At 41.0% G+C, this 70,705-nt stretch overlaps 2 protein-coding genes across 5 annotated transcripts; both read right to left on the bottom strand.

Annotated features, from left to right (window-relative positions):
- Window positions 1–30,582: 30,582 nt before the first annotated feature.
- Window positions 30,583–34,496, bottom strand: LOC122641545 (receptor-like cytoplasmic kinase 176). Of its 4 annotated transcripts, none has more exons than XM_043834825.1 (8): window positions 34,136–34,458; window positions 33,275–33,600; window positions 32,811–32,946; window positions 32,506–32,648; window positions 32,246–32,369; window positions 32,046–32,115; window positions 31,425–31,427; window positions 30,930–31,275 (listed from the first exon to the last, which is right to left on the bottom strand). In XM_043834825.1, exons 1-8 carry the CDS (start codon window positions 34,185–34,187, stop codon window positions 31,005–31,007), a joined length of 1,125 nt encoding a protein of 374 aa, XP_043690760.1. In that variant the 5' UTR covers window positions 34,188–34,458; the 3' UTR covers window positions 30,930–31,004. The 4 variants fall into 4 exon arrangements, with proteins under 4 accessions (XP_043690752.1, XP_043690760.1, XP_043690767.1 ...); XM_043834832.1 differs by having other exon boundaries at window positions 32,046–32,112; XM_043834817.1 differs by lacking the exons at window positions 31,425–31,427; window positions 32,046–32,115 and adding an exon at window positions 34,465–34,496 and having other exon boundaries at window positions 30,583–31,275; window positions 34,136–34,238.
- Window positions 34,497–59,223: 24,727 nt separating this feature from the next.
- Window positions 59,224–69,229, bottom strand: LOC122640023 (triosephosphate isomerase, cytosolic). The gene is made up of 9 exons (XM_043833119.1): window positions 69,094–69,229; window positions 68,550–68,625; window positions 67,412–67,535; window positions 65,675–65,759; window positions 65,029–65,161; window positions 64,264–64,358; window positions 62,733–62,811; window positions 59,703–59,785; window positions 59,224–59,480 (listed from the first exon to the last, which is right to left on the bottom strand). Exons 1-9 carry the CDS (start codon window positions 69,130–69,132, stop codon window positions 59,430–59,432), a joined length of 765 nt encoding a protein of 254 aa, XP_043689054.1. The 5' UTR covers window positions 69,133–69,229; the 3' UTR covers window positions 59,224–59,429.
- Between the last annotated feature and the right edge of the window lie 1,476 nt (window positions 69,230–70,705).

The following is a 70,705-nucleotide window of genomic DNA, read 5'->3' as shown; positions in this document are numbered from 1 at the left end:
TTCCACAAAGAGAATGGGCACGACACAGAGGAGTGCTATCAATTGAAGAGAGAGATAGAACAACTGGTAAAAGCAGGAAGCTTGAACAAGTATGTGAAGGGGAGACGTGACAACCGCTCAGGCCAAGGAGATAGAGGTCGCGACGGAGACAGAGTGGAGCCGAGACGAGAAGAAAGAAGAACAGATCGAGAGAGAGACCGCCCAAAAGAGCGGAGAGATGCCACAGAACCTAGTGGCACCAAGGGACCTCCTATCCTCACCATACTTGGAGGACCAGGGCAAGAGTCCACCAGAAAAGCTAAAGCTCATGCCAGGTTCGTGGGAGTGGCAGAGAAGCCCAGCAAGATAGCCAAGACTGAGGCGGTGATCTCCTTCTCGGATGAAGACCTGGAAGGACTAAACTTCCCGCATGAAGATGCCCTGGTAGTACAGGTGGAGGTAGCCAATCGACTGCACACGAGGTATCGATAGACACAGGGCGTCCGTTGGCGTACTCTCCTTGGGCGCCTATCGACAATTCGGGTTCGGGACGACCAGCTCAAACCGAGCCCACTTATCTCCATGGATTCTCGGTGCCACCGCCTCCATCAGAGGTACCATAGAGCTACCCGTCACCTTCGGGGTACACCCTCAACAAGTAACCATCATGGTAAATTTCATGGTAGTCAAGTCCGTGGTGTCCTTCAACGGCCTCTTAGGGCGACCATCACTGACAGCCCTTAGAGGAGTCATATCACCACTTCACCTGAAGATGAAGTTCCCCACCGAGAACGGGGTAGGCGAAGTCCGAGGAGATCAGAAGAAAGCAAGGGAGTGCTACGCCACCTTCATGAAAAAGAATAATGGCAACACCCGTGGAATGGCACTCTGCCTAGAGAGCATGATCAGTGACCAGAGAGAAGGGGAAGGCCAGTGGAAGACCTCATCCCATGGCCACTCAGCCAGGATGACCCCTCCAAGGTCGTTCGGTCGGCTCGTTGCTAAGCAAGGAACGAGAAAGAAGAGCTTGGACACCTCCTCCAAGCGAACATAGATGTCTTCGCATGGTCGACCTCCGACATGCCAGAATACCACGTTCCATAGCGGAACACCGACTACATGTCGACCCAACCAGGAAGCCCGTTCAACAAGCGGCGTAACCGCCCTAGACCGGCAGCGGCAATCAAGGAGGAGGTCGAGAAGTTAAGCCGATCAGGGTTCATCAGAAAGGAGAAGTTCCCAACCTGGCTCGCCAACGTGGTCATGGTACCAAAGCCAAGTGGGAAGTGGAGGATGTGTGTCGACTACACCGACCTAAACAAGGCATGCCCAAAAGATGAATACCCACTGCCCCGGATCGACCTACTGATCGACGCCACCACCGGACATGAGATGCTGAGTTTCATGGACGCCTACTCCGGATACAACCAGATCCTCATGTGTGAGGATGATGAGTCTTACACCGCATTCCGGACGGACAAAGAGAGCTACTGCTACAACGTCATGCCGTTCGGGTTAAAGAATGCGGGGGCCACCTATCGGAGAATGGTCAACAAGATGATCGAGGAGCGGATCGGGCGCAACATGGAAGTATATGTGGATGACATGCTCGTGAAAAGCGTCCACACCAACCAACACCGACCGACCTAGAGGAAGCATTCACGATGACGAGGAGGAACGGATGAAGCTAAACCCGCAAAGTGCGCCTTCGGTGTAACGTCAGGAAAATTCCTGGGTTCATGGTCTCGGTCAAGTGGAATAGAAGCCAACCCATCCAAGATCAAGGCCATCCAAGAGATGGCACCTCCTCGAACGGTCGAGGAAGTGCGGAGGTTGAATGGAAGGGTTGCCACCCTTTCCAGGTTCGTGTCACGATCAGGTGATAAGTGCTTACCATTCTTCAAAACATTGAAGAACCTCCGAAGCCCTAAGGACTTCACATGGACGGAAGAGTGCCAAAAGGCATTCGGAGAATTGAAGGAGTACCTAGAGAGCCCACCCCTGCTTGGGCGGCCGGAACCTAACGAAGAGTTGCGGCTCTACCTGGCCGCCACCCCTGTCGCGGTCGGCGCGATCTGCTAAAGGAAGAAGACAAAGTCCGGAGGCCGATCTACTACGTCGGCCATGTCCGATCGATGCGGAGACCAGGTACACTAGGATCGAGAAGGTAGCCTATGCATTGGTAATGGCAGCCAGGAAGCTACGACCATACTTCCAAGCCCATACCATCACAGTCCTCACACCTACCCTTGAAGAAGATATTGCACAAGCCGGACGTCTCCGGACGATTGATAGCATGGGCGGTGGAGTTAAGTGAGCATGACATCGGAGTTCCAACCAAGGACAGCCATCAAAGGCCAGGCTCTTGCAGATTTCATTGCGAGTGTACCCGATCGAGATCGAGTCACAAACAGGGGAGCCGAAGAGAAGGATCACGGATCGTGGGATATGTTCGTGGACGGGTCGAGCAATGCGGCAGAAGCGGCGCGGGCTCATATTAACCAGCCCAGGGATTTCGTATCCAATATGCTCTCCGGTTCACCTTCCAAGCATCCAATAATGAAGCGAGTACGAGGCATTACTAGTTTGGACTCCGGGTGGCCAAAGCCATCCAAGTCACACACCTATCCACCTGGAGCGACTCCACTCGTGGTGAATCGGGTGAATGGGGAGTATGAGGCAAAAGATGAGAGGATGGCATCATACCTAGCACGCGCTCAAGCATTGATTGAGGGTTTCGAGAAGTTTGAGATGGTTCGAGTTCCCAGGGAGGAGAACGCCGCCGCTGATGCCCTATCCAGGCTAGCCAATGAGGAACTCCGAAATTTGGCTAGCGCAGTCTATGTTGAGATCCTGCATGAGCCAACGTATAAGGAAAGCAGTTAACGAGATCACGGAGGGACCTAGGCCGGATGGACCCTCTACTCAACTACCTCCGAACGATGTCTTACCGAAGACAAGGCCGAAGCAAGGAAGATCGGGATGAGAGCTGCAAAGTACACCGTCCTAGATGGGGTGCTTGTACAAGCGAGGGCAACAGACACCACTACTCCAGGTGCCTAGGACCCAAGGGGGAGTACGCCCTAGCCGAAGTCCATGAGGGGATATGTGGAAGCCACATGGGGGACGAGCCCTAGCCTACAAAATCCTCCGCTAGGGACTATACGGCCACGAATGCAAGAGGAGGCCATCCAATATGCCAAGAAGTGCGAGCAATGTCGGTTGTTCGCCCAGATACCATCTACCCGCCACCAAGTGACATCAATCCTCAACCCCATACCTTTTGCCATGTGGGGACTAGACATCTTAGGCAACTTCACCGCGACACCAGGAAACGCAGAAAGTACCTGGTCGTCGCGATCGACTACTTCACCAAGTGGGTTGAAGCTAAACCCTTGGCCAAGATAACGAGACAGAGATGGAGAAGTTCGTCCGCGACGACGTCATCTACAGGTTTGGGGTACCACGGATCCTCATCTCAGACAATGGAAAACAATTCAACAACCCTAAATTCCAAGCATTCTGTCACAGCTACAACATCGACTATCGGCCTGTGTCGATAGCATACCCACAGGCCAATGGTCAGGTGGAGGCCACTGTTTGAGTTAAAATAATACCGCAAGCGTACGGGTCAATCGTAGCTACGGGTCGAACATGAGGAGATATACGCCACTCTATTTAACTAACTTAAAAGTAATGCAAAATGAACCAAATTAAAGTGTTAAATTAAACTAATTAAACTAACGAAAATCAATGCATCCTAACTCATAAGCATCTAACAAAATTAAGGGATTAAATCGGCGTCCTAACACATGAGCATCTAACCTATCAATCTAAAGTGAATTGAAAGGAATAAAAATGCAGCCACACATACTAACCACATAAAAAGAAATAAGGGCATAAAAATGCATCCATAAACCACAACCATATAAAATTAAAATAAAAGAAATAGAGGGGGAAGAAGAAGAAGATAGAGAGAGATAGAGGAGATGGAGAATGAGATTGAGAGTTTAGATAGTAAAACCTGGATGTGCTTGCATGAATGTAAATGAAAAGCTTGAATACTTGCATAAACTTACCATGGCCTCCTCTTCTAAATCTTCAAGTCTTGTCATCAACTTAAGAACTTAGACTAGAAGGCTTAAAACCTAAACTAGAATTAAGAAATTACAACCCAATTGAAGACTTAAATTGAAATTAAAGCATAAACTAAAACTATTATAAGCATTAACTAAAAATTATAAAAGCAAACTAGAACTTAGAAAAGCCAAAAATCACAAATTAGAAGGAGAAGAAAAGAAGAAATTTCACTAAGTGAATGAGCAAATTTTTACAAGAGAGGTAGGGGGTATTTATAGGTGGAAGAGAGGAGAAGAGAGAAGATGGAAGTGTAGGAGAAATATTCCCTAAGAAAAAAGAATATTCTCTTCTCTTTCCTCTTTTACAATGCCTTGAATCCTAAGAAAAAAGAAAAAAAAATAGAAAGAAGAAGAAGAAGATTGTTTACATAGACCTTCATTTACTAGAAAAATAAACTTAATTTTAACAAGTGCTTCCTTTTCTTTGTAGATATCTTCTCAAGCAATAAAATCAAAGCATCTTTGATTTTCAACCTTCCATAGATGAGAAAATATAAATCTATCCCAGTAGAATTTGAAGTGCCCTTGAGAAGTTGGAGGAGAGAGAGAGTAAGGGTGATGACTAGGATTCCTTGAGAATAAATAAAATACCCATTCTGTCCTTCAGAAAACGTGGAGCATGGGGTGCTTATATAGGTCTCACCATTGTGTTCCTTGCGAAAAATCACACAAAATAGACCCAAATTTCATCCAATTCGGAGTTGGGGAGCCCAAGATATCTCAAGTTGAAGTTGGACTGTCCAGAGCCTTCCAAATGGAATCTTTCGGGTACAGTAAAGTAACTTCTGATAATTTCATTAAGGCCCCTCAAATCCGAACTTCCGTTTCACTTTGTTCCCATCCGACTGTCAATAATTATAAATAAACCCCTGCAGACCATTTTCACGCATCGTTACGGAAACGGCCATAACTTCTTCGTTTCAACTCGGAATTAAGTGCCGTTTGAACCATTGCGAAGCTGACTCGATGGGCTATGCATCCATTTACACTTCTAAAAAGCTTAAAAACATCTCCTTAGCATCATCTCCTTCATTTTCACAAGAATTCACCTAAACCCCGAAAAGCACAAGAAAGCACCGAGTAACTCTGTCCAATGTGGTAAAATGTATAATTTATGCCCTAAAATTTCACACATAAATGTGCTCATCAGATTCCCCCCACACTTGAACGCTACTTGTCCTCAAGTAAAGCAAAAACAAAAACTAACCTAGAATGCAAAAAATCCTAACTCACTTTCGTAGGAATCACGGTTGCACTTAGCATGTGCAACAAGCCTTTAAACCCCTAGGTTACCCCTAGTGGACGAGTTGTGTCTCATGGGTGTTTGCGTGAATATACACCCAAAATTCAATTGTAAATGAATGCTGCAAATTTTAATCATGGCATAAGTAGGCGGTGCACATAATCCCAAAAAGTGTTCAACTAAAGATCAAGGAGCCAAAGGTTCCCCCACACTTGAATTTTATCACCCCACATCAATTCAAGTAACAAGCATGCATCAAGTTCAAGGGATCTCCTCATATTTTCTGAACACTACTCATCTTCAAGTAAACCCCCCATAGCATCGATGGAACCAAAGACTTAGGCATTGAGTATTGTTGACCATACTTTTTTTTTTTTTCGAGGCATTAAGGCAAAAGTTTTTTTTTTTCTCAACCACAAACTCTATTTCTACTCCTCTTGTTCTCTGAATGACATGGTGGAGCATACACCAGAACCCAAATACTTGGTAGCTTCGCTTTTTGCATATATCCATAAGACATTGAGACATTGATGCAAGAGTTTTTTTTTTTTTTGAGTTTCCTTCCAAGGAATTTCGATCAAGTCACCTGCTTCATGAGGCACGATGCCTGTCTAGTCCTAAGGAATTCCACTTTCTTTTTTTTGTTCCTTGTTTTTTTTTTTTTTTTTCTTTTTTTTTTTTCATTCACTTCCACTTTCATGCCTTGCCTTGCCACAAACAAATTGATCTCAACTACTAGCCAAAAGATCAAAGGGGTCCATAAACACATAGAGGAATCTAACCATCACATGAAGTAGCACGCATATTTTCAAACTCAATCCCCATCACCGAATACAAACCAACTACCATCCTTGAAAAGGGATTTTTTTATTATTTCGCATGCTAGGAGGGCACCTAATTCCCTCTCATTCTCGCTTTGCAAATCGAAGAGACTTATGCACATACCCAAAAACTATCGCCACAATCAAAATTCACAAAATTCAAAATTCACAATTAAAGTCCAACACACCCCCACACTTAATTCATGCGGTGTCCTCAATGCATGCGAGAAAAGAAAGAATAAGGACAAGGGAGGGATACATACCAGGATATCGGGGTCAAGGTAAAGAGGCTCATGGAGATTCATGACCTCTTCGTCAAGCTGGAGTAGGCATCTCTATGTACGGCTTCAATCTTTGGCCATTGACCTTGAAAGTAGCTCCTGTACTTGGATTGAGGACTTCAACAGCCCCATGAGGATAAACTTTTTGAACAATATAGGGCCCATCCCATCTAGAACGCAGCTTACGGAAAGATATGCAAGCGAGAATTGTACAACAAAACATTACGGCCTACCTCAAAAGATTTTCTCAAAATGTGCCTATCATGGAAAGCCTTGGTTTTTCCTTGTAAATTCGGGCATTCTCATATGCCTCATTCCTAAGCTCTTCCAACTCGGATAGTTGGAGTTTCCTATGGGCACTGCGGTGTGTAGGTCAAAGTTAAGCTTCTTGATAGCCCAAAAGGCCTTGTGCTCAATCTCTACGAGGTAAGTGACATGCCTTTCCATACACCGGAGGCAGTACGGAGATTGACCAAGATCGGTCTTGAAGGCTGTCCTATGGGCCACAACGCATCTACCAATCGGTTAGACCAATCCTTGCGGTTCGGGTTGATGGTTTTCTCAAGAATTTGCTTGATCTGCCTATTTGAAACCTCAACAGGCCATGTGCAGGGATGGTAGGGTGTGGCCAACTTATGGGCGACACCATATTTTTCATGAGAGCCTCAAAGGCCGATTACAAAAATGCTTGCCCGATCACTAATGAGAGCGGGAGTACCAAAACGGGAGAAGATGTTCTCCTTGAAATTTCACAACCACCTTGTGGTCATTGGTCTTACAAGCAAGCGCCTCAATCCATTTGGACACATAGTCCACAGCAAGTAATATGTACGAGGTTACCAAAAGAGTTAGGGAAAGGCCCCATGAAATCAATACCCCATACATCAAACACCTCAACCACGAGTGGGTTGAGGGCATCATATTTCTCTTAGTAAGACGCCCTAAGGATTGGCATGAAGAACATGCCTGCAATAAGTAAAAGCGTCTTTAAGCAGACTAGGCCAATAAAATCCACCTTTGTAAAACTTTGGCCTGATCTTATTAGGCCCAAAATGACCTCCACAAGCTGATCATGGCAAAAAGATAAGCAGATTGTTGCTCATGATCGGGGACACATCTCCGGATTACTTGATCGGGCGGTCTTAAAAAGATAAGGATCATCCCAAAAGAAATACTTAACTTGTGAAAAGACGATTCTTATCTTGGGTGGACCAATGTGCGGTGTCACACCGTAACGGATAATTAACAATGTCGACAAACCAAGGTTCACTAGACACTGCCATCGAGATACTCATCGGAAAATTCTCGTTGTGGAGAATCAACGATCAAGGAATTAGGCAGCCGGGATAGATGATGCGCAGCAAATTTTCACACCCTTTCTTATCCCTAATTTCAAGATCAAATTCTTGTAACAAAAGGACCCACCTAATGAGGCGAGCCTTGGCATCTTTCTTACGCACAAGATATTTGATAGCTGCATGGTCGATATAAACAATCACATGTGATCCAACCAAGTAGGGCCTAAACTTCTCTAAAGCAAACACAACGACTAAAAATTCTTTCTCGGTGGTGGTATAATTAAGTTGTGCATCATTAAGAGTCCTACTTGCATAATAAATCACATGGGGCAATTTATTGATTCTTTGCCCAAGAACAGCCCCTATAGCAAAATCGGAGGCATCACACATAAGTTCAAATGAAGCTGTCCAAATTGGAGCTTGAATAATGGGGGCTGAAGTCAACGCTCTTTTCAATTGCTCAAAACTATCATGACACTCGAAAGAGAAATCAAATGGGCAGTCCTTTGCCAAAAGAAAGGTGAGAGGTCTAGCTATCTGGCTAAAGTCCTTGATGAATCTTCTATAAAAACCTGCATGGCCAAGAAAAGATCGAATGTCCTTCACACTCTTGGGTGGTGGTAAATTGGCTATAAGGTCTACCTTAGATCTATCAACCTTGATCCCTTCTTTGGACACAATGTGACCAAGAACTATACCTTGCTTTACCATGAAGTGGCACTTCTCCCAATTTAGGACCAAGTTCTTTTCTATGCATCTTTTAAGAACCAAAGAGAGATGATGCAAGCAATTAGAAAAAGTAGAGCCGTGAATAGAAAAATCATCCATAAACACCTCTAGGAAGTGCTCTACCATATCAGAAAAGATACTCATCATGCACCTTTGGAATGTAGCAGGGGCATTGCAAAGCCCAAAAGGCATACGCCGGTAAGCAAAGGTTCCATAAGGGCATGTGAAAGTGGTCTTGTGTTGGTCCTCTAGAGCAATATGAATTTGGTTATAGCCTGCATAACCATCAAGAAAACAATAATATTCATGGCCAGCTAGTCTCTCTAACATCTGATCAATAAAAGGTAAGGGAAAGTGGTCCTTCCAAGTTGCCGCATTCAATTTCCTATAGTCAATGCACACTCTCCATCCCGTTTGGATACGGGTTGGAATCAACTCATTATTAGCATTCTCAACTACAGTGACTCCTCCTTTCTTAGGCACAACACACAGGACTCACCCATTGGCTATCGAAATAGGATAAATGATGCCATGATCCAAGCATTTTAGGATCTCTTTCTTGATTGCCTCTTTCATCACGGATTAGCCCTCCTTTGGGGTTCCCTAGAAGGTGTGGAACTCTCCATCGATGTATATGATGTTGAACAATGGAGGGGCTAATACCTTTGATGTCAGACATGGTCCAACCTATGGCTTCCTTATTGTCCTTTAGAAGCTTAATCAACTCTTCTTCCTGAATAGAACTCAAATCAGAAGCAATAATAACAGGAAGAGTATGATCATGTCCTAAGAAGACATACTTGAGGTTGGAGGGCAATGCCTTCAACTCTAATGTGGGGGGCTCAATAATAGAGGATTTGGGAATGGAAGTGGATAGGGGTCCAAGGGGCTCCAAAGGTGGTTGGATGCTCCGGACCTCGGATAAGGAGTATCATCAACACCCTCCAATTCTTGCATACATTCTTGAAATCCCGAATCAAAATCAATCTCAAAGAACGTATCAATATCATCGGGAAATCCTTGAAGCATATGCACCTCTTCATCCATGTCGGTGCTTGCCCAACCTAAACACATTGAAGTCAACGAAGTATTGCCAAAAGATAATTTCATGAGACCATTCACTGCAATTGATTAAAGCATTCTTGGTAGCTAGGAATGGTCTACCCAATATGATTGGGATTTGGTCCTTGAAGTTGGCGATGGGTTGGGTATCTAAAACAATAAAATCTACAGGAAAAATAAATTCCCCAACCTTCAACAGGACATCCTCAATCATTCCCTTAGGAACTTTAACCGACCGATCTACAAGTTGAAGAGTAATTTTGGTCGGTTTCAGTTCTCCCAATCCCAATTGTTGGTAGACATGAAAGGGTAAGAGGTTCACACTTGCACCAAGGTCCAATAAGGCATGATCAATAGTAGTATGGCCTATAGTGCAAGAGATGGTGGGGCTTCCGGATCCTTATGCTTGGTGCTCTGTTTGTGAGATTAGAGAACTAATGTTAGCGACCAAGAATGCCTTTTGGGCACATTGGTGGTCCGCTTTTGGGTGCATAAGTCTTTGAGGACTTTAGCATAAGCGGGGATCTGGGCAATAGCATCCAACAAGGGGATATTCACCTGAACCTGTTTGAACACATCCAATATCTTCTCCATAGAAGGAGACTTCTTGCTAACCAACCTATTTGGGAAAGGGGCGGTGGGGTATAAATTCTTTCGGGGTTGGTCTTTTTAACTTCCTCAACAGAATCCTCTTTGGTTTCCTCAACCAAATCATCTGGTATATCTTTAGGTTCATCAGACGAACCTGAAACTATAGGCACTTCAATGGCCTCTTCAAAAGGGGGAGAGTCAACAGGAGTATGAGATGATAAAGACTGAGGTGCACTAGCCTGTTGATACTCACGGCCACTCCTTAAAGCATAAACAACATTTACTGTCTAGAGGGCCCTTGGTCTTGTTGGCCTTGTGCAACATTGGTTGGAGGAGCTTGGGTACCTTCTTGAATATGAACTGATGCCTAGGATTTGGCTCAGTGGCTAGGTAACTTCCTGTTTCCCTCTCATGCGGGATAGTGACAAGTGGGTGAGTTGTTTTTCCATGTTATTGTGGCTTGTCATGAGAAGAGCTATCTTGTTGTCCATCTCATTCGATCTTGTTGCCTCTCCTATATTGGTAAACCACGGGGGTTCTTGATAAGGTGCAAGGAGAGGAGGCCTAGCGAGAATTAATAGAAGGTCTGGATGAGGACGAGGGGAAAGGGGTTAGGAGACATTCCTTGGCTTTGTGGTGCATAGTTGGTCCTTTGGGCACCAACCTGGCCTTGATGGTTAAAGTTGGATGGGCCTGCTTGGTTCCCTTGATTCCATGAGAAATTAGGGTGATTTCTCCATCCTGGATTGTAAGTATTGCTATAGGTTATTTTGGTAGAGAGCACTTACATTCTCGGTCTTGGAATTGCCCACCAAGGTGTTGGGGCATTCCTCGAGAAAGGTGTCCAGGGGTTGGCACCAAGCGCATACCGACACACATGGTTGACTGATTGACCGGATTAAGCTGGTATAGACTCTTTAAGAACTATGGACTCCAACCGTTTTATGAGGCTATCAAGTTTGGCCTCCTTGGCTGGCATACCCTTAATGAGATACCCCTTAGTGGTCCTTTCAGCCTCTTGGGAAGATTCCCATTCCCTAGTCTTATCACCAAGTTGGTTAAGAATGTCCATGCATCATTCTCCTCGAGAAAAAGAAGTAAAGCTCTTTGGACACATAGACTCTACAAGTTGCTTGGTCGATAATCAATACCCTCATAAATAATTTGGCATAGCTGCCACAAGTCAAAACCATGGTGAGGGCATTCTAAGAGGAGGTCCTTGAATCTTTCCATGAATTTAGAAAAGGACTCATGTGGTTTACTGCTGACTGGAGGATGTCACTTTTAAGCTTATTGGTCTTGTGAAGAGGAAGAATTTTCTCAAAAAGACAATGGTGAACTCATCCCATGTATTAATGGAGTTTGTTGGCGATCCATAGAGCCACTTCTTGGCCTGGTCTTTCGGGGCAAAGGGTATAAACCTAAGCCTAAGCTGCATCATCGAGTCAAATTACGGACCTTAATTAGAACACGAGACCTCCTCAAATTCCCTAAGGAAGAGATATGCATCCTCATTAGCCATCCCATGGAAATGGGGTAGCATCTTGATGAAGTTGGTCTTGAGTTCATAGTTATTCCTGTAACAACGAGCGAGACTAATGCATGAGGGCTGTGCAGCCCTGGTGGGGTAAAACCAATCCTTAAGAGTCTTGGGTTGTTGGTCACCCATGGTCAAAGGTGGTAGAGAAGGTGGTCTTCTAATAAGACGATTACTTGAATCACGAGTCCACACCTTAGCCACCTAAATAGATATGAGGTCTCCTTTAGAAAAATTAAAGAAAAATAAAACACTTAAAAAAAAAAAACTAGAAACAAGAGGGACCCCAAGGTAGATAGTGCATCTCTATCCCTCAAAAATCGAAACAATGGTTCAAAAGGCGTAAGGATGCCATATAGGTTGACGACAAGGGAACCGTATAGTCTTCTATAGCCACCTACGTGCGACTCCAATATGGATTCGATGTAGAATGGAGGTCTACTATACGTTTATGTTTCCAACACTCTCACTATGTCGCTTTCTGTTATCAAGAGTGGTCACCTCCAAAGATAAGTCACATGTCAATCCACCCAACCAAGTCAAGATGTAGCGTCATAGGTAACTTAATCCTATGAGGGACACCAAAAGATGGAGGGTTGAAGCATATGAAGGACTTTAGATTGGGTGCACACTATTTGAAACAGAAGAGAAACAAGAAGAGGTTTTCAAAAACTGATTTTTTTTTTTTTTTTTTTCAAAAAAAAAAAAGAAGAAAATAATAAACTAAAACACTTGAACTACTTAAAAATCAAATAAATAAAATGGACAATAATCTCCCCAAACAGGCGCCAAAAACTTGTTTGAGTTAAAATAATACTAGCGTACGGGTCAATCGTAGCTACGGGTCGAACACGAGGAGATATACGCCACTCTATTTAACTAACTTAAAAGTAATGCAAAATGAACCAAATTAAAGTGTTAAATTAAACTAATTAAACTAACGAAAATCAATGCATCCTAACTCATAAGCATCTAACAAAATTAAGGGATTAAATCGGCGTCCTAACACATGAGCATCTAACCTATCAAACTAAAGCGAATTGAAAGGAATAAAAATGCAGCCACACATACTAACCACATAAAAAGAAATAAGGGAATAAAAATGCATCCATAAACCACAACCATATAAAATTAAAATAAAAGAAATAGAGGGGGAAGAAGAAGAAGATAGAGAGAGATAGAGGAGATGGAGAATGAGATTGAGAGTTTAGATAGTAAAACCTGGATGTGCTTGCATGAATGTAAATGAAAAGCTTGAATACTTGCATAAACTTACCATGGCCTCCTCTTCTAAATCTTCAAGTCTTGTCATCAACTTAAGAACTTAGACTAGAAGGCTTAAAACCTAAACTAGAATTAAGAAATTACAACCCAATTGAAGACTTAAATTGAAATTAAAGCATAAACTAAACCTATTATAAGCATTAACTAAAAATTATAAAAGCAAACTAGAACTTAGAAAAGCCAAAAATCACAAATTAGAAGGAGAAGAAAAGAAGAAATTTCACTAAGTGAATGAGCAAATTTTTACAAGAGAGGTAGGGGGTATTTATAGGTGGAAGAGAGGAGAAGAGAGAAGATGGAAGTGTAGGAGAAATATTCCCTAAGAAAAAAGAATATTCTCTTCTCTTTCCTCTTTTACAATGCCTTGAATCCTAAGAAAAAGAAAAAAATAGAAAGAAGAAGAAGAGAAGATTGTTTACATAGACCTTCATTTCTAGAAAAATAAACTTCCAATTTTAACAAGTGCTTCCTTTTCTTTGTAGATATCTTCTCCAAGCAATAAAATCAAAGCATCTTTGATTTTTCAACCTTCCATAGATGAGAAAATATAAATCTATCCCCAGTAGAATTTCAGAAGTGCCCTTGAGAAGTTGGAGGAGAGAGAGAGTAAGGGTGATGACTAGGATTCCTTCAAGAATAAATAAAATACCCATTCTGTCCTTCAGAAAACGTGGAGCATGGGGTGCTTATACAGGTCTCACCATTGTGTTTCTTACGAAAAATCACACAAAATAGACCCAAATTTCATCCAATTCGGAGTTGGGGAGCCCAAGATATCTCAAGTTGAAGTTGGACTGTCCAGAGCCTTCCAAATGGAATCTTTCGGGTACAGTAAAGTAACTTCTGATAATTTCATTAAGGCCCCTCAAATCCGAACTTCCGTTTCACTTTGTTCCCATCCGACTGTCAATAATTATAAATAAACCCCTGCAGACCATTTTCACGCATCGTTACGGAAACGGCCATAACTTCTTCGTTTCAACTCAGAATTAAGTGCCGTTTGAACCATTGCGAAGCTGACTCGATGGGCTATGCATCCATTTATACTTCTAAAAAGCTTAAAAACATCTCCTTAGCATCATCTCCTTCATTTTCACAAGAATTCACCTAAACCCTGAAAAGCACAAGAAAGCACCGAGTAACTCTGTCCAATGTGGTAAAATGTATAATTTATGCCCTAAAATTTCACACATAAATGTGCTTATCAGTCACCAACAGAACGCTACTGGAAGGAGTCAAGAAAAGGCTAGAAGGAGCCAAAGGCAAGTGGGTAGAAGAGCTACCAAGCGTCCTGTGGGCATACCGAACTACAGTACGGACGCCCACAGGAGAGAGCCCATTCCGCCTAGCATATGGCACTGAAGCATTGGCGCCGGTAGAGGTCTGCGCTATGTCCCATAGGGTTCTGCACTTCAATGAACGCACTTATGTCGACGGACTGCGGGCGAACCTAGACTTTATAGATGAGGTCCGCGAAAGAGCACTACTAAGGAACGTCGCCTACCAAAGATCGTCTTCCCAGGTACTATAACGCCAGGGTCAAGGAAAGGCTATTCCACCAGGGAGATTTAGTACTACGGAGGGCAAGTGCATCACACCACGAAGGCGGGAAGTTGTCACCCAACCGGAAGGACCCTACATAGTCTCCAAGCGGATACGCCAGGGACTTACCGCTTGAAGACTCCAGGGGGCAAGAAGGTAGACCGTACTGAAACTCGAACATCCGAAGAAGTACTACCAGTAGAAGCATAGCAAGTAGTGGTAGTGATAATGAAGCGATAGCGATAGGAGTAGCGATGAGACGACATCAAGGACAATGTGAATTTCAGTCAAAATAAAGAAATGTTGCAAGAATACTTGTCTTCTCCTACCACTCAATCGAATCACGGCCACTACATTAAGGCAACATGCCAACATCGAGGCTTCATGCCGAAGGCGAGACGCCAACACTGAGGCTTCGTGCCTAAGGCAACATGCCAACATTGAGGCTTTAAGCCTAAGGCAACATGCCAACATTGAGGTTTCGTGCCTAAGGCGATATGCCAACACTGAGGCTTCAAGCCTAAGGCAACATGCCAACATTGAGGCTTCAAGCCTAAGGCAACATGCCAACACTGAGGCTTCGTGCCTAAGGCGATATGCCAACATCGAGGCTTCGTGCCTAAGGCGATATGCCAACATCGAGGCTTCGTGCTTAAGGCGATATGCCAACATCGAGGCTTCGTGCCTAAGGCGATATGCCAACATCGAGGCTTCGTGCCTAAGGCGATATGCCAACACTGAGGCTTCAAGCCTAAGGCAACATGCCAACATTGAGGCTTCGTGCCTAAGGCGACATGCCAACACCGAGGCTTCAAGCCTAAGGCAACATGCCAACACTGAGGCTTCATGCCTAAGGCGCCATGCCACCATTGAGGCTTTATGCCTAAGGCGACATGCCAACACTGAGGCTTCATGCCTAAGGCGCCATGCCACCATTGAGGCTCTACGCCTAAGGCGTTAACTATAAAGGGTCAGAGAGCATCAACGCGCAAATAATCACCAAGAGACAAGGCAATCAAAGAAAAGCAAAAGCGATCACATAGAAAAGTCATAGTAGTTACAACTTAAGTTCAAAAAAGGAAAAAGGTTGAGACGTCTACAGGATCGGGACGACCGTAAGGTCAAGGGATCACAGAGTGGTGGGTCACCTCCGACCCAGCTGGAGACATCATGTCCGCCTCAGGAGGACGCGCAGCAGCACCCCCCTCAGGCAGGGCAGCCTCCACCTCTGACACCGGAGCGCCCTCCACCATAGCTACACCCGAAAGCGTCGCAGCAAACTCAGAGAACCCCAAGACAGAGAAGTCATAGTCGGGGGTCACCTCCAGAGACACAAGCGGCTAAGTCCCGGACCCCTCCCTCATAGGCGGGCTGAAGTGCTACCGATACTGTCGAGAACGCAGAGGATGCCTCGGAACTCGGCCACAGCTCGCTCACTGCGAGATGCCAGCTCCACCTCATGCCTTCCCCTCAATGAATGAAGCTCCCCCTCCAAAGCCAGAACCCTAGCCGAGCTCTCGGCCGCACCAGCAGAAGTCACACGCAGCTCCTCAGACACCTCTAGGAGCTTCCCGGACGCCACAGCGAGCTCCCCCGACACCCTCTGCGCGTCAGCCTCGGCCCTCTCACGGGCATCGACCTGACCCTGGAGCTCCCTCTCCACATCACGCAGGTGCGTCAGATCCGCACCTCACGAGAAGCGTGACCCTCCAGTCGAAGCACCGCCTCAGCAATACGGTGATGGACCTACAATCAACATGGCAAGCGATAAAATAATGTAAAAATAAATGGAGCAATGGACATGAGGAGACAGTAAAGGAATAACTCACCGAAGCCATGTCATGGTAGAGGGTCTGAGCCAGACAAGCATCGCTAAGCCTCTGCAAGGCCATCCTCGCGGTAGGGAGCCTGCCCCTATCCACCCACTCCCGCGACACGCCGGCTTCGGCCAAGGTCGAGCCCTCCGGCACGCCCAAGGTGATCACCAGGGACTCACCCAGCGTGGGAAGATCAGTGGCAGTACCGCCAGAGGAACCCACACCTTTCCCCTTGGAAAGGGGCAATACAGAAGATCCAGAAGGAACAACAGAGGGAGGCAGAGGCACAGAGCCGGGAACGCCATCGTCACCAGGAGAAGTACGGGGAAGGAGGACCCGCACGCCAGAGCTCGTCACGCGGGCATGTCCTGGTCCACCCTTCCGCTTCGCTCCAACAACCACAGGCGCAGAAGCACCACTAACATCGGTCACTCCAGCAGATGGACCACCCTGAGAAGCGGCCTTCCTCCGCAGATTGCCGCGGAGCAAACTGAAGTCCGGACGCGTATCCACTGCATAGATCGACCAACCAATCAGATGACACATACATTCAAAAACCAACATGCCAATCAAGTACAAAAGACAACGCTCTTACCAGGACTCAGCTTCCAGAGAGACAGGAAGGCCTCCGAGTCCAACTCCTGGACGTGGAACGGATCGCGACCCAGGCACAGCTTGAGGGAGTCACCCTCAAAATCACTCAGCTCAAGCCCCTGATTGACCCTCTTGAGGTCAATAACTTCCCTAACAGTCCGAAGTGGGCATCGGGGGACCGTGGCAAAAAAGAAGCGATCCCTCCAATACTTCACGTTGCTAGTGATCCCCGTGAGAAGCTCCACAGAGGCATAGGGCCCCTTGAGCACGCGGCGAGCAAAGTGATAACATCCATGGTTCCCCTTCTTCAACAGATAAAAGTGGGAGAACAGGGGAACAGTGGCGGCACGCCCCAGGCGGGTGAAGAAGACATAGAAACCCAAGATCACCCTCCAAGAGTTGGGCAACACCTGCCCAGGGGTGAGGTGCCAATGCTCTAACACCAACTCGACAAAGCGAGGGATAGGAAGGCGAAGGCCCTGGAGGAAAAATGAACGGTAGAGGCAGATCTCCCCCGCACGATGAGAGAAGGCATACTCGCTAGGCCCAGGGGCACGCAACATGACCTCGGCGGGAATATGAAACTCCTCACGGAGGGAAACCAAGTCAGAGGGTGACAAGATGCTAGCAACAGGCCTAACCTATCGCCAGGACCGGCAATGAGGATGGCGCCCTGCAGGGTCGACGATCCCACGGGGACCGGAGACACTAGAAGGTCCCACTCGTCCATCAGTATCACTAGGGGAGGGTATAGAGGAGGGAGTACCCACAGAAGAAGGCGATCCGGGGGAACGCTCCTCTGAAGATCCAACCCCGACTGAAGCAGGGCCAAGGTCACCCGGGAACGACATGAAGGACAAGAGGGGAACGAACTACTTACTCAAGAAAGCAATCTCCCCGAAGCTGGCAAGAAAAATGAAAGGAATGTCACCTGCAAAATATAAACAGCAGATCCATCACATACAAGAGGAAGAACAGGGAAGAAGAGCGAGGGTCCATCACGCCCACGCCGCGGCCACCATAGGCGCGGCATCACCGGCAAGGCGTGGACCACACCCAGGCATGGCCACCCAGCGCCGCTAGGCGGCCACACCCGCAGGCGCGGCCTCACCTCGGCCGCACCAGTAGGCGCGGCCTCACCGGGGCCACACCTGCGGGCGCGGCCACACCCGCGGGGCGCGGCCTCACCGTGGCCACACCAGCAGGCGCGGCCTCACCGCGGCCACACCCCCAAGCGCGGCCTCGAGGAGACACCCTACACAAAAAAAAAAAAAAAAAAAAAAAAAGGGGCTGGAATCGATGTACCTCAGAAAAAAGGTGATCGCGCCGGAAGGACAACCACACGGCGATGACGTAGCCACACCACGAGGCACAACCAAGGAATAGAGGTCACAAGAGGCAAGGCACTCAAGCCAAGCACCACTCAAGCTTTCCAAGCAAACCAAGGCACCAAGAGAACACAACCCAAGCACAAGGACCCCAAAATCAAGCAAAGTGGATACTAGTGGAGGTGACCCAAAAACAAACACATGGTGGGCACCAAAAAGAGGACAAAAGATAAAAAGGGAGAATTAAAGGAGAGCAAAAGGGAAGACAAAAAGTAAGAAAGAGAAATGAGAAGTGAAAGAAGAAAGGAGAGGAAGGAACATATACCCACAAAAAACAAAAAGAAAAAGTGTAGGAGGTAAGGTTTGAACCCCCAACCTCTCCTACCTCCTTAGTGGATTTACGGGCAAGCCCCACAGGAAAGTCTATTCGCAGCGGACCCCTCACTATGCAAAGACACCTACTCTCTTGGACATCCTATCCCAAGAGAGTGGGGGGCAAATGATACATCCAATATTCACCGGGCCAACCAACGACCGCCACGTGTCACAGACGACCCGCCCCATAGCCAAGGGGAACGAACCGGAGTCCCAAACCCACTGGGCGGCCACTACTAGGGCGCGGCCACACATCCGGGGCGCGGCCTCACCCAGGCGCGGCCTCCTCAGGGCGCGGCCTCCTCACCCAGGCGCGGCCTCACCCAGGCGCGGCCTCACCTAGGCGCGGCCTCCTCACCAAGGGCGCGGCCTCCTCACCCAGGCGCGGCCTCACCTAGGCGCGGCCTCACCCAGGCGCGGCCTCCTCACCCAGGCGCGGCCTCCTCACCAGGCTCGGCCTCACCCAGGCGCGGCCTCCTTACCAGGGCGCGGCCTCCTCACCAGGGCGCGGCCTCCTCACCCAGGCGCGGCCTCACCCAGGCGGGGCCTGCACCCAGACACAACATCGTGGGCACGTGAGGTGGGGGCCACCCATCTACGACCCTTCGTATCGCTAAGACTCATGTCACTACCAGGACTCTAGGCCGCCGCTTAGAGGTCACGTCATCCAGACGGATGCAAGCACCAAGGATGTTATCACCACACGCAGGTATCTATCCACCAAGGATCCTGATGCCACCAGGACACTCCCTCCCACGGGGAGATGACCAATCAGGATAGAGCCCCGTTACCCCGGGGCCTCTATCCACGCAACGGCACAATCGTCAATCAAACGGGGACTCTCCACACCGCCATATGCTACTATAAAAGACAAAGGTACACAACCCCATAAAGGACATAAAAACTCATACTGAATAATCACTATTCATCTGTTTGCGCCAGGAGATCTAACTTTGGCATCGGAGAGCCCTAGGCCGGGACCACACCGGTTCTCTCTGTTGACCCCTTTGGTCCACTTGCAGGTGACGGCACTCGCAGGACCGCTCGACGATTTCTTGACGCAACAGAGGGGATTGGATAAGAAAAAAAAAGAATAGGGGACACGGAAACAAAAAACAGAGCAGCATAAGAGCCGAAAATAGAAGAGAAGGCGGGAGAGGGAGAAGAGAAGGCTTTCTTGCTCTAGCGGTGGAGGCTACGGAGGTGGTTATGGACGTCATGAGGGCGGCGGTGGTGATGGTGACCATTGGTCAAATTGAAGAAACGAGGTTTTTAGGGTTTTAATATGGTTAGGGGTATAATTGGAATATCACAACCATAAGAGTATTTTGAGGTTTAAATGAATATTTTTAGGGTGATATCATCACTTAACAGTCATTTTTTACGGAATGGGTTCCTTTTGAATTCAAAGGAGGGGAGAGTCATTATTCAATACCCAGGGGAGGGATTTATCATTAAAGCATAATCGAAGGGAGGGAGGAGTAATTTACTCTTTTATTTTTGTCAAACCCCACTCCATCGAATATGTTTGTACTAAGATTCTATGTCAATGATCAAATGATAACATTTTTTAAAATATGTGATAAAATAACATTAGTTTTCAAAACAATGTGAAAATTCTTTACAAAACTATTATTAGATCCGGATTTATGTCCAATCATACTCAGACATTCTCTCTCCTCCATATTCCCTAGTAGGACAATGGATTCCATGTTGAGCGTCTCTCTTGTTTACAATCAAACACCATGAGCCCATTACACTGATATATATATTCAGGGAAGCATTGGTACGTTACAATCCATGATGCATAACTACAACAATAAGGACATCTTAGGTCAAGGAACCAATCAGATTCTACTAACGAGAATCTCGTTCCTCATCAATTGACATTGATACATGCAAGACTCTTGTGTGATCCTATACTATACACATACTGTATTTGTACTAACACTTGTGTCTTGGAATCATCATTCCGAATAATACATAGTGTGATGGCCATATGAACAAGATGTCAAGTCTTATCCCTAGTCTAATACAAATTTAGGTAAAAAACTAAGAACGATAATAGCTACAATTTTAGGTAAAAACCTAAGAACAACCATATCCCGTCAATAATCATACACAATAATTACATTTTAAATATTATATAAAGATTTCGGGATTAATGGACACACTTCCAATACACACTCTCTCTCTCAGTTCCGCCCTCACTCTCTCAACTTCATTCATTTGTTTTCGGATTGCTACTCAGTGATTGCCACCCTTAATAATACCATTGCTTCACTTGATTGGGCAATTATAGTTTCATAGTTGAAGATTTATAGCTCCTTCGGACCTTTAACTACTCCATTTCCTAGGCAGGTCTATTTTCCCAAGTTCCTTTAATAGAGAGGGGGCGGAAATGACCACTCTCCCCCTCTCCGAACACACTGCCCAAGTGGGGTCCACCCCCTTCTATTAGAGGAACTTGGGAAAATGGAGCAGATAAAAATACAAGCTCCTTCATCATTTTACTTATGTTACTTTCGTTTATTCACCTTGTAATCTCAATAGGGAGGAAAAAAATCCTCTCCAGTGCACCAATGCGTGCAGAGCGCATCAGACGGTTGGAGTTGTCCTTGAGGCGTGTGCTGAATAGCTCCAGTCGTCTAGTGCGCATTGCACTCACTAGCACATAGGAGAGGATCCCGGACTCAATAGGGAGGCTCATCTACTTGCTACCAAAGCTTCTGCCTCAAAATTATCTCGTATTAGGGGATTTGGGTCCTCCATAGCGCAACAGGGAATGTAGCGCACCATCTGACTGCCTGTAGTGCTTGGGCACACAACCCAACACACAGGCACACAACCCAACACACAGGCAGGGTGTTGGGCTGTATGCCCAAGCACTACAGGCCGTTGGATGTGCGCTACACTCCCTGTCACACTACAGAGGAGCCCAACACCGTATTAGGTGGGTTTATACATTGGCCTCATTCAGTTGGAATTGTACCCTAAAGATTAATATTCTCATAGTTTGACCAAAAAAAACAAAAATGAAAAAATGTTTGGCTTTAAAAAAATAAAGAGCGGCTCCAATTCTGCCACTTGGCATGTTAACTGGCTAAATCTGAATCACTGGGAAGAGGATACTTTGTATCGGTGTAGTGTCAAACTTGTGGTTCTTATTCAACAACAATGATTAGACCCAAAACTTGTATTCCACATTTTCCTCTTTATTTTCAAATTTTGGATTCTTCATTTTTTTTAAACTTTATTTTGACATTTAGAAATTTAGAATTCCAATTAAGCTCGAGGGTTGACATTCAAGTAGTGGAGGATGAATTGGACTAGCTATTACAAAAATTTGGGCCACATTGTGCTTGGATCGGTGTCAAGAATTAGTGAAGGATATTTTGGATCTTCAACAAATATATACAAAAGGGAGTAATGATAAACTTATATTTGTAGATGAACCCTTCGCGGTAAATGAACAAGTGCCTAGCGCACTTGATAGCGTGTGGTGTCTCGAAGCCCATTGCTACTAAGAGGCAGGAGTTATTGTATTCAAGCCACCTATTCATTTTGGAAGACAAGAAAAGGACCTCAGGTATTCATAGTACACCCTTTTTTTTTTCTTTTTCTCTCTTAATGAATATGATCGAATGTATCTTTGTGGATGTGAACTTTCCAATGTGAAGGCAACGGAAATTAACTAAGGAATGACTAAAAGGGTCCCCAATTAAAATCCTCTGCAATACCAGGGGATCCCAAAAAAATTACTACTAGTAGGGGAAAGATAGTCCTAAACCAAATCTTTCAAAGCTCAAGAGTTGAGCACCCCAAGGTAGGAGAGAGAGAGAGAGAGAGAGAGAGAGAAAAAGAGAATGAATGGTACAGAGAAGCTGTTTAGTTGGTCAATGGAGGTGATCGATTATTTGGGTTGAAGGATATGATACCATGAGGATCACTACATGTATGTGGTAAGCAGGCGTAGTGAGTGGAGTCATTTCCATTGTGAGGAAGCACTAACGGTGACAACTCATGCTTGTTACTGATCCCCTCCACTCTCTTGTAGGGACCAAGCTATTAAGGAGGTAAACCCCCCCTTCCAACTTGCTGAAGAGGCATCTCCCCCATTTTTTGTTAAAAGATTATTCAAAACAAAAACAAAAAGATATGTAGAAAAGAGGGGAGAGGGGGGGGGGACTCAGACATTGTAAGAGGATGTTAATCAAAGCTTAATTAGCAGGAGTCGTGGGAGCTAATCGTAATGCTCAGCAAAGTGATCACCTCCCTCTTCTCAGACACCTATGGCCAAGGTTTAAGAACTTGGAATTGAGTATGAAATCGGTCTCCATCTATTCCGATTCAATGTCTATCTTAATCATCCTGGAATTGGATTAAACTTGGTCTAACTTGATGGATCTTAACAAGTACAGAATCAAGGTTATATGAGATAAGCAAGTCAAAATGGCCACTTCGCTTATCAAGTTCTGGGAGTGCCATATTTGAAGACACTTATGTTGGGTTTTGGGCCTCATTAACACAAGTATTTTTAATTGGGCCCATAAAGGTTATTAACTCACTCTAGTTAGTCAGGGGCATAACTGACCTAACTCATTGTGGGGATGTGATTAGGGTCAGGAAATATGCTATATATTCAACCCAAGGTCCCCACAGCCGTCATTCTGATTATTCTATTATTCCTACTCACGGGAGAGAAAGGTGAAAGGCTGTGGAAGGCTTTTGGGGAGAAGTTCAAGCTTGAGGATCGACTACAAGTTTCAACAAAAAATGTATGAATCTATCTCTCCTTTATTTGTTTGTTTTCCATAATCTGTGTAGGATCACTGTTTAGAGATCAAGGTACTACTTTGAAACTCACAAGTGGCATCAGAGCCAACCTACATAGATCTGGAAACAAATTTAATTTTTTTTAAAATTTTGGGTTTTGAATCGTTCTTGTCCGGCCATTGCCAGTGGTCTTCAACCACCAAAATCCAAATATTTTTATATGGAATGGTAGGAGACGACGAGACGATCACGGCGGTATAAGCCGTTTCACCAGAATCGTCCTGGTACGCTGGCACGCACTGCTGGGAAAAGCGCATGAATCTCACGCACTGACAGTGTTTTTTTTTTTTTTTAATAAAAAAAACGGTTACTTATGCTGGCGACAGACGATTCGTGGCCGAGTCGACTCGGTAGGGTTTTCGAGTCAACCCGGTAGATGGTTAGGTCAACTCGATCCAACCCGGATGAGTCAAATCAGGCCCGACCCAAATGGGTCAGACCCAGACGGACCCAAGTGGGTCAATCTTAACCCAACCTGGATGTCCAAACCCGATCCAACTGGGTCGACCCGACCCAAAAGCTGGGTCAACCTGACCCAGGGTTTGACCCGGAAAGTGAGCAGGACCGGTTTAGACCTGACCAGTTCAAATCGGACCGATTTGACTGGCCCAGACCGGTCGTGAGTGATATCGGCGCCGGATTCAAGCCGCGCGTGGGAGAGTTTTTTGAGGTGGGTTTTTTCCATTGTGTCTGATTTTGAGAGGCCTACGTGCCTGTATGCCTCACTTGCTCCAAATGTGGCTACTGGGACCCAGAGTGAGCTTTTAAAGTGTTTATGCAATTCTTTAAATGTGGATTTCTACATTCCTTGTTTAAACTATTGACCATAGGCAACCATATGAAATATTATATCACAATGCGATGCAGAATAACAGTAAATTTTATAGAATTGTTGTGCATGATAAAATTCATGTATTAAATTGTTTGAATTTAAATACTAATATCCCACAGCCGCATCATGAGTAGTTGGGTACTCTAATAAGGTCAGATGGAATCCACCAAAGTGGTAAAATATGGTTTTATTATAATACCCAATAACTCAAGGTTCATGTTTATGGCAGCAAAGGACGGTGGTGCTCACCCAAAGGTAGCACTATCCAAGACCAAAATAAAATACACACACACTTATAGGGAGAAACTGATCTAGGAATTATTGTCTACCCAAAGGTGACAATTTTGTCAAAGGTTAATGTTATCCCGCAGTAATTGCAAAGTATTGAGTGGACTAGTGCATTTCAAAAACCCAAAGATTTGGAATGTAGATCCGGTTGACACTCTTGGTTAGGTGTTGGTATATCAGTTTATACAACCAGCACAAGTTAGTGGTATTGAAATACCCTGTATTTTATATTCTATTCTGTGTGATAGATATATGATTCTATTATGTCCCTATGGCAGATGTCTCTAGGTCATGGTTTATCGGACATTCCAAAACTTTCTGGTGAAAATTATACGAGTTGGTATGAGGATCTGGATGTGTATCTATGCCTTAGGGACCTAGATCTTTGTTTGAGAGAGCCCAAGCCTACAATACTCACTCCTGACAGTACTCAGGTAGAGAAAACAGAACTTGAGAAGTGGGAAGCTGCAAATAGAAAATGTCTGAAGGTCATTAAGCATGCTATCCTGCGACCTTGAAGGATAGCATCACGGTGAAAGATACTGCCACAGAATTTTTGGAAGCTATTAGAGTTCAATTTGAGTCTTCCAAGAAGGCTCGGTCAGGTGACTTGATGAGCAAACTGACCAATGCAAAGTTTGATGGGAATGGTAGTACCAGGGAACACCTTCTGGGACTTGTTTCTTTAGGAAACAAGATTAGGGAGTTAGAGATTAACTTTGATGATGACTTCCTAGTTAATATTGCACTCAATTCACTCCCAGAGCAGTATCAGCACCTTCATGGCACCTACATTGCCGTGAAGGATAAATGGAGCATGGATGAGCTGATCACTATAACTGGCAGAAGAGGCAAGAATGAAAAGGGAAAAATTGGAAGAGCTAATCTCACACAAGGCAAGGGATCCTCAAGGACCTCATGAAAAGGGAAATTTTCCAAGAGAGGCAGTTTGCACCCTACCGGTGGCGGGAACCAAACTAGCTAGAACACAGACAACGGCAATATAGGGTAAAAGATCGAACAATGTGGTTGAGTGTTTCTTTGCAAAAAAGGACATATGAAGAAGGCGCTTCAAGAGGAAGGCATACTTTGAGAAGAAGAAAAGCTCTGGTAAGGGTACCTCTTTGGTCTATTATGAATCTTCCCTTATAGATGCACCAGTAGATTCTTGGTGGTTAGATTCTGGATCCTCCATTCATGTTCTCATTCCTTGCAAGGGTTCACAAGCAGGAGTGTACCAAGCAAGAGTGAGGTGATGGTGTGCGTCGGGAATGGAGCGGAAGTAGAAGTGAAGGCCATAGGATTAGTTACATTATCTTTGAATTCAGACAATTTCATTACTTTAAAGGATGTAGTTTTTATTCCCTCCATGAGGAAGAATTTGATTTCAGTTTCAAGACTAGTTTCAGATGGTTATTCTGTTATTTTGAATAAAGATGGCTTCACTTTACTTTTGAATTCTGTGGTTGTTGGTTCTGGATATTGTTCGGATGGTTTGTATAGACTAAACTATGTCTCTTCTTGGGTTATGAATGTTGGCACCAAACGCCAACTGGTGGATGAGAAGTCTTCTGTACTCTAGCACAGAAGATTAGGCCATATCTCTAGAAAGAGAATGGATAGGTTGATCAAGGAGAAGTTACTTGATGAGTTGGATTTCCAGGACATGGAAGTTTGCATTGATTGCATAAAGGGGAAGATGACTTCTTCTACGAAGAAGGATGCTTTTCGACACAGTGAGGCTCTAGATCTTATTCACACTGACATATGTGGACCTTTCCCTACTCCTGCACTTGGAGGCCGGTGTTACTTCATCACTTTTATTGATAACTGGACCCGATATGGTTACATCTACTTGCTAGCTGAGAAAGCAAAAGCGCTGGAGGCTATTATGTTTTTTAAAGCTAAAGTTGAACTCTTCCATAGCAGAAAGATAAAGTCTGTCAGGTCTGACAGAGGTGGAGAATACTATGGAAGAGCAGGAGATACAGGGCAGCAACTTGGACCTTTTGCTAAGTATCTACAGGAGCACGGGATAGCTCCACAGTACTCAATGCCTGGTACACCACAACAAAATGGTGTAGTAGAGAGGAGAAATCGTACTCTGAAAGACATGGTGCGAACCATGGTAAGTAACACTAGTCTTCCAGAGTCCTTATGGGGAAAAGCACTGAAAACTGCGGCCTATATTCTCAGTAGAGTACCAAGTAAGTCAGTGTGCAAGACACCGTTTGAACTCTGGACAGGTAAGAAACCTAGCCTGAAGCATCTACGAGTCTGGGGTTGCCCTGCCGAGGCCAGACTCTTCAATCCTTAGCAGAAAGTCTGGGACCCAAAAACTGTGAGCTGTCATTTTGTGGGTTACCCAGAAAGATCTAAAGGGTATAGATTCTATTGCTCAGGCACAGGGAATGGAATTGTGGAGACCACCCATGCCAAGTTCCTTGAGTCAGAAGGAGATCGCTCTGTGCCCCGTAACTTGAGGTTTGATAAAGGACAGAGTGGAACATCTGTTGTAGCACCGGAGTCAAGTAGGCCCTTATTATTTTTAGACCTTGATTCTCACATGGATATTGATATGAATGTGCCCACTGATCCTACTATCCCTGCGATCGTAGTAGTGGATGTGCCACCACCTCAGGCATATGATCTGACACCAGCCGACACGGTCACTACTACCGACCCAGAGCCTTTGAGGAGATCTATCAGGACTCGTAGATCGACCATTGGCCCAGATTATGTCACATACCTGAATGAGTGTGAGTTCGACATCAGTAAGGAGGAGGATCCTGTTACCTTTTTTGCAGGCAATCAATAGCAGGGAGTCAGACAAATGGGTGGAAGCTATGAAGGAGGAGTTACAATCCATGCACAACAATGTTGTGTGGGAGCTGGTTGAGATTCCACAGGGCTACAAAGTCGTTGCATCAAAATGGGTCTTCAAGACCAAGACTGACTCTCAGGGTAACATAGAGCGCTACAAGGCCAGACTTGTGGCAAAGGGCTTCACACAGAGAGAGGGCATAGATTTCAAGGAAACTTTCTCCCTAGTATCTTCGAAAGACTCATTCAGAATCATCATGACCATAGTAGCTCATTTTGACCTTGAACTACATCAGATGGATGTGAAGACGGCTTTTCTGAATGGTGATTTGGCTGAACAGGTTTACACGTGGCAGCCCGAGGGTTTCGAGGAGAAAGGGAAGGAGCATCAAGTTTGCAGACTGAAGAAATCACTATATGGACTGAAGCAGGCTTCGAGGCAATGGTATTTAAAGTTTGATCAAATAGTGACTTCTTTTGGTTTTGCTGAGAATGCGATTGATAATTGCATCTACATGAAGTCTACCAAGGGCAAGTTTATTTTCTTGGTACTTTATGTTGATGATATCCTTCTTGTTAGCAGTGATCTTGGTTTACTTCAGGAAACCAAGCGTTTTTTGTCCAGTAACTTTGAGATGAAGGACATGGGAGAGAGCACCTATGTACTTGGCGTCGAGATAAGTCGGGATAGAAAGAGAGGTCTTCTTGGTCTATCACAGAGGACTTACATTGACAGAATCTTGAAGAGATTCAACATGTCTCAATGTTTAGGGACTGATGCACCTATTAGTAAAGGAGACAAGTTGAACAAGCAGCAGTGCCTGAAGAATAACCTTGAGAGAGACTCCATGAAGGACAAGCCATATGGCTCGGCTGTTGGTAGTTTGATGTATGCACAGGTGTGCACTCGACCGGACATTGCCTTCGCAGTTAGCGTGCTCGGGAGGTTCCAATCTGATGCTGGATTGGCCCATTGGACGACAGCTAAGAAGGTAATGCTGTACTTACTGAGGACCGAAGATTTCAGGCTTGTTTACAGAAGAAGTGAGAGACTAGAGGTGGTCGGATACTCAGACTCTGATTTCAGTGGTTGTACTGATGACATGAAGTCAACTTCTGGATATGTCTTCCTGATGGGTGGAGGCGCAATTTCATGGAAAAGTGTCAAGTAGACAATCATTGCTTCATCCACCATGCAGGCAGAGTTTGTGGCAATGTTTGAGGCAACCAAGCAGGCAGTTTGGCTGAGCAACTTCATTGCAGCATTGAAGGTTGTTGACTCCATCTCCAAACCGTTGTGACTATGGTGTGACAACAACTCAGCAGTCATCTTCTCAAAGAACAACAAGAAGTCCAATAGTTCAAAGCACATTGAAATAAAGTATCTTCTTGTCAGAGAGAAAGTGACTGAAGGAGAGGTTGATGTGGTACACATCCCTGCAGAGAACATAGTGGCGGATCCTCTCACTAAGGCTCTTTTAGTGGGAGTTTTCAGAGGTCATGTTGCTAGCATGGGACTTGCAGAGTGTTTTGATATGCTTGTCTAGTGGGAGTCTATTTTGATGTACTTGTTTAAATGAAAGTTTGTTTTGAGCTCATTTATTCAAACCAGTGGTTTTTGTATTCCTTGCTATTTTAATATATTTACTGGTTATGTTTTCTTATTTAACATGTCTTGTGAGATGGTGGTTAGCCATAGGCGGTATTTAGTCCAAGTTTCTAAGGTGGCGGATAAGCCACAGGCGGTTAGCCAAAGCGTGGTATTAACTCAAGTTTATGGCGGTTTAGCCCAAGTATGAGTTAATGTCAAAGTATGCTACCTATGAGGATTTTCAAGGTAGAGGACCTACAGGGAAAGAGCATCACTTGCTGATCACTCGTCATGCTCTAGTTTCCTTGTTTATACATATGCCCAAAGTGGTTCGCGTTGATAGATCATTTGTGGCTGTGATGACAGAAAGTCGTATGCCGTATATTGAGGTATATCTTCTGCTGTCGTTCGACACAAATGGATGTTGACAGAATCAAAGTTATTTGAATGGAGAATGGGACTCTGGCCAATTCCAATGAAGATACATGTATTAATTTTGCCCAAGTGGGAGATTGTTGGGTTTTGGGCCTCATTAACACAAGTATTTTTAATTGGGCCCATAAAGGTTATTAACCCACTCTAGTTAGTCAGGGGCATAACCGACCTAACGCATTGTGGGGATGTGATTAAGGTCAAGGAATATGCTATATATTCAACCCAAGGTCCCCACAGCCGTCATTCTGATTATTCTATTATTCCTACTCACGGGAGAGAAAGGTAAAAAGTTGTGGAAGGCTTTTGGAGAGAAGTTCAAGCTTGAGGATCGACTACAAGTTTTAACCACAAATGTATGAATCTACATCTCCTTTATTTGTTTGTTTTCTATAATCTGTGTAGGATCACTGTTTAGAGATCAAGGTACTGCTTTGAATCTCACAACTTACATTGTGTTTCGTATACATTCTTGGAGTAGATTCTAAGTTTAGAACATTTTCTGAAACCCAATTCTTTTCTATTTTCTCGCTCCAAAATGTGTTGTATAGACCTAAAATTTATTCCAAGAATACATAACAAACACAGCCTTAAATTCATTAACCATCTGTCTTTTTAAGAATGTCACCTCTCCTAACAAAACAAAGAATCATATTTGCTTTTACCAAACAAAAAAACAAAAAAAAAAAATCATATTTGCTAACCCAAAAAGAGGAATCCGTATAACGGTAAGTGGGAAGCGAAATGAGGAGAGAGGGAGACTCAAAGTCCTATGTCATTCCGCACTCATTGAGCCATTGCGTTCTTAATTTGCTTCAACCATGGTAACCTTAGCCTAACCCTCTCTCTGAGTCATCATCTTTTATAATTTTCCCTTTTGCTCTTTTTCTCGGTCACAAGTCAATCAGCGAAAATGATGAGAACCGAGACAAAGAAATCCAATATCGTCCCCACCACGAATGGAACACACATGTAACGCTAGTGGAATCATTTCTAAAAAGGCCAAAAAGGAGATCAACACAGGAAGGATAAGTGGATAAAAAGTACTTGGGTCATCTATATGTAAAATAAGTTACTCCACAAATTCTTTCTTTTCTGGTAAAGGAAGTCACTCCTCTTCTCCTCAAAATGATATTAATCCCTGCTTTATAAGCTGACCGTTCAAAAGTTAGAGACTTTGTTGGTAAACCTCATTTCTTAATTTACTCATCATGTTCCTCAGATTCCAGGCACAAACAGTGTAACATGATTACAATTTACATATGGTTGACTCCAATACAATGGCCAAACCAAGAACTATACATCAATCGAACAGTTTCAGGTACACCACATACCTGAGTTCCTGAACTTTCTATCATTGGGAACGATTACAGGTGAATCAAGTTCTCTCCTTGGCTCTCAAGTGTAGAGGGGTGAAGCAGATGGCCTGGGATAAGCAGTAGCTTTCCGATTAGAAACTTCTTCTGCACTTCTTCTGCGGGACCTAGGATCACCTGTGGAGTAGTTCTGCTGTTTTGGTTCATTCCCATTCTGAGTACTTACATCTTTGGAGTCTTGTAGCTGCTCCAATGCTGTTACCACCTCATCCATGTTTGGCCTTAACTTGGCTTCTGTGGAGAGGCATTGAAGAGCAAGGTCTGCTACCTTTTGGGCTCCATTCAATGAGTACTGCCCTTCCAGACGTGTGTCGAGAACACGGAAAACTTTTCGTTTGTTTGTCAAACAAGGTTTGGCCCATTCCACTAGGTTGTGCTCTCCAGATGGGCGGTTTTTGTCTACAGCTCGTCGACCGGATAACAATTCCAGGAGAACAACTCCAAAGCTGTATACATCGCTCTTGGCAGTTAGATGACCTTCAAAAGAAGAAAATCAAACTGAAGATCAGAAGGAAGGACACATCATTGCGACCTGAGGTCAAAATCAAAATACAGAGCTACATGTAGCCAGAAATACCTCATTACAGTTAAAATATTCAGTGCTTCGAGATCAAGTCTAACCAAACAAACTAAGATTTGCAGAATAGGTAAGGCCAAGGAAATACTATACCCACACCACCACACGCAGAGAGGAGAGACAGCGAGAGAGAGAGATCATGTATTTTCAGCACAATTCCACCTCCACATTCTATTAAAGTTGCTTGTGTAGACATTTTCTCTTGTACAAAGAGAAACAATCAATTTTATTTTTTCCCTAAGATTTTGAAAAAAAATATTTAAGAAAAGATAAGTTGGCCATGCGTATTCTACTGTTAGATTAGGATCTGAGATGTCAAACCCACATGCTATATAAGCTTCTTCCTAAAATATATAAACATAGTGATTAATTCAAAAACTACCCTTCATGCCAAAGCAATAGAAGAAACTAGGTCTGCACTACGGATTGGAATGAACTCCTAAGAAGTTGGGAGGTACTGACATATAAGTGGCAGTCATTCTCCAAGCAACTGTGCCCCATGTCATCTAATTATAAAACTCAATCAGGCTGGGGTTTTCCATTCAGATGAATCAAGTCTCAATACCATACAAAGCTTCCAACTCAGCATTTATAACTCAGATAAAGCAGGTCAAGTCCAGTATCTACAACCAGGTCCAGGTTGCCAACAAAACAGGAGACATTTACTAACAAAAACAAGGTCATTGCACAATCAGGTTCTGTTTTTCTTTGACCACTCTTAAAATCAGGTGCATCAACTGCTGCACCAGCAAAATAACACAAAGAATAAAATGCATAGAAGCCAAACAAGTCCACATGAGTTCGAAATTCTTTCAAAACAGCACATGACATGCAAATATGGAGGCAAACAAAGACAAATAAATTGTATACCTGTAGCCAGGTACTCTGGAGCTGCATATCCATAGGTCCCCATGACTCTAGTAGAGACATGGCTCTTATCACCAGTTGGACCATCCTTGGCCAAACCAAAATCAGAAAGTTTTGCATTGTAGCTCTGTGATTTTAATTTTCCAAAAGCAGGTTTAGTGTTAGCTGATATAGGTCTAGTAAAATCATTAAAAACATTTGAATCAATTAAATGCATCAATATTGAAAAGTATAAGCAAAATGTGATTTCACAGGTTTCATACCGAATCTAGAAGAATGTTAGAAGTCTTAAAATCACGATATATAACTTTTGTCTCAGCACTGTGAAGAAATGCAAGACCCTTTGCAGCATCGAGAGCAACCTTCATACGGAGGTTCCAAGATAGTGGTTGGAAGTAAGAACCCCCTGTTTCAGAAACAGCCAAATCCATCAGGCACAGAAGGATAAACTATTGAGGTGACTAGCCTTACATAAGTTTCTTTAGTGAAGGAAAATTGCCCACAAACCAAAACAAAAGGGAGAGGTGGGAATTAGTAAAGTTCACAGGTACAGTTATTAGGAACTCACTCCTGAACAGATGATTCTCCAAACTTCCACGGGGCATAAATTCATATACTAAAAGCCGGTGTTCATCTTCTAAGCAGTAGCCAATCAATTTTACAAGATTCGGATGATACAGCTGCCCCAAATAGTTAACTTCTGCCTGTAGACTTACAGGTACAACTAAGAGTTAAATATATTTCCATCTAAAAATTCCTATATTTCGTTGCATATAAACAACCTGAGATTTGCAAAAAAATACCAAGTAATAAGACAATTAAGATAAACTTTATGTAAGTGTTTGTTGGCAGGCTCAACAAGTACAATGCAATACTAGAAAAGCATCAACAGGTAGTCAAATCCCAGTGTTTATAGCATCCTTGCATGTTCAATTTCTACCCATCATTCAAATATAAAGATGTGATGTCCAAAACTAGAAGATGAACCAGATCTCCAGATGAGAAACCTAAGAATGGAAAAATAATACTAACCAGCCATTCTCTGTGGCCCTGGAAACTTTCTTGGTTGAGCCTTTTAACAGCGATAACCATGCCAGTGCCAGGCTTGGCAGCTGTAAATGCATGTTCATCGATCCACCCCTTAAAGACAGAACCAAAGCCCCCTTCTCCCAAGACGCTATCAGGTCGGAAGTTTCTGGTGGACATTTTGAGTTCGCTAAAGCTAAAGCTCTTTACATTGGAGGATTCCAAAATCTCACCCTCACTCCGAGGGGTTGGAGGCACGGAACCAGACGAACCCTTGCTATTTGCACCACTTAGATAAGTTCCATCTTTGCTAACACTCTTTGAGTTCACCCCTGCACAATGAACGATACATTTTGATATCAGAAAAGGACAGGGAAATTCATCATCTGGTGATTCTGGTCGCTAACAATTTATTCTCTGACAGAAGATGTCACAGAAAAAAAACACTACAGCAAAAACCCATTTCAGTTATGTATCAAAAAATTGCGTCAGTCAATTAAATCTTTGGAAGAACTACAAGATTTCCAATGATAACAAATAAACTTACCAGATTAATACCAGTCATTTCAAGCAAAATTGGCGCTAAATCTAACTGAAAAACTACAAGGAAATGATTTAAAAAAATGGAACGGGTAAAGGAACGGTTAGGGGGTCCAAAACCAGAAGTTTAAGTTAAACATCAAAGACGCGCACGCGGCACGCCACATGGGCTTCGGAGTTTCATCGATCAAACCCTCCGATACAAACACGGATTGAAAATCCATAAGGATAAAACCAGCATATTCAGTTCGTTAAAATGATTAAAATCCACATTTCAGGCATTAGTGTGGGGGAAAAAACAACTGTGAAAGCTGAGCACATCAGTACCTGTGTGAGATGGACTCTCTGCCTTGATTCGAGAGCTCCAGCAAGCCCCCATGGACACAAAACACAAAAGGAAGTCTCCTTTCTTTCGGACTGTCCCTTCTCCCTAAAGATCAGTAGAATAAGGGTTTCAGGTGCAAAGGATTAGAAGAAAAAAAAAAGGAAACAGATCCGTGAAGCAAAGCAGATCTAGTATGAACGCAAACTTTGTTTGTAAAGTTAGACGACAACCTCGAATACAACTTCCCCAATTGATTTCTTTGACTGCGGGTTCAAATTAGAGAACTTTCTACACAAGCAAAACCAAACATGAAAAAATATATAATAACCCCCTCTTCGTCAGCAGATTGAACGAAAGATTGGCGAGCGAATCACAAGAAAAAAAATGAGATTGTTTTCTTCCTTTAGGAAGCCTAACCCAGGAAAATAGAGAGAAGAAGATAGGATAAAAAGGAAACGGGAAGAGCCTTTTCGCTCATGCTTCGTTGGGTTTCTAGGGAGCTCTTTTAGACCTTCTAGGAGAGAGAGAGAGAGAGAGAGACTGTTGACTTGGTTTGAAGCTTCTTTTATTTTCTGTTCTGCAACCACACACATAAACGCAGACACGGGAAGAACAAATGAGACCAAGAGAGAGAGAGAGTGACAGAGGGGCCGATGCAATTAATGGCGGGCTGGTCCTGCTCAAATCTTTCTTGCCCTTACGGAATCTCTTATCTCTTTGGCTGCGGTGCTTCTCAACCGTCCGATTTCCAAATTGTTGGGCCGTTTGGGAGATGGGCTTTGGTTACCGTTTGACGTACTAGATATACCTTGAAGACCGTCATCACATGAGCTCATAATTATTGTAATTCATGCAAAAACGAAGCACAACAACTGGAGTGTCAAATTTAGCCCGACCAAATCGAATCCATTGTTTGTTAAGTTTTTTATTTGGTTTAATTTCTATTTCAATTTCTCAGATTGTTGGGTTTGATTTTTACATTTAATTTTTTTTAAAAACAAATAAATAAATTGAATAGAAATCTTGAAATAGTGGAAAATTATTTCACAAATCTTATTTCAATTGGTTTCAAGTGACATAAAGGAAAAGGCTAAGTTGAACGGGTTGAGTGCTCAATTTGTGTAGATGAGTTCAAGGAGGAAAATAGGCGATTGATCACCCTTGCAACCTTTATTTTATGGTATATTTGGTTATCACGGTGTGTGTAAGTACCGTGGTCCTTAGGACGAGGGTTCCTCAGTCTCTTGGTAACAAAGATTGACTTCGATGAATAACGATGTATCGTTTCGATAATCATCATGGAGATTGGTATCATGTTTTATAAAGGAATGGAGTCGCCACCTAGAATTAGGGCCTAGGACCCAATGGGTGTAGCCCCATCCGGGGTTAGCGGAAAGGGCTACGTGATGCCATATGGTCTGGTCAGAGATTCATGGTAAGTAGTCAGGTTACGAGGGTGGGAAGGTGTTAGGCATCCACCTCGCCCGGATAAACCGATCTTTCTACTAGATGCTGGTTTTCGAATATTCTCCCTTAATAATATATCCTATACTAACATATAAGGCTAAGTTATGATGCACTAATCATGACAAAGAAAGAAAAATCATTTACTATGTACACTAAAACAAGTTACTTTAATTGTCTACATTATGCCAAAAATAATAAGAAGGAAAGATACAGATACCTGTCAAGAAATATACGAAATAAACGAAAGCGCATCGAGTGCGAAATATGTGATGTCCCACGGCTCAGGTGGAGATGGACGATCGGCTTGTCTCTCTCTTGTCGGACAGAGTAAGGACTATATGAGATGGGTTTCGCTACTCAAACTTCGGACAGAGTAACGGCTATATAAGGGATTTTTGTTATCTGTATACAAACAGAATAACGGCTGTGAAGGGGGTTTTTCATTATCCGTACACTAACGGGATAACAATACCCAAGAGCAGAATCACTCTATGCTTAGATGGGTAACCGAAGGATCTACCCAGGTCGAAGAACTTCACTCACTTACAGACTCATGAGGAAAAGACGGGGAAAAAGAGGGTGAAAGGGGGCAAAACAAGCCCTGGAGGGTCTCCTTACCCGAGAAAAGCTTCTTTTTTGGGGTAGGGGGACCCTCCTATTTATAGGGAGGGGTCCCCTCTCTCTCCTGGCCAAATAAGTCCTCCACGATGTCGTGGGGGACTTTTCCACGGTATCGTGGGTGACGTCAGCAAGCTGATGTCACACCCCCTCGTGGCGCCTTGGAAATTTGGTACACATCCCCACGGTGCCTTGGGAAGGAGCCTACGGCATTATGGAAGGAGCCCACGGCGCCGTGGGGGCGCAATGCCATTTTTTCTTATTTTTTGGGTTTTTGGCTCCCTTCTGACTCTTCAGAAAATTTTCTGTCGGGGGGTTGCCTGCCCCCTAGACCCCCACAGCCCGCTAACCGACTAGCGGGACAGCCGTGGTGGGGGATGGTGAGCAGTACCTCCTTCAGCATTTGGTAAAAGGGTTTTATAAGTCATTTTAGGGATGTTAGGGTGATTTGGTTTAGATGTAGGGACAAGAGTCCTTCTTGAGAGAGATACCGATGTCTGTCTGTGTCCTATTGTCATCATCGCTGGGGGTGATAAAATTCAGTGTCTACAGTGTGATTTTATCTTTGGGCGGAGATCATGGAGTCCTCAAGATGTTATTCTATCATCTACCAAAGCTTATGAAAAATTCAGAAGATCGAGGTATATTTGGCTATCAAAGTGTGATTTTATCTTTGGGCGGAGATCATGGAGTCCTCAAGATGTTATTCTATCATCTACCAAAGCTTATGAAAACTTCAGAAGATCGATGCATGATATTGATGGACGAAGAGTTGTGACAGCAACCACACAACCTATGAAGTATATTGTGCAATGGGAGCCTCCACAACCGAATTGGATTAAAGTGAATTGTGATGCTTCTTTAAAGCACAATTTTGATTCCGGTGGTTTGGGTTTGATCTTTAGAAATCATCATGGTGATGTGTTGCATGCAGTATCTTTGCCTTCTCATTTTCATACTACTATTGAGGATGAAGCTTTGGCTATACGATCTTGGATGGGATATCTGAAGATTATCGTTGCTTGGTGGTGGAATTGGACCAGCAAGTAGTTGTGAATTATCTTCAACACAGTGATGTTTCTCCTCCTTTAACTCTTAAGCCTATTTTGGATGATATTCATCATTTATCATCCTATTTTACTGGTTGTATTTTCTCTTTTATTCCAAGGAAGCAAAATAGCATGGTTGACTCCCTAGCAAGGAAGACAGTGTCAGTCGCGTGTACGACAATTTGACTTGTTTCCAATCCATGGATAATAGAGTTAGTTTCTTCTCCATCCACGTGTACTACACAATAGTATCAATAAATCTGTTACTTTCTACCCCCACCCCCCAAAAAAAAAGTTCTAGGAGAATGATATTGTTACGTATAAATGGGAATGGATAGTTATGGTAGGTTAAGTTATTAGGAGAAGTTAAGATTAGTTATTGTAACTTAGTAGGTAATTTGTATGAACATGAGGATTATAAAAGTTATTGGAATATGAATTCTAATGCCCTAATTATTGGTAATAAAGAAGGAAGAAATAGCATTTGAAATTTCCAAAATTTTCTTCCTGGATATGTGATGAGGCATAGCTTCCTCAATTAAGCCAAAATGCCCAACTCCCTTTCTAAAGCCAAACTTTTATCCCTACAAATTACCTCTTTCCAATATCTTTAACCTATCTATTCCCAGGTACGATCAAATACTCTGAGGCTACTAAGGTTCTTTATCCTCTCAGGTTCCTTGCCTTTAACAGTTCTTTCGGTTTCTCTCATAGGGGGTGGAAATGATGATCTTACCCCCTGTCCGAGTGAGGTCCACCCCCTTTTTATTAGAGGCACTAGGGAACTATACCGGATAGAGAACCTGAGAGGATAATTTTCCCTACCCAAGTGTAACCACGACTTCCAGCTCCCTTGTATCATCACGTGGCTCAGATCGTATACTAATTTCCCTATATGTCACGCTCCAATAGTGTATAACCCCACTAGTCTTGGGTGTTCTTCAATTGCAACTGAGCCAAAGTAAGAACCAATAACCGATCAATCATTGTTAAATGGTCCTGGTTTGACTTCAAGTATCCATCATATAATTGGTCGATTTGAGTCCTAGCCTTCAATGGTACTGGCCCGATTAAGTTCTAGCCTAAACCGACCCGACCAAGCTGTTTGACACCCATGATAAGAAATATGGCATAGAGATGTCTTCCCCCTTCCATTATACCACATGGCATGTCAAATGAGTGAACTGAAGTGTAGAATTAGAAGAAGACTACTTGCATTGTCAATCGTGGTATTTCAAGCTCCAATCCAATCATATGGTTCATCATGTATTGCATGCATAATTTTCAATATTTTTCTCAATGGTTGAGAATCTTTCAATGTTTAAAAACTCAAAATAAGTACGAGATATATCAAATCCAATAGAATCGTCTTAAAAATGCTAGAATTGTCCTAGAATCATCGGACTTGGTCAATATCGACATCACTTGTTTGGACTGAGTAGACAAAGAATCATGGTTAATCGGAATTAACTAATTCAATTTTTAAAACCCTATAATTATTTTGAACTCAAAATTGGCATTCTTGGAATGCATTTTAGGTCGATGACACATTCTCGAGCGATAAAAAACAACTATTTTAATAATCCAAGAATGTGAAATCAACTTAGAATATTTCCTTATCATCTTGAGGGATAGAATAAATCTTTCGGATTAATCAATCTGGGTTGAATTGCTGTATCAAATTTAGGTGGTTCATACAACTCGACAGTACCTTTTTCTAGAGAATCACTTCTAAAAGATGTATGAGTAAACATGATAATTTTGATTGTCCACTTGTTTTCTAATGAAATGCACATTGAAGGAATCAGATTGTATATTTAGTCCTTATGTCTTAATTTTGATTCTATTATCTCGGTCTATGTTAAAGTCATTTTAATGATAAAAATAAGTTTGGTTGGATAAGGTCATTTAAGACTAAATTGACTCCTCCAATTAGTGCTTGAGCTGAGTCTTTGAATCAATTGTTTAAGGCAACAGCTAATATTGGCTGTCAATGCTTTCTTTAAATAGAGTATTCAAAGTAATTTGTAATAACCAATCTGAATATACCAGATCTTGGGATATTCTTTCCACTTGTTTTTCCCGGCGCCATGATTTCCATTTTAAGCATTTTTTGAGCATTACCTACCATGCCCTTTTTAGGTATGTTACAATCGATTTTCACAAAATATGTTGGGAAACAATCGGGTTAGCTCAATGCGCAGATGAATCAGATCGGGTGCTAGTCTTTGTGTTCAGGTTTGAGATCTTTTTTCATAATAAAAATTAAACGGAAAACATAGATTACCTTAAAACGCAAGTATATTTCTTCCTCCAAATAGTTGTTGTTCGACACTCGAGCAACGATGGGATTGTTGATCTTCAACTTCTGAACTTTTAGTCCAAAGCAAGGTCAACACGAATGTTCACCAACGATCTAAGGTTTCAAAAACCCTAACCACACACCACCACTCACAAAGAGAGCAAGAAAGAGACAGGCCAAGCAGAGTGATGGCGCAAGTTCTCCCACGTCAAGTCTGGTCGCCCCACCATGACCCCATGTGGTGTGTTTTTATAATCACAAGTTCATAACCCCTTAGGGTTGTGTTGGATCCCTTTATTTACTTTCTTAAAGTGAATAGGAAGCTTGTTGGTGAAGAAAATTTAATTTGCAATCCAACTTGCTTCTAAAAAGTGAAGAGGTATTGAAAAATATACTTAGCCTGTCCACTTAAGGCATGCCTTCTCATAGGACTTTTTGTATTGATTTTATCTCTCCTTTTTGGCTATTGTTAAATGATACCATTATGTGTGTTGCCCGTTGGAGTAGTGTGGGGGATTCCTCCTTTACTAGCATGGGAAACCATCCTCCATTAAAATAGAAGGAAAATATTTTTTGAGCCAAGAGGGAAGGATATGTTAGCATCTCTGTGTTTATTTGTCTCCTTTTCATGCTCCACTATACCACCTGTTCATAGAAACTTCTCCCTAAAATAAAGGGGTTTTTTCAAATGCCCATCTCAAATTGTTCAAACGTACAAATGCACCTCTGAAAGTTTACTAATTCTAAATACACCCCTACTTTTCAAATTTTGTGACAATCTAATCCAATTCGTTAGTCTGGGACTTTAGACATTAGTTTCAGGGAATCTAATGATCAAACTACCCTTGTGATAAAAACCCACCAAAATTAAAGAGTAAAGTGACTAAATTGCCCTCATCTTCCCCAAGTCGTTTAGGGTTTGAAACTGAAAAGTGTGTAAAAACACATCAAGCATGGGCAAAGGATTGTTGCTTCGTCATATAGCCCCTGCACCAGTGCGGGGGTCCATGAGAGTGTGCGTATAAAAATCATCACGGATGTAAGTTTTTATTTCATGAGAGATTAGACAATAATTTTGCATGCTCGTGTGTCTCGGCATAGGAGCCACGTGACCAAACAATGTTTTTTTTCTCCCTAAAATGAAAAAGAACTCATTTTAAGTTGTTGTCTTGGGAGGCTATTCACAAATGTTTAATAAAATTTCTTTTCTTTCATTTTAAGAAAAGAGAAAACAAAACAATAATTGTAAATTGACAGTAATTATTTTGTTTATTTATTTACATAGCCTAACCTTCTCATATATTTATTAGGAAAGATTTTCTCGGTGGGTCGGTGGGTGGAAGTGGGGCAAGCGCACCGGCCACACCCAGATACAATGGGAGCCAAAATAACCACCCCACCCCCATAAAAGGTGGAAATCCCGCCTCTGAAATGTTGGTGTGTGCTCTCATTGGCAGATTGGCTGTTGCATACCCTTACACTCTCCCATTTTTTTATTAACTCTTTTGATGAGAAAAAAAAAATAATAGAAAATCTTTGTGACGGGCCATAGGCTACCCCACTTGCTCCAATAGTCCACTATAATATTTATTGTTTGGTAAGAGAATATTTATTTTATTTATTTATCTCATTCAGTGAGACAAGATTAAGAAATTGCGTACTATGTCTGGTGTTCCAAGATTCTCTCTACTTTCGTCTAATGATGCACATGCATGAAAACACCTTTCATAACTCACAAAGGGAGAGAGGCATCATCATCTTGGACCTCGGTGCCCCAGGCACTCAGGCATGCAGTGAGGCCTGGGGGAGAGTATGTGGTGAGCTTTATGATTGGTTAGAGGAAGACAAGCATGAAATTTTCATTCCAGATATCGTCTTTAAGATGATGAATTCTCGATCTATGTTAAATAGGGCCTAAAAAACAGCTGTTTCTCTTTCCTCTTCCCCTATCGATATTCTTTCCTAATTCTACGGAGAAGCAGAAGCCTAGACAAATTGTACCAAGGCAACTTCTAGCCTCTAGGCTTTACCATCTTTTAAGTTTTAACTAAAAATGATTTATATATTGATAACCTCTCATTCTTTTTTTATATATACTAACCTCTCAATTCATGGTTTTAAATATTGGAATCGGGTTTACCTCAAAAAAAAATTTTATTAATATCGATATTCAACCAAAAAAATATATATATTGGTATTAGTCTTGATATCAATGTCGACATGGTTCGGCTGGATTTATCCTTATCCAATGGTTTTGCCTTCATTTTAAAAATATGATTTTTAAATGTATTACAATTAGATATCGTCTCGAGATCCTTCCAAATATGATTTGCATAGAAGAACAAACATGTAAGAGAGAGCCAACTTTGATTGACGGGGGAAGGGGGGGGACTCTTCAATGCCTACATCAGACTCTGCTGCAACAAATAATAAATTACTCAAGAAAAGAATGAGTTGAACCCCCTTATCTGAGTTATGCTTGTCTATGATAGTTTTTGAGACGGTTGTGGAGAATCTCAATTTAGCAAGAAATCCAATTATGATAGGAGATCCGATGTGGATTCCTTTTCGGAGAAGGTTTCCTCTTTGAAAGACTCTTGCCCTATTTAGAAAAAGACGTTGGGCCGTTAACTTATCAGGCAAGCGATTAGGCTTCTTGAGTTGACAGTTTGGATACCTTGGTGCAAGATTGACTGATGGTTAAGTCGGATCTCAGGTCAACCTGAATAGCTCTAGTGCCGAGCTGTGTGGGCCAACATGGACATCTTGAAGGATGATCTAGTGGGGCAACTTGGTGTTTCGATCTTTGTTACTAACACAATCTCGAAGGTATGTTAATCTCCTGGTTCAAGCTTGTCAAATCTCGTAGTCCTTATCTGGCGGCTGACCTGTAAGGTCGTCGAGTTACACTTATTTGTCCTCTATGATTGGGTCACATTTGTCCAACCTATAAGGCCGGGTCGTAATCTACTGCTCCATTGTCGACGTTTGTCTTGCCTACCCAATGACGAGGCCAGTCATGCATAGCGGGTCAATCTTCATGGTTGGGTCGTACTTGCTGGTCTTTCTATAGTGATCGATCCGGTTGCTAGATGGGCTCAATAATTGGGACTATATGAAGGATCTTGCCACATGTCTTCAGCTGATTGGTGGGTGATAATTTGGTTCATCAAAATGATTTTACGTTTTGCCATTACAACAAATCGTTATCTCAATACAGTATCGACGACCAAGTATGAGATTGACCTCAGCCAATACCGATATAGATAAACCAAGCCTTTGTACATCTGAACCTGAGAGAGAAACTGCCAAAGTGGTGTAAAGAAGTTTAAAAAGCAAAGCCACATTTTGGACAAAAGATATAGATAGGGACAATGTTTTGGAGAAAGTATTTGTCTACCATCATGGGTTTAGGAAACCAACAATCAATCAGATGTGACACCTACCCACTTGGGATAAGTACGTACAAGGATAACCCAATAATGAAAATATCTCTTGGTGCTCAAATCGAGCCATTCCATCCTGCTCAAGCATGGGAGTAACCAATGAAGGTATTATGGATAACCTTTTTTAAATCAATTAATGGGGGAGGTTTTTGGTGCACCGGCCGAATAAAGTGATGCACGTTAACGATCCGTAAAATGAGGGGGAGGGGGATTGATCATTTTGATCTCATTATTCTCGTTTAGTGCGGACCGTTATTCCCAGAGGTTCGTTGATCGGTACTGTTGTGCGGTTCTTCTCATAAGGAGAGCTAAAATGATCATTTCACTTTCTGATCGTAAATACTGCTCGGGTGGGATCCATCATCTTTTATTAGAGGTACTAGGTAACTGTACCAGTCAGGAGATCCGTAGGTGATAAAAATTCGTTTAGAGGCATTGTGTGTGACTCTACATCATGCATGGTATATGTGTGCGTAAATATCACTCTGGGTGGATTTCTGCCTTTGCATGGGAGCAGCGCAGTATTTTCATTCGCTTCTGTATCTAGATGTAGGATTAGTACACTCTCCATTATCTGACCATGTAATTGTAACTCTCCATGTTCATGAAACGTGAGGTATCCCTTCTTATGCATCTATTGGCTTAGTATGACAGATGCCATTACATGGGAAAAAGATCTTGTGGAGCTATGGTGGGAGCTGCACATGTGCATCACCGTTAAATGACAGCAAAAATAGGAGTAAGGTAGTCATTTCATAGGTGGGTCCCACCTGGACCCCACATGTTAAATGATCACCCCCCGTATTTGGGGTGGTTTTCGTATTGCACCTGTGCAACTCCCACGGCTACACAAGAGCCAAATCCCATTACATGCAACCCGTGTGTAGATAGGTCCTTGTTGATTTTATTTATTTTTTTTAATCTTTTCAGGTAAAATCTTGTTAAATTATATTTCTTGAAACTAGTAATAAATAAATCAAAACCACACATGCAATTTAGAAAGGGATTTCCTTAAGGAAAAGTATCTCTTCTAGTTCCCTGCCAGCCTAGTTCCCCAGTGCTTGTAATAAGGGGGATGGACCCCATCCGGATAGAGTGTTTGGATAGGGGTAGAGTGATCATTACGCCCTCCTTATTACAGGCACTAGGAGAACTGGGCTGGAGAGGGAACTGGAGGGCACAAAGATCCATTTCCTTAATGGTTGCACTTAGTTTTCCCATGTGAAAAAGTGATCTAGCATATCTAGATATATAAGGGGTAGCTTAAATATGAAATATGTCCACTTTTAGTGTCAAATTCAATCATCTACTCTTTCATCTGATATGATCCCCTTTCATGTATGTCTATAACCGCATTGTATTATTGCGTGGTTTCTTGTATAGTAGCCTTATATTTTAAATTCTTTAGATAGTTACTTGACAAACTCGAATTGGAATGAAATAAGCATGTGAGCAAAAGACCTTAGAATTATAGAATTAACTGCTTATAAAATTTCAACCCCTTCTAACTGATCATGTGGTGGATCTATGTGCTCATTGGGAAGATTCTTTCCTGGTATTTATATAGGAAAATCGATATGATCCATTAAAGAATAGAAATTGAAGAAAAAATATTGATACTCTCTCAATAAATTTCAATCTAATTTGCCCACTTAGATTCGTGGTAAAGATGAATGTCATGTCAAGAAAAAATCACAGTTAGCTATCAAAAAACAAAATACAAAAAACAAAAAATCACAGTTCGAATAAAAGTTAAATGGTCCAAAATGATGACATTATACTAACCAAGAGACATGGGCTTGCCATGCACCACTAGCTAGCTACCATAACCCCTTGGACCCACTAGGCATCCATTCTCTCTCCGGGCCACCATAGTGGTGAGCCCACTTGGCACCAAAAGAAAAAAAAAAAAAAAAAAAAAAACACTAAACAAGAGATTAAGAGAATAGAGACTTGTGATTTTGGCAAAATAATACAAAACGATTTAGGGGAAGAAGAAAGGAAATTTTAGCATAAAATATAAGATAAAAGTTTCTCTTGACTACATCAAAAAGATATCTCTTGACTGCTCATCTTGTTGTGCCATGTGGAAGGATGATGTAATAAATTCATTTATTAGATATCAAGAAATGCTTTAGATTAGCCATGTGTAAAAATTTAGATTCAAATCCCATTATGCAATTTCTAGTGTATTGGTATATTTTCCTTGTAAATGTCCTTTTCACTTTTAATAAATTCCTTTTTTTCCTTTAGAATTGCAAAGCTTTATTCTGTTTATGGCAATCATGCATGATTCAGAATCTCGGTATCAATGTATCAGATTGGTATTGGATCATCTTGGGATTGTCTATAATTGGGCTGATTTGGATGCATTTATCAAAAATTAGTTTTTATTATCTTTTTACCCTTGATTATACAAGTGGATCAATATCGAATTGGAATCAGGTTCAACTGGTACAAATTCCAATCCTAGATTACAAACCATGATGGCAACTCCACTTGCATTGACACTTGACATGTTAATAGGAACCATGTGTAAAATTTCAATCAAATTCAATTATTTACCCTTTTTGAATAACTAATTTATCCATCTATATCTATGTGCATCGATATAGTCCCATGCATCCTTTTGTAGTTTAGAATTCTTCTTTACCATATGGCAAATTAAGATTGGGATGAAACTTGACATATGAATAGAGCACAGAAGCGTCAAAGAAAGTTTCTTTTTACCCACGATAAAGAAAAATGGATGGTCATAATTCTCACTCTATTGTTCGAAGTTCAACACTGCCCCTAAAGCCACATCCATCCGATGACTAATAAATTCAAAGAATCTCTTCACTTTTGGGTAAATATGTCGAAGAGAATTTTGGTCCTTAAGAGTCAGTGAGGTTTCTTTTTCAAAACAGTTTATCTTTGTCGTAGGTGTAGGTGAAGAGAAACCATGGTCATCATTTTCTCCCTATTGATACCAGTCTACCACATCAACCAGTTTTAGGGAGGGTCGTAGGTTTATAAGTGGGAAGGTTTCCACCCTTAATAAAGAGACTAGATCATCTGCATGTACCAACAGGTGAACGTATAACTTAGACTCAATCAAATTTTATTTTATTTTTTTCATAAGAATCCATCCTCCCTTTGTAAATGATAAAAATAGGATTGGTGGTTGACTTTCTCATGTACGTTCACTTGTTGGTACGTGTAGAGGAACCAAACCCCTTAATAGATACATCTTTTGGAATAAATCTCCATAAAGAGTAGGGACCTTTTAATGGTGCCTCTCCCTACTCCTACCTGACTACATTCTTTGCACACTAGACAAGGAGGAAATAAAGAATAATCATCATAATTCTTAATGATAGGAATGTGAAATTCTCACTATGCCCATATGAAATAAAAAAAAATTCATTTATATTAATGTGTATGTGTGGTATCATTAGTCCCACACTGGTGCAGGGCCACACGGCCAGCCAAAGATCTCTTGCCCTTATTAATTTAGATTACGTCCGCAGGTGTCTTTGTTTGGCAATCTTAATCTTTGAGACTTTGTTTACCTAAAAAACAAAATCTTTTAGACTTTGACCCATGACTCCATGAGGTCTACCCTCCTCCAACTAATCTATCCTCCGTCGTGGAAAGTTTGTTAATTAAATTGACTCTGACAGTCTCTTTGTCTACTTCGCTTCAGCGAAAGAGCGAGAAGACAGGGCCTTCTCTCTTCTTGTAACCTTTCGTGCATGCAAAGAGACGCATAATCAAATTAGGAATATGGATGTGGTTGTTCCTCTCTTTGGTGCCATAACCCATGTGACACTTTTTCCAGGTCTACCCTGTCCTACTGCCCATGGTTCTAAGAATCGGATTGGTCCGCCGATCCGTATTAGTATCGGTAAAGGTCGATAATGATTCTTGACTGATTCTAGACCAGGAATCGATTTCGGATCAAGGATAAAAACATTTTAAAAAACAAATGATTTTTAATGAAAAATAGGGGCATATCTGATTTGGACTGATAAGGGTCAATTTGTAATTTCGTATCCGTATCGTCCAAGACTGATACTATACCAATTACTAAATCCATGCTCTTATCTTGTGGAGTTCTGAACAAAAATATATGGGTGTACGTTCTCTGTTTGGAAACACATCTGGGCGCAGTCTATGCCCAGACACATGGGGTGGGACATGAACGGGGTTTGGGTCATCTAGAGGGGGTAGGTTGGTCATTTCGCCCACCCCCATATGTCTGGGTGCACCCTGTTGTACCCCCTAGTGCAGAGAACTTTATCCCAATTTTTTCTTCTCTTCTGTTTCATTTCAGATCTCCCACTAGTCGTACAGTTCTACTTCGTATCCTATTAATACCTCAGGCAGGCATAGGAGAGTAATCGATTAACCCTTACCTAAAGGCAGCCTTGGAATGGGGAACAATCGTAGCTAGATCGGATTACTCCTATCGCATTTCAATAGCAAATTTCAGGTCAAAAAAATATAGATACGAGTTTTCCTCCACCATTGGTGATTTGACCGTATAATTGAATTCTTGTGTCATCATAATCTCCCAGGCTCCAGACTTTGACAGCAACTCTCTTAAATCCAATTTCCAATCACACGGGTCCAATGGCAGTAGTAATGAATGGATTCCTTCACCGAAGGTGAGAAAAAATTGGGTCCCAAAATAAATAATTAGAAATGGTTCAAAAAAATGAGGCTAAAATCACATAAAATAATCTAGCTTTTCAAAATAAGAATAAATAATAGAATCTAATGACGTTTCTATAGTTTTATCTCACCAACTAATTGTGGTACTATTCTTACTTTGTTGGAGCTAAAACTCGACCATTGGTGACAACCAGGGTTTCAAAAATCGGTGAATCGAATTAAGAGTCGTTTGATTCGTATCAAAATCGGCCGGATCGGTTCCAATTTCTGGGATTCTAAATTGGAATATTCATGCAAAGATTTCTTCAAATTCTGCCATTTCAGATAGACAAATCCTGACAGATCAATTCAATTCAGGTTTAAAGTTTAAACTAGTTGCTAGGATGTTATTTTCTATCTTGTGATTGTATTGGCATTGTTATCTGCTATTTCTATGCACGGAAATTCCCAACATTCATTTGGGTCGGATATATGTATGGTTTGAGGTACGTATCGGCATCATTAACCAGCGACCTCAATATCTAATCGATCCCGATGGAATTGTACGTATCAGGTAAATAAGGATAAAACTGTCTGATACGTATCAATCCATGTCGATTCATATCGATATCGTATCAATTTCTAGAATGATCAATACCTGATTCAATACCGTGCACTAAATTCATAAATATACGTTCATCTCCCAAGCAGATATGCATAAGTAAATAGAATATGAAAGGTGACCCAGTCCGTTTAAAAAAACAAAAGGATGACCAAGTCCTCCTCTGTTTAGAATTTGGGTTCTCACGTCTCACAAACCATGAATGTTGAAAAATTAAAAATCGGCCAACCATTAAATCCATGACTCTCCCTGTATTTGTTGTGAGAGGTCAATACCCAAAACAGAACAAAAAAAAAAAACTGTTAAGCATTGTTGGCGTGATATTTAATTATAAAAACTCGCTGAACCCACTCTCCACATAGTGACAATCAATTATCGATCACTTCAATTGTTCTCCTTTTCGATCTGAAGTCAAGTTTTATTTTGATTGAAGAGGAGAAAAGTATTGTGACTGGTGAAAATTCTGTTGACAAGATTAAGGCATTGGAGAAAATCAACCATTATATAGTAAGTACACATTTACAAAAGACTTATAAGATCAATCCTTCTTCTTCATATCGTATAAAATAATTATAGAAATCATTTTTGTCTTATGATCTCATCAATACGATTGCGGAAAGAAAGGTAAGATTCAAACTATTAGTTAAGGGTAATTTTGACATTTCACATCGACAATAAGAATGATATAATGATAAGTTACTCTCAACTTATTTTGAAAACTCTTTTTTACCCATGACGAAAATGAACAGATTGAATGGGGTCACCCTATTCGAGTTCCCTGGAGGGAAGAACACACTTCTATATTTCGTTATTGAGAAAGGAGTAAGAAATAGGAGACACACATTTGCAAATTAAGTATATCTATTTACCAATCCTAGTTGAATCAGCATCATCTATTTATCATTCTAACTGTATTTCCTCATGACAATAAATGAGTTCGTACTTTGCATTTTTGTGCTCAATTTCATAATTTAATTTATGGAAACTTTAATATAATAATATTTACATATCAACAACAATAGGAGCCATTACAGAAGAAAAATAGGGGACCAAAAAAAAAAAAAAAAAAAAAACCCACCTGAAGAAGATGAAATGATGAACTAACTATAGGGTTTTTTGGGATTCTAAACTATGAAGAAACCGTGCATTTTGGATTTGGAATATATGGGATTTGAATCACACATATTGTTGAAGTTGAGGGAACAACAATGGAGATCAAAGAGACCAAGGTGATCCATGGTGCTCTCTGAGGTGGGATTGGAAGGGCCACAGGAGTGCCCACAAACCATTCCATTGTTCAGAAATTCACCAAATGTTCTTCCATGGCTTTGTAGCATTTTTCCATATCGTGCTATATACATACATAGACTATGAGTTCATTTCAAATTGCCAAAGAAAATAAAATAGAAATATTTCTTATTCTTAAAAATCATTTCTTTGCAGCTATTATTTCATTACCTTGAACTCTGTAGGGATAAGATGTTCAATATGGCAATGATGCAAGGCCTGAAATCGAGAAACTTGGGATCTGGACCATACGTTTGGAACTTCTCTAGGGTGTAAAAAGAACCAACAACAACATTGGTGCTCCTTAAACTATGATCCCTCTCCATATATGATCAGGGAGTAAGGAATGCATAAAGAGTGTAGAGGAAAGAAGATTAATGGGAGCAATAAGGAGAGGAGCAGAGGAACGAAGATTAAGGGAGCACCCGGAGTAGAGTTCCGGCTTTTAAATTTTTTTAATAGCCAGATCCAAGTTAATTTCAAGTATCGATGTAAGAAATAAATATCCAAAAACAGAGTACTGTATGACATGAAGAGAAGTCTAATTAGATGATTTGGATGCACTGATGAACCCCAAATAAAGATCGAGGGTAGTATTCATGAAGGTTAACAAAAACACTAAACATTATGTGTATCTATGGATTTATGTAGAATAAAATCAGATCTTAAATCTGTCCATCAAAAAAGATAGAAACAGGTGCAGCTAGCCCTTGTATTGTTGCCAATCAATATATGTAGACGATCAACTCCTTGGAAATCCAAAGCAAGTTGTGTTCTTTAGGTATGTTTATCTTTCATTATTGGCAGATTAGGGGTTTTATTGGTTAGTGTTTAGATTGGGCGTTGCAAGCATCGACGAGGAGGCATATGGAGTGTTTGATTCGTCTTACCACAACAAGCTCAGCCCCAACCGAATGTCAGAGCTCTAGTACTCTTGGGAGTACAGCAGCGTCAGCGTGTATCCGATCAGCAATCAGCTAAGATGTGCGTCAATGGAGATACCTGTTTCATGTTCAATACACAAGAAAAACAGAAAGCAATGGAGGGAACAAAAACGAAACGGTTTCCAGGTGATTTTAGGGCTCCACCGTAATCGAATGTTTAGTTCCTTTTAGAAGCCTACTATTTACAAACTCTTATCCCATCCGTCGGAGAAAACGGAATTCCATTCTATTAGGGATCGTCCTTGCCTATATTCTCTCCACATCCCTTGCTATACGGGATAACACAAAGATTATCCCAAAGAGACGTTGGGAGTGAGGCCAACGTGGCCATAATTCCAACATCTCCCACTTGGCCATGTTGGCCGAATACACATTCTTATTTTCCATTTCTAGAACTTACATTCACATTGCAAGTTTCCATTTTCCAGGAATTACATTTGTATTTTAAGTTCCCATTTTCCAAGAACTTCCATCATGATATTTTCATTTCCGTTCCCATTTCTAGGAATAACAAAAAATTTCCATTGTCATGACAAGGAGCATACAGTTCCTATTCCATACTTAGACTGTTCTAAGTCCCATAAATATTCCAAATATTTAGTTCAAATTTACAGACTTAGATTGTTCTAAATCCCATTAAATTTACATGTTTAATATAGGCTTCCGCACAAACTTCCCTTGCAAGGGGATCAACTACCATATCGCTCGTAAGTATATAGATTACTGTAATTTCATCCTTTTCTACTATATCTCGTATATAGTGATATTGTATCTCTACATGTTTTCCCTTTGAGCTATTTGCGCCACTATGTATCAAGCTTATTGCCACTTGATTATCACAGAATATTTTCACTGGTCCATTTATAAGACCAAGCCCAAAATCCAATAAGAACCATCTTATCAAAACTGCATGAGTAGTTGACATACTACAAACAATATACTCAGCTTCCTATGTGTGCCTTGCAACACACACTTGTTTCTTGCTTCCCCAAGAAATAACTGCACCTCCAAATATAAATACATGACCAGAGGTAGACTTATAATCATCTTTATTACCTCCGAAGTCACCATCGGAGTTTCCAATGATCTCAAGCTTTTCCTCTTGGAAACACAATTTCAAGTGTTTTGTTCATTTGAAATACTTCACAATCATTTTCACTGCTTTCCAATGGGCAAAGTCAGGATTACTTTGGTATCTACTTAACAAACGACTGGATTGACCAAATCCGATTGTGTACACCACATAGCGTATAACAAACTACCTACTGCTTAAGCATAAAGTACATTCAACTTTTTCTATCCTTCTTGAGGATATTGGCTTTTCGTCAAAGCCTTTCCTAATACAATTGATGTTGACAACGGATTGCAATTCTGCATCTCGAATCTTTCATCACAGAACTCAAGTATTTTTTCACAACATACGTTGTGTTCTATCTCTAAAGATTTGAATTCCTAGAATATAGGATGCTTCCCCTATATCTTTCATTTCAAAACTATTACGGAGTTCTAACTTGGTTTTGTTCAACATATCCAAGTCATTTCCAGCTAACAGTATGTCATCAACATGCAAGGAGAGAATAGTAAAACTACTCTCACTCTTCAAGATGTCTACATAAATGTCCAACTTGTTTCAAGTCGTACAAAGACCTTTTAAGTCTACATTCTTTAACTTCCTGTCCCATTACCTGAAAACTTTCAGGTTGTCGCATACATATGGTCTTTTTCAACTCGCCATTTAGAAAAAGCGGTTGCCACGTCCATCTGAAACAATTCTAAGTCCAGATGTGCAACCAGTGGCAATATCAATCTAATAGAGGCAAATTTTGCTACCGATGATTAAGTTTCTTAGTAGTCTATTCCACCCTTTTGGGTGTAACCTTTTGTGACAAATCGGGCCTTGATTTTATCAACAGACCCATCTACATTGTACTTTTTCTTAAATACCCATTTGCAACCCATGGCATTTTTACTCTTTAACAAGTCACAAAATTCCCATAATTGATTCTTTGTGATATAATCAATTTTAGGGGTGTCAACGGGCCGGTTTCAGTTCGGGCTTTTCGATTTCGGTGTGACTTTTATACAAATCGAAATCAAACTATTAAAAAATGTTCGATTTCGGTGCGATTTGGTTTCGTGTCGGTTTCGATTTATGATAACGGTTTGGATTCTGTTTGGTACCGGTTTTATATAACTACTAAGATCCGATTAGTGCTTATTTTTCTTCTCTTTCTCTTATAAGAACAACATTTGAACATTAGACAAAAGTTCATATCATATGGAAGTGGAGCCCAAGAAGATTTTCAAATGCAATTACAAGATGTGATCCACTTAAAAGTCCATACAACATCTACGGTGTCTTTTTTTTGTGATTTGATCTCCTATGAACAAACGTAATCAAATGCATAATTGACTGAAAAAAATCATTTGGTTCAAGTGTACGAGACGAGATCAAAAAGAGATCCAGTGAAAACTTAAAAAAGACAGCAAGAGATTTAAGAATTCTCAATTGGAAAAAAAAATTGCAGGGACAAGAACGAAATGTCGGTTCAGAGGTGAATTCTCTAGATTTGAATCGACACCATAGATCGTTAAAGATCGTTCAATACAGAAAGAACAAAAAAAAAAAATTGTAAATATCGTCGGAGATATAGGGTTTCTCAGAAGTGGGTAAAAAAAAGGGATAATCAGAAAGAAGTTCAAAACTTGAATATGAAGATCCAAAAAAATTTTAAAAAAAGAAGTTCAGAAGAAACTAATTCCAAAAACGAAACAAAGCAGTAACACAGAAAATAGAAATGAAGAATCAGGAGTTGAGATTGAAAAAAAAAAGAAGGGATAATCAGAACCTACCTCCGGTTGCGACTTGCGCTTATGCCGTTGCCGGTTGCCGAATGCCGGTGCTGCCGAATGACCTTGAGCCCTTGATCCTTGAGGCTTGATTGCTTGAACAGCTGAAGTGTTGAACTCTTGAAGCTTGAGTGTTGTTGAGTGACTGAGGAGTGAGGACTGAGGAAGTAAGGAGTGACGTCGCTGCCGCCGTTGAGAGTCGAGAACAGAGAACTCGAGACGAGAGAGGAGAGACTGAGAGAGAAAGAGATTAGGGCATTTAGGGGGGAATAAGTGATTTTCAGGTCTGACAATTCGGGTTGGGTTCGGGCCTAGTGGTTTGGGCTGGGTTCGGGCCTAACAGTTCGGGTTTGCGATGCACCGTCGGTCTAGCCCGGACTGAACCGAACCCGATTGATCTCTGGATCCACAAACCGAACCTAAACCGCTAAAGGATCGGTCCGGTGTGGTCCGGGTCGATTCAGGCCGGTTTCAGAGGGTCGGACTGGGTATTGACACCCCTAATCAATTTCCTCATGCATGACATTTAACCATTCACCTGATTCTTACGATTTTATTGCTTCACAATAGGTTACAAGATCAACTACTTCTTCCACATCTATATCAACTTTGTGACAAGACAGCTCACATAGATAAAGGTAGTAGTCATCTAAATAAGTTGGGATGCTCTTGTTCTTTTACTCCTACTTACCCTAAGTTTTGCGTTTTGTTCTTGGGGATCAACTTGATCTCCAAGACCTTGAGTTCCTTGATCGAAAATTCCTGGTTCATCTTGAGAGTCAATATCATAGTCATCTTCAATGACATGTAGGGGTCCAAGATCCTCCATCGCCGGTTCCTCTTCTAGTTTCTCTAGAAATTCTGCGTCATGACTCTCAATAATCCCTTTTTCGGATTATGGAACTCATATCTTTTTTATGTTTCTGGATATCCCATGAATTTGTATATGATAGTTCTGGAATCCAACTTGTTCCTATATGGTTGAAGTATTAGTACATGAGCTACTAATCCTCACTTCCTTAGATTTTCTAAGTTCGCTTTCTTACCTGTCCATAGTTCATAGGGTGCTGACTCAACAGACTCTGGGAGAATTATTTTCAGAATATCTTGTGCGAATGACCTCTCCCCAGAACTTCTTGGAGAGAGAAGAAAGTGAATACATACAACGTACTACATTGAGTAGTGTTACATTCCATCTTTCAGTATACCATTCTATTGTGGTGTGAAAGACATTGTTTTCTATTTGATAATTCTGTGTTTCTCACATAATTTCTCAAAAGCAATAGAGTTATACTCTCAACCACGATCAGTTCTTAGAATCTTAATGTTTCTTCCCAACTGATTTTGCACATCAGTTCTATCACGTCTGAAGCATTCAAAAGCTTCAAATTTCCTACTGATCAAATAAATATACCTTTATTTGAGAAATCATCAGTAAACGTGATGAAGTAAATCTTTCCACTATGGATACTCACATTGAGCGGCTCACAAAAGTCAGAATGCACTACTCTGGGAAGTTCCTTTGTTTTCACTCCCACTGGGAAAAACTTCCCGGTCATCTTGCCAAATAACCAAAATTCACAGGCATGGTATACAACTTTAACTAACTTAGGAACTAACCCCAATTTAATTATTTTAATTTTCTTAATTCCAGGGTGTCCTAGTTCCATATGCCAAATATATGAATCAACCACATTTACACAATCAATTTCATATTTCACAACCATATATGGTTAACTCAAGAAATCATCTTGAGCATTTTTTTCAAAATATCCATAAAATTGGTATTAATTTTCTATCAGTTAGGCATCATTCAATACACATGCCATTTAGCTTGAATAGCCATGTAACTAGTCCAAAAGAACTAAGCCCACATACAAAGACTGAGATCGTACCAACCTCAACATACTTTGTTTGACTTCCAATTTAATTTCGGCAACGTCACTGACATGTCAAATAACTAAAATTCGATGTCAAAAGTTCATTAAATTATGAACACCAAAAAATTCCAATCAATCCATTGGACATTCCATCAGTGACTATAGTCCAATTTTCGATGTAGCAAATTTTTCATCAAGACATGTCTCATGTTAGACATTATATTGATACACCAAGTGAACAATGATTGGGTTCAAATAAATTAAGGTTGTCATGCTAAATATAAGATTCCAGGGCCAAATACAATACCATGGCCACCAATGATCATTTACTAAAAATATGCATAATATGACCATCAATACATAATATTTTCAATACCACTTATATAATCCAATATATTAGGCTACTGTGCTTGTCCTGCTCAAAACATGGACCAAAAATACATTGACAGTATATGGGATTTGTACTCATATAATCAGCAAGATCCCAAAAAATTCCTTTGAACATCTTATCAACATAAATGATGCAAGACAAATAACAATTCCATCAAACAATTGCATCAATTTATTATCATTGGGATACCTAGGCCATGTTGTCTAACACTTGATTCACTTAAATGGACTATCAAGTAATCACATCACATTGTTCCAATGGATATTAAGTCCAGTCTAATTTCAATCATAATTGGACAACTTTACTTACACAATTCCAAGTGCATGTTCAATCTACTAACAGATTATTGGAATATGCAGAGTCCCAATATATAATCATATGTGAAGTTAATATAATAATATTAATCAATTTGGACAAATGATTATATTGTTCCAGTTAAAGCTTTTGCATAGAATAAAATAAAAGTCCAATGCTAAGCCTTGCAATATGTTCTGTGAAATTGGTAAGTACGCCAAATGAGCAATACCACATAACTAGAGCCCATTCATCATGTAATTTCTTGGAATACGGTATCTTCATTATACCAAAGCAAACAACCCATAATGTATCCTTTACAAAATAAACATTATAGTGGAGCTTATTCCTCTTACCAATTATCATAAAAAACATAAGAGCTTGATATCTCAGTAGATGGATTAGTATCATTAACTAATCAAATTAAACAATAGTTATTGTCTCAATATTGCAAAACGAGACAAAACATAAAAAATATATATAATAAAGATGCCATATGCCAAACATCATATTGAAAAAGACATAAAGTAATGACATCAACCCATATGTCATAGTATCAATATTATATTCAAATAAGATATTCATGTGATATTATATATGTATATCATAAATGCACGCATGCATATGTCTTGTTCTCCATTCACATATTAATATAATAATAAATTTCTTTTCTCATTATTATATTTAACCCCACATACCCCTTCAATATTTACAAAAGAAAGGAAAAAAAAACGTGGTTTCTTACCTCTCTGTCGGCAGGGATAAAGGGTTGAAGAGGAGAACTTCAAGTTTTAAAAGTGTCTGCAACGGTCGGCAGATGGACAACGGCGAAAATGGATAGCGGCTTCAGGCTTCAGGCTTCTGATCTTCCTCAAGGACAGCGGCAACGGCCCCTTTTTTTTTTTTTATCTCTTTCTCTCTCCCGGTTTAGGAAGAAAAAAAACCTTTTGTAGTTGTAGATCTGCGGCTCGGTGAAGCGGATCTGAAGCTTCAACTGGGTGAACGATCCCAAATAGGGATGGCAGTAAGACAAATCCCAAACAGGGATGCGAAAGGATCGACGGTGGTTTGAAACGGATGTTAAACAAGTGGGTCGAAGGATGCAGTATGTGCGACCATGCTTCAGAAGAAGAAAACAGCAAAGCGACCAAGTCCAAAAAAAATTCCCAAACCAGGATCGGCGCGCTCTGATACCAGTTTAGTACTCTTGGGAGTACAGCAGCGTCAGCGTGTATCAGATCAGCAATCAGCTAAGATGTGCGTCAATGGAGATACCTGTTTCATGTTCAATACACAAGAAAAACAGAAAGCAATGGAGGGAACAAAAACGAAACGGTTTCCAGGTGATTTCAGGGCTCTAAAGTAATCGAATGTTTAGTTTCTTTTAGAAGCCTACTATTTGTAGACTCTTATCCCATCCGTTGGAGAAAACGGAATTCCATTCCATTAGGAATCGCCCTTGCCTATATTCTCTCCACATCCCTTGCTATACGGGATAACACAAAGAGACGTTGGGAGTGAGGCCAACGTGGCCACAATTCCAACAAGAGCTTCACCGTAGCCCTGAACTTCATCCCTTACTCCAATGGCAATTGGATGGATCTTTAGGTTATAAGATATGGATTGGAAAGATTTGTGCATCTGGTCATCGTTTTCGCAGCTCGAAGATCGTTGGATTGAGATTACTCCTCGCAGATCGCTGGAGATGACAGGTTGATATATGCAAGCAGCCGGAGAAGAAAGAGGTGAGATGGAAGATGAGGCTAATGGTTTCATGATTCATCTTAAGGGACTGGGTTTATTTGTAAGACCCACCACAGTTCAAGGGACGTACATGTAATTGTTCAAATAATAGGATATTACTTGTAATTAAACCAAACTACAGGGGTGGTACATGTAGTTTGCTCAAGAATAGAAGTCAAGCTATGTCAAGAAGAACCTAACATCCAACACAATGGTGAAGACCTCAATCGGTGGAGGCAAGAAGTCATAAGGTATTTGATCAACACACTTGGGCAATTCGAATGGATGATCGTATGTCTCAAACCATCGATGGTAGACTTCAACCCTAATCTAATCACTATGGCTTTCTTACCGGAAAAAAAAAAATCACCACGGCTTCCCAACAACTGCCAAACTAGAAAAACATGATCAGTAGCCTCCGTATAGAGGTGACCAACGGCATCAATCAATACATGGAAATTGGTCCAAGTGAAAGAAGACCAAACACCACCCCAAGGGATCAGCTCAGTTGGCAAAAGACCAACTTCTCAAATAAGAAGTCCTGAGTTCAAACCACCTTGGGGCCTATCCCCATCCCCTAATTCCCTCTCCCTCTTCCTCTCCCTCTCCCTATTATACAAGCTATTATGGTAGTTTTCCAATTCTATGAAACTTTGGACTGGCTTTCAAGTCACTTTACTCATTTGGGATTACCACTTGACCATAGAAATGGGCGTATCATCCTCCATCATGTGCATGGCCTCGAGCCATAATCATAATAGGATTATGATCTCCCATATTTCATAGCCTCGTCAAGATAAGTTTCTTTTTAACGGTCCACAAAATTTGTAGTTTGGAAACATGATGGGGCAATTTCAGAAACATAGGAGGTTTAAAGTACTCTGGCTGGGCTTTTTGTATTTTGCAACATGGCAAACCTTTTTTGTTGACAGGAAAGTTTAAGTAGACATCCCTTCGAACCAGAATTATTGGGAATCCTCTATGGTTTGGATCTTGCCACGAAGAGAGGAGTGAAGCTGAAAGAAGTTTGGTGCTCGGACCCGATGATAACTGGACTTCTTCCAACTCCATCCCAATCTCATTGGCCTTTGAAAGTTCTGAACCTTTTTTTTCAATAGTGGATCATATTACCGGACTGTCTATATTACCGTGTCCCCAACCCTCTCTTCGCCACTGGCTCAAATGTTCTTGTCAACTAACTTTACGGACTGATATGTGTGCAGTTGTGGATACTCTTTCTTAAGTAATAAATTTTTTCGTTTCATCAAAAAAAAATTTCAGCCATTGGATAAACATTCTATTGATAGGCCATTTGTCGAATTTTATATTCAAGTTCAGCCACTGGATAAAAGTTCTCTTGAATCTTATCTTGAACTGGAATTTTTGGACACTGTAAAGCCTAAGAGCTTACCAGTTGAATTGACATTGGATCACAAGATTAACCTCCGGTACTTCAACACTAAACAGTAAATATGGCAAAAGCCTGATCTCATCCACTTTAAATGAAAGAAAAACATTTCCATGTATCCATGCAAAAACAGAGGCCATGCATTCAAAGGTATGAAACAACAGCAAAGTTCAGATTTATTAATACTCAGATTCTCAGAAACCTGCTGGCTTACATCCAGTTTCAGACAATATCCATCCTATACGTAGAACTTGTTTCCCTGAAGCACTGTTTGAGTTACAAAAAACTGGTGCTAATCCAACCAGAACAAAAACTGCAGCATCTATACCAAAGATACCTGATTCAGTGATTCCAAGCTTAAGCAGTCTTCTTCACAGTGCCAGACTTGATAATGTCAATGAACTCAGGCTGATCAAATGGGTGAAAAGGGGGCCAAAGGAAGAAACATCAGAAATCTATTGCAAATATAAACAACAAAACCAGGGGGGGAAACTAAATATAAATCAAATAAAAGAACAATAACATGCCGAGGAATAATCTGTACCCCTAAAAGTTATTTTTCTAAGTGTGCATTTCATTGCCTTTTTTTTGGGGGGAGGGGGTGTGGGGGTGTGTGGGTGGGGAAATCACCTTTAGGGAAGCTCCGCCAACCAAAAATCCATCAACGTCAGGTTTTGCTGCCAATTCCTTGCAGTTTGCACCATTTACGGAACCTGCATAAAAGTACAGGAACAGATGAAGAATACAAAGTGGGGATGGGAAGAAGTTCAATCTACCAAATAGTTCAAAAGATTGAGCCAGGGTCAAGCTACCATAACACTACTACTGTAAAGTGCCAATGGAAGGTGGAATGATAATAGAAAAGACAATTGCATTCCCCTTAACAATTCCAACAAGCGGAGTAAAGGAAAAGAATGAAATTTCTGAAGAAAGCAAAGGCAAGAAGAAACTCTTCTTGAATTAAAGAAAGATCAAACCTCAAACCAATATCAACTTCATCAAAATCTCAATCAATTTGCAAGAACATAAAATCTACTTACAACCCTAAAATCAATTTTTTACTAATAATAAGTAGCTAATGGAAGAAGCAACAAAATCATTTAGAAGTGAACGTAACTCAAAATATCCACCAGTCGCCACATTTGCTAACATGCTGAAAAGGGGACAGGTCTGGACCTGAGAAAATGTGAATATTTAAAATGGCAGCCACCAGGAAACTTGAACTCACTGGTGGATCCGGTGGATGTCATGTCATCTTCCAATCATGCCAAAACATGGGCATTTATATAGGCTCATAATTGGGTTTTCTTGATAGTGAGATCTTTCAAAATCTTCAGACCTGGAGAGTAGTGCAGAAAGATGAATGGCCTTGATGCAGAATTCCAGCAAGTAGAGAAGATGGGCCTGTTGTTTTGGGTTTGGTTTAGTTGTTTGGTCCAACTGAACCCATGGTTCAAGTATGATTTAAGTAATGCTTAATTTGAGTGGCCAATGGGTTATATGGGACATGGGCTTAGTATTTTTGAGCTTTCAATTGTAATGGGCCAATTCTATAAGCTCAAGTATTAGGGATTTAGGTCACATATGGGATTAACTAGTTAGTTCTATTTTTGTAATGGTTGCCAAGTCATTAGCAATTTAGTAGTTTCTATTTTGGTTCTCTCTTTCTTTTTTGTGTTATAGCAACTAAATCTTCCAGGGAGTTACTATTTTGTTAATTTGTAAGCTACTTAGTAGCTAAGACTTACTATTCTTGTACTAAATACTTTAAATGTTATAGCTAAGGCTTATGAGCCACACGTACAGCAGGTATAAGCCAGCCTTTGACCAGTTTTTCAGCCTCATCGGTTGGCTGGCTTTATAGTTATTGATCTTCTCTATTTCTGCCCTATTGTTCTCTAAATTGGTGTCTTCTTAGTTTTTAGACCCCCTCAACCTCCTTGTTTGCCTAAACGCCATGACAACTATGATCCTAACAGGTTAGTGGAATGCATCAGGCCTTGCCTTAGCAACAAATATGACTGGAAGTAGAGCTGCATGGCAAAAGGGGATTTGTATATTCAATCCCATTTAATTGCGTTCAACCATGATGTGGTAGGCCCCTCTACCTCAAATGGGGAGCAAAAGGGGAAGAAAAAGTCAAAATCCATGAGCTCTTTTAAGCCTTTAACATATTTTCTTCCTGTTTGCCCTGGTTACATTACGCTACTTCTATCCTATTTCAGTTTTTTATTACAAGTAAAGGTCCTATATGTGTAAGGAATTTGATTTCAAGTTTTAGTCGAGAATTGTAATTCATTAAAGACTTTCCTTCCCAAATCAATTTCTACGCTCTATATATAAGATAGTAATCAGCCCATTTGACAGGCCACATGTATTCACTATGTTTGACGAGTTTTCTATAAATTAAAGTTGACTCCTTGATCATAGGGAGGACTCCCAGCCATAACACTTCATTTTCTTCCTCAGTTCTCTTGAAGTTCCACGATTCAAATCTCTTTCTCTTCATCAACATACGAACAGTTCAGATCGAGATTTTCTTTTTGAATTTGATTCTGCGACTCTAATTCAAATCCTCTGTGATTGTGACACTCTCTGTGATTCTTCTAGTTCCACTGATGAGATACGTTAACTATTTTCAAGTTTGCTCTAATTGATCATTTGAACCTTCTACATTTTGTTTCTCCAGATCTGTTCTCCAGTACAAATTTCATACAATTCTTATTCTTCAAGTTATTGAATCTCTTCAGAACACTAATCTGGTGATCTGATTTGACTTCTTTAATCAAGTTCCTAGTTTAATTCAATTTGTACTATTCCTCTTCCATCTATGAATGCTTTAGTGTTCTAGTTCAAGTAGGGCTTTCTATTCCAAGTCGTATTAGGATTTGGAAATATGGTTTCCGAAAACAAAACTGTTACAACCCGCTTATCCCAAATGTTAGAGCTGTTAAGGGCCACAACAATGTATATCAGCACATAACAATATCCCACCCACCCCTCCCACATGCAGGCCCACACACGCACATGGCTCTGCACGTGGCACCAAGGGGGCACAACGCACAACCAACACGTAGGGGGGACAACAACAGATAACACAAACCCCTCACACTTAACCAGGGATCGAACAATCGACCTCCCACAGCTCTGATACAATTGTAACAAAGCAAAAACAAATAACAATGAATCCCCAATCGGTAGCAACATAGTGTATTTATAACAACAAACTCAGTCCCAACTAAATGGAGTCGGCTACATGGATCCATTTAGAGCAAATTTAGTTACCCTTGGTTTATGTGCATTAACACAAAAACAAAAAACAAAAAAAATATATCTATGACTAAAACACCCTTGCAGTACCACTTAACAGTTAAACTATTTAACACGAAAGAAGATACCTTCTATCCATAAGCACAATCTACAGAACAGAGCTGATATTTCCTTGATAATATTTTTCAACTCCGCATCCTATTTTGAATTTATTACAAAACAAAAATCAATAATCTACTTGCCATATTTGAAAGGTGGAATTTACTTGCTACTCTGCTCATGATGGATATTTAGCATCATATATATCCCAATAGAACTTTTCTGAACATAAAGGCAACATTTTGCTAGCATGGAAGATATGGAGAGAGTGTGCAAATAGAAAACGGATACCTCCATACATAATCCTGATTGAGTCAGCAACTTCAGCACCAACATTCTGTTGAAGCCATTTCCTCAATTCAAAATGCACCTGTTACATATAAAAAAAATACATTAATTTGAAAATATGACAGTCAGAGACATTGTGCCATTGAAGAATCAATCTCTGACAGGGAGCCCGTATAAATTTTGCAATTTACAAAATTTAGGTATTATAGCAAACACAAAGGTTAAAAAAAAAAAAGAAAAGAGTTACCCACATTAGTATAGAATAGGTTGAGCACATACAATGCAGGGTCACAACCATTTGACATGTCCAACACAGGAAACACTCAAGGCCAAAATTTTAGTAGACTTAATTGTCCAAACTATCACATATGTCAACTCATAGATCCTAAAAGCTATGCAAGGCTTGCACCAAGCGGCTCATTGTGCCATGGCTGAATATTTTCTGTTTGAGAACACTCAAACCTTTTAAAACTAATTTATTCACTCTTAATATCGTCATAGGAGATTCAAAAGATGCCAAGTTTTTAATAATGTCATAAACCAACTGGGAATCAAAATGGCAGCATACCAGACAAAAAAAAAAGGTATACAAAAGAAAGGTCATGCTGTTGGATCTCTGCATCCAATTTCTACAATCCCGCTTAAAAGAAAAGGTAGCCAGATTATGGAAGCATCATCACTCTTAAGTACTTGTTTTCATCTTTGATCTTGTGAGTTTCATGATTAATGCAGGCTATGATTCAACTGTTCAGACAAGGCATTTTAAAGATAATGTTCCAGTAATAAAAGGAAGGGATGGACAACCAATTAAAGAGCTTCCAGCCTTCCAGGGATAGACGAGACTGGGATATTATAGGTTAAGGATGAATCAAAGGCATGCCACTAACTTATGTAACGACTGGTGTTCCACCCAGTGGTTAATATATCAGTGTCTCGCGATCACACTTCCATGACCTTAACCTCTAAGAGTTAATCTTAAATCTAATCAGGTTGAGGGCAACAGGATGGGTCATTGAAGCCTACCAACCAACAAAGAGAACATTGTTACTGAATTTGGGGGCAAGTCCAGAGCTTCTTCACATTTTCCAATTCTTGAAAAACTAATCTGCCAAGACTCAAATTAACACCCAAACCTGAAACCGCCCCTGGTGTGATCACCTGGCTTTCCCACAAATTTATAGTGTTCATAAAATCCACCTCACACTTTTGTATGCAACAATTCCTTTGTCACAGAAACTTCGTGATTTTAATAACCCCGTTTCAGTCAAATAATATCTCAATTGCCTCCTCACCTTTATTATTGATTTCTTCAGTAAATAGACCTTAGTTCATAAAACTCCTTTACGGCAGTTTCAACTTACTACCAGAACAGCTTCAACAAACCCTATATTTTTCTGCTCGTCAAGAGCGTAAACCTTTTGAGGCTCTAAACAACAAGAAAGCACATTCCAGCAGGTGGATTGATCTGAACAATGCCACACATTAAACATGCTGACAAACAAAGTGGTCTTTGGAAAAAGAAACGATCACTTACTTCCTGGGCCTGGGCAGGACTTGCAACCTTTCCAGTTCCAATGGCCCACACGGGCTCATAGGCCAAAACAACATTCGACCAATCAGAAACTCGATCTGCGAAAGAGAAAGAAATTACTATAAGTCACAAAAAGAAATACATCTAATTCAAGTTATATTAAGAACTATCATAAAAATTGGTGCAAAAACAACTCAACTCTGGATGGATCATAGTGATCATGATGCCAATGCGAGCCACGGGCTCAAGGCAATGGTCTCGCACATAGGTGCTTGCCTAAGTGATGCCATATGATAAATAACCAATTTATGAAGAGAAGAAGAGAAAAAAAAAAAAAAAAAAAAAATACAACAACAACAGGGCCAAAACAAGGCCAGAACCCAAGGAGAACTGCAAAGAGAAAAACATAAAATATATACACTGATAGGACTTCACCTAAGAAGGAATTAAGTCATTGGATAGGATCCCAAATACATACCCTGTCTAGCTACTCCAACCCTAGCCAACACATCTGCAATATAATTAGCAGACCTTGGCCTCCAACAGACAATGAAATCCCCCTGCCTAGCAAGTGCTAGCCTTCTATAGATAAGGTGAAGGTGACACCACTGAATCCAGAGGTAAAGTACTGAATCCACAGCACCAATCTCAGAAAGCTTAGTTTCTGCATCACTAAGCCTAGCCCCAAGGAACTTCTTCTAAAAACTTAATTAGATTAAGTATTTGTAAAAGCAAGTTATTTTATTAAAGGGTTGAGGAGGTACGTACCTGCAATTGCTTTTGTTTGTTCTGCAACAACAGCCATGGTAGATCCAGATTCCCGCTGCTCAAGAGTCTCTCCAACACAAGCAATCACCTTCAATCCTTGAGCAAGTGCATATGCAACTTTGTCACCAACAAACTGCAATGACATACATAAATAACTGGCATCAATAACCACTTATAGGATTGTGGATGATGGTATCTTTGAATGTCATATACTCTTATGTACAACAGGTCTCACATATGTTTCACACCATGTTGGTTAAGCAGCAGCACTAGTAGTTAACAGATATCTTTATCAATTGAAGCTCAAGTGAGCAATTGCTCTCCATGCGTTCAATGAAAATTTCCCTTTTGGTGGAAAAACAGTTGGACTTAGTGGCTATCAAGTCATGTGGCTGCATGGAATAAATGGAAGCAACTAATATTGAGGCCAAGGGCATGTAAGCACACCAAGACCACTGGATCAATACATAATCAAAATCCCTACTAACCATGCATCAGCAAGCATTATCTTCAACAAATCTGGAGGGAATCAGTATCTAACACCTGCTCTAGATTGGGTACCTAAAAAGGCAGGTTGCAGTTTTATCCGCTACACTGCTCACCAGTAGAGAATAGGTATTCATTCACCATACTGTAATAGCTTTACCTCATTTGATTCATTTAACAAAGCCCTTCTTTCAGAATGACCAAGGATGACCCAAGGAATGCCCAAATTGACAAGCATCTCCGCACTGCATCAAAAGGAAATGCAAACTTCACATCTTAGTAATGAATGAATTGCAGCTGCATGATGCATTAGCAACAAATGGACAAAAACATTGATACAATTGAATTAGCAAAGGCAAAGAAAAACCAAAAACAAACAACACAGGAATGATTTCCATCCAGCAACAAATACAATCAAATTTAACCCCCCCCCAACACACGCACACAAAAGGGGGAAGAAAAAACCAAATACAATCAAAGCCTATTCATTAAGTAACAGCACAAAAATAACTAATAAAACATGATCTTGAATAACTTTGATTGTTCGACAAAGTAATTCAAAAGTTTGTTAAAAGCCCCTATTTAGTAATACCCAACTGTATAATAGCACATTGCTTGAAAGGGTAAGAGCTACAGTATCAAACTCTATCCAAGCATCATGATAACCAAGTATAAGATTTGTATTTCTTTTCACTGAAAGAGTGGCTTTTTCACCAGTCATTACATGCTGCTATCTTGCAGCAATGCTTCTCAACACAACAACAGCTACTCATACTTCAGTCTTCAGGGTCAAGAATAACAACACCATCACAATGGGTTTCATTAAATCAATACTCCATCAATCTAATTACACTCAAGACAATGTATCCTATGTGTCTAACTAAACAACAAAAGGTTGGTGAATTAGGTGTGCAAGATGAAAAACTCCAGAGGGGATCAACCTAAGCCAAACGATAACAGGCTTGGATGGGTCAAAACAAGGTCCTGATAAGTGCCAGCACTCAGCAAAACATAGATTAAAGAATTACTCCTTAAAAAAGGTTTATTAGAGACCTTTAACAGAAAGGACACACTTGTTTTTCAAACAGCAATCATTAAATGATTAAAGGTGGTTAAAGACATTGAAATTTGAAAAGAAAGGATTGACTTGTTTTGTAATCATTAAACAATTTTCGTCACATCCTGTCAATTAAACAGATGTTATAAAAATAAAAGAGAGGGCCACCGTCAGACAAATGTGTTTTTAATTGAAACTTACTGCTAAAGACAGAAACAGAGAGAGCGAGAGAGCGAGAGAGCGAGAGAGAGAGAGAGAGAGAGAGGCTGTTTTTTCTAATACTGCACAAGTTTTTCTACTTATTTCCAATCAAAACTTGGTTACCATAGTTGAGCCTTGGTAGCAATCATTACTCTCATATGCTAGTGTTGCATACAAACAACAGCCAAGAGTATATTGGTCCGACAAAAAGAAAAATATATGAGCTGCTGTAAACCTTTTGTATTCCAAGTTCCAACATAGACAAATGATAAGCCACACGATAACTGCATGCTAACCTGAAAACATCCTCATAAAAATGATAACTTGCAAAAAAATTTAGGAGTTGAAAATAAGAGAACACATTATACACCACACGGTCCACACATGCTTAAAGCCTTAAACAAAATAGAACCCAAGGGAAGTTGAAGCTAACAGCATGGTTCAAAAGGCTCAAGACATCTAAGGTTAAGGGGAGACAGGATTATAGCAATTACTACTTCAATAACGAATACTAAGTGCAGAATATAGCATGCAACACAAGCATCAAATCCATCTAGCAATGCTTTTAGACAAAATATCCATATTAGAATTGTTTATCATAATAGTCTTTTAAAGTTCATGACATAGAATGAAACATACCTAACCTCACCGGTAAAAGCACCTCCTTTCTTCACCCAACAGTTTTGTGCAGCGACTTGGAAGTCTGGCCTCAATTGACTTTTTACCATGGGAAGAAACACAAATGGAGGACTTACCACAACCTCTGGAAGAATAACAAGTTTGAACAATATTAATAAATTGAAGATCCAGAAGAATAAAATAACTTAGCATACAACAACAACAACAACAAAGGGGGTGAGGAAAAGATTGATTAGAAAATGCACACTGAGGAAGAATAATTTCGCCCAGTTGATATTGAAAGTGGAAAAAAAAAGTATTGAGATCAACATTATTGCTTAATGATTAGTCAAAAATACTTTCAGGCTATTAATATTCAACCAAACTAATGAAGCTGACCTTCCACACACTAGTTATCAGAAAAACAACAGCTAAAACTAGCATACTGTAAGAGTTGCAAACAGCTACTTCATATCCAACACAAACACAATAAGGTGTGGTGGTGTTACTTTTATTTTTAACAAATACACAAAGTACCGCTACCTCCCATTACTAAAACAAATTGTTTCAAGACTAATTTGTTCTCAACAATTTCAAATAGAACAAAGAGGATTAGAAGAGCATATATCCTTTCCCTAATGAATTTACATCCTGTATACACACAACCTTGATTAAGTTGTTTACATGTCCATCCAGGAACTTCAACTTAAAAAATAAAATTATATCTTGTAAACCACCATTGATGTGAACAACATAAGAACACAATTGGAATAACCATTTCATTCATCCTACCTCTCGTATCTTAATTATCTATACAGCTTTTAGTGGAACAGTCACAATGATTTTTCTTCTTTGTATTAAAAAGAGTAAAATATCAGATACTAACTAGTGGTGTTTTTTATCAGATACTAGCTACTTTTCTTTTGTCAGGTGACACTAGTTAATACTGAAATCGACACAAGATACATTGATACATGAGTTTAAGACTACCTCAAGGCTCCCCTCCCCCTTCCCATGCATTGCACCCGCACACAAGAGTTTTTATCATAGTAGTTGGTGTAAAGACCGAAGCATGTACAGATCTCGATGTGAAATAGTGAAAATTTGAAATAAGAATTAGGCAAATCAAATCGAAGAGGATGTTACGGTATCCACATACCTACAACATCTTGAGAGGGAACCTCGGCTTCATTCAGCATGGACACAATCTTCTTAACTTCATCGCTAGTTCCATTCTGTGAAGATATTCAATCCAAATCATAACTAGTTAATACAAACAGTAGTGATCAACACATCAAGAGCTCGAAGGCAATTCAAATTCTGACAACTCCTTTATCTAACCCTGTGATGTCGAATCCAGAAATAAAAATGGTTCGAAAATCGGCTGAAATGCCAACAGGCGCCACGGATCTCTCAGACGACACAGATCTTAAACGCTAAACCCGGAAACAGGTTTTGACATCGGATCCCATCATCAAATCGATGAAACCAATCTCTAAATTTGGTTGTGGTTAATGATCGATAAACGAGATCTACCCGAGTAATAAAAGATATAAATTTTACTCCTCTTCCCCTCGAGAAACATTCCATTAAGCTTAAAACAAACAAAAAATGGCTGAAAGATTAAACAGATCCTAGTTAATCAAAACTTTTGTGGAATTTTCATCGAGAAGAGCACGGAACAGTTCAACAGATAAACTTACACATTTCCAGTTACCGCCGACGATGAACTTTCTGCCCATTTTGATTAACGAAAGAAAGCGAAGAAAACACAGTAGAAGTATAGAACGATTCAGAGAAAACTGTAGAATGGCCTAGGTTTAGGTGGATGATGAGATTTTATGGAGGCTGAAGAGACGATAAACGGTTGGACCGAAGACGCCTGACTGAACTTACCCTTATACCCTTGAGCCTTCAAAGGAATATGCTTTCGTCTGCTTAATAAAATGACTGAAATACCCATTTACCTAAATGGAAACACGCTATAGTTTATACACATTCACGAAATGCATCGCCGTTTGGGGAAAGGGACAGTATTGTAAATTAAAGCAGATGGGATCACGAGAGGATATACTGAGCTTCATTCGGGTTCTCGGATTAAAGTGGAGGGATCAGATATGGTTTTCTCAGAAAGTGGACACCACAAAAAAAAAGACAGTGGCCGGTTGTGGACTTTCGCCCACAAGGGTAGGATCATAGGATTGGTGCTGTCACCATATGAGTGGGAGTAAGTAGGGTTGGCGGGCCCGGGTGATCCTCTTTTAATTTTTAATAAAATTTCCTTCCTTGTTATAGAATTGGCGAAGTTCATAGAAATCATCCGTTGACCGTTAGATATGCCTCCAATGACTGCTTAAATTTTTCGTTGATGCTCGTATTTATGGATTAATTAAAGAAAATTAGTTGCCTGTTAGGTCTAGTTTCGGTTGGGTTGAACCGGTTCTGATATGTTATTGGATCTACCCGAAACTAGAATGTTAAGGAAGTATTTTATCTCGGTCTTGTTTGGTCTGTTTCTTATTTGTTTTTTATTATTGATTTGCAATTGGTCTATTAGCGGCTCTGGTCTGGTCTGGTTTCATGTATGCATGTATCGATAAGGGTATTAAAAGGAAAATCCTGTTATTTTAGGGTTTTGGGTTTTATTGGGTTACGGTCCTGTCTCGATTTGTTATCAGGTTCAATCCGGCTTTTTTGTTTCCATTGGTCCCATTAATTCGGTTCCTACCCATTTCATAAACCCCCTGCTTGAAACCAAACGGATCAAGAATGTGGTTCAATTACACCCTTAGATTAATTGTCCAAATCATCGCCCATAGTTAAATTTCAGTCCCACCCAATTTTTCCTTTATATATTTATGATATGATTTAAAGTTCTAAAAATTGTTTTTGACATGTTGATGTGATATTTAATATTTTTTATTCCACCATTGAAAATACACGAGGGGTTTTATATATTGGGGGAAAAAAAAAACACTAGGGTTTGAGGGGGATCGGGCTCAGATTTGGATCCTCTACTGCCGAGCTGCTCGGTAGGACCGTACTGCCCAGATACGGCACTGTGTGCAATGTTCGCCTTATCCCTGTCCAAACGCCTTGCCCGAGTGGGGATAAGGCGGTCTTTGCATGCAGCGCCGTATCTGGGCAACACGATCCTGCCGGAGCTCGGTAGTAGAGGATCCAGATCTGATCGGGCTCCTCTCCAGGGAGCTCAGCGCCCATAGAGTACCCAAGGGATATCCAAGGGTTAGGCTGTACCGCACACATCTCAGCGTACATCAAGAAATATGTGCGACACAACCCAACAGCGGAATA

This window comes from Telopea speciosissima, chromosome 1 (genome assembly GCF_018873765.1).
Source record: "Telopea speciosissima isolate NSW1024214 ecotype Mountain lineage chromosome 1, Tspe_v1, whole genome shotgun sequence".
NCBI classification, from domain to species: Eukaryota; Viridiplantae; Streptophyta; class Magnoliopsida; order Proteales; family Proteaceae; genus Telopea; species Telopea speciosissima.
The sequence above is the reverse complement of the archived record's forward strand: the minus strand, read 5'-3'. Positions and strand labels throughout refer to the sequence as shown.

What these genes read in the sequence shown, in the direction of transcription:
- LOC122640023 (XM_043833119.1), bottom strand. Translation starts at nt 69,132, where the DNA reads ATGGGCAGAAAGTTCATCGTCGGCGGTAACTGGAAATGT. An exon ending in GCTTTTACCGGTGAGGTTAG is followed by an intron (nt 65,760 to 67,411) that starts GTATGTTTCATT and finishes CTTTTGATGCAG; the next exon opens with TGCGGAGATGCTTGTCAATT. An exon ending in ACAAACAAAAGCAATTGCAG is followed by an intron (nt 64,359 to 65,028) that starts GTACGTACCTCC and finishes TCTCTTTCGCAG; the next exon opens with ATCGAGTTTCTGATTGGTCG.
- LOC122641545 (XM_043834817.1), bottom strand. Translation starts at nt 34,187, where the DNA reads ATGGGGGCTTGCTGGAGCTCTCGAATCAAGGCAGAGAGTCCATCTCAC. An exon ending in AGGGCCACAGAGAATGGCTG is followed by an intron (nt 32,947 to 33,274) that starts GTTAGTATTATT and finishes GTAAGTCTACAG; the next exon opens with GCAGAAGTTAACTATTTGGG. An exon ending in CTAACATTCTTCTAGATTCG is followed by an intron (nt 32,370 to 32,505) that starts GTATGAAACCTG and finishes TTAAAATCACAG; the next exon opens with AGCTACAATGCAAAACTTTC.